We start from the raw sequence: 72,089 nt of genomic DNA, 5'->3' as shown, positions 1-72,089 counted from the left end.
TTGATAAAGAAAAAACCCAGAAAATTGTATAAAGTGAGTAACATGAAAAAACAGAAAAGTCATTGATGATTTAGTTCCTTTTTATAATCAAATATCTTGAGGCTATAGAAAGAAGAGTAGAAAATTCCCCCCCAAAAAGAAAGGAATGTCAGGGCTTCATATATCTCAGAATAAGTTGAAGTTGTTTGTTAATGCTTGGTAAGGATAAAAAAGAGTTGTTCTATTTTTTTTTTAAAGCTACAATGGAGGGCATAAAAAGGAGGTGACAGTTCTGCTTTGGGTAGATGGAACTATGATACTTGACAATGAAGAGAAGACACAGTGTTCAATATTTTTTCTGCTTCCATTTTCTCTGCCAAAGAAACACCTATTTGAAATAGAAAGAACTGAATAAATATGATTAATGTGTATCCAATTCCCAAGAAAAGTAAGAAGATATTGAGAAAGAATTTAGGTACCCTTGTGTATAAACAATACCCTAGCATACCCAGGATGACTGCTGGCACAAATTGTTTGATCTGCTTTTCTAAAGGAAAGCAACGCAAAATGGGTTAACAATCTTAGTTTATTCAAATATATATCATTTCCCTAGTTCGGGGGAAAAAATCAGAACCCTTAACTTCAAAGAAAATACAAATAGAAGTTACAAGCAGACAAAAAAATACAGACAGAGAAAATAACACAATTCAATAGACCAACAGACAGGGTTTCTAGCTGTCTGACCATCACATGCCTACATACTTAGTTATCAGAGAGAGAAGCACCAACATCTGAGTTTTCAAAGCTGGGGGGACTCAACAACGACCCAGAGTCTCATCTGGTCAAATCACACAACTCTTCCTATAAATGAGCCCCAAAGCAAAACCTCACCTCAAGGAGTAAATATAGCCTTCTCCAGGGTCAGAGAGCATCACAGCTTTTGTGGCCCACTGCCTAATTACAAAGTAACAAATGTGTGCCTTCCTGAAAAACAAGCCTCCCATAAGCAACCTTGTTGGGCTCCAAGTGAGACCCATTAAAGGGTAGGGAAAATCTTCAAATTCCCAAGGCCTATTAAGGAGCAAGAGAGATATTCAAATTCCCTTACCATTATACCTTAAAGAGTTTAAGTTTTCTCACTCAGATGAACCGCATTCTTGAGTACTGTTAGAATTTCTGGATATGATTACTGAATCATTCACAACCATTCAGTGATATTTTCAAGTTAATGGAGAATGAAAGAGGTATCATAAAATAGGCAGATTATTTTCAAAAAGGGGGAAAGTATAGAGACTACATATTATAAAGGTCAGTGAAGGATGCAATATAGTGCTTGTTGCTTCTTTAAATATAGGTCATTCCAGACCATCTCCATTTCCTTTTTTATAGTATTATTGAACTTATAGATCAGAGCAATGTGATAGACAGAATTTAAGTTACATTTTATCAAAACATTTGATGAAGTCTATCAAGCTATGATTGAGGTTCAGTGAGAGTAAGTGAAATTGCTCAAGGGAGGGTAAGTGAAATTGCTCAAGGGCATACAGGTCCTACCTAGGTCCCAGAGGAGAAATTCAAATCCATGTATTCTGACTCCAGAAAATTAGGAACTGTAGCTGGAAGATGCAATGAGGCAAATGGTGCATAGCAGTCATGTCAGAAAAAGCTTCCTAACAATTAATGCTTCGCTATCATCAGAATACAGAAAACACAGAGAATAATGATTTGCAAACATCTACAAGAAAAGCCTCAAAAAATGTAGATTGGACACAAACTCAATGAAAATTCTCAGATGAGTTAAAGAAAGAGGTGAAAAAAAGAGCAAAAAGATTTTTTTTTTAAGCAATTGGGGTTAAGTAACTTGCTCAAGGTTACACAGCCAGTTATTTCTGGGTATGGTGCTATGTATCTGAGCCTGGATTCGATCCCCGGTCATCCTGACTCTGGGGCCAGTGCTCTTACTCGCTGAGCCACCTGGCCACCCCTAAGCAATTGGGGTTAAGTAACTTACTCAAGGTTGCACAGCCAGGTGTTTCTGGGTGGGTGCTAAGTGTCTGAGCCTGGATTCGATCCCAGGTCATCCCTACTCTGGGGCCAGTGCTCTTACTCGCTGTTCTACCTGACCACCCCCAAAAAGAATTTTTTTAACCATATAATAGTGGTAGAGGAAAAATAGGGAAAAAAATCTGAGTGGTATAAAAGAAAGTTATGAAAAGAGAGCAGCTTGGTAAAGGAGGCTAAAAATATTACTGAAGAAAATCAGTTCCTTAAAAATTAGGATTGGCCAAATAGAAGGAAATTACTCCATGAGATATCAAGAAATAATAAAATGAAGTAAAAAAGAACTGAAAAAGCAGAAGAAAAGATTAAATATCTAATAAGAAAAACAACTGACTAGGAAGACAGATGTGGGAGAGATAATTTAAGAATCATTAGATTATCTAAAATATCCATGAATAAACATCATATTTCAAAAAAACTATAAAGGAAAACAGTCCAGATATCTTAGAATCAAAGAGCAAAGTAGAAATCAAGAGAATTCATTAATCATCTCCAAAAAGAAACCCCCAAATGAAAACTTCCAGGAATCTTATAGCCAAAATTCAGAACTCCTAAGTCAAGTTAAAAAAAAAATACAGCAATTAGCCGAAAGGAATAATTCAAATATAAAGAAACAACTCTCAGGATAACACAAGATATAGCAGCCATAACTATTAATAATATGAGGGACATTTCTGATATTCCAGAAGGCAAAGTTCTAGAATTACACCCCAGAATATTCCATCCAGCAAAACTATATATTATCCTATGGCATGGCGTGGAAGTGGGGGGTGGGGGGTGGTGTAAAGAATGGACATTTATTTAATTAGAACAATTTCAAGTATTCCTAATGAAAAGACCAGAAAATCAAGTACTTTTAAAATAAGACATGATTACAAATAAAATATTAAGACAGATAGTAGAGATTATTCCAGTTCATTCAGACATTGAACTATTATACCAAGATAGAGTTGGTAGTCCATGAACTCAAACTCACGTGTTTGGTATTGTTGTTATTCAGCTGTTTTCAATCATGTCCATCCAACTCTGTGATGCCATTTGGGGTTTCCTTGGAAAAAATACTGGAGTGGTTTGTCATTTCCTTCTCCAGCTCATTTCATACATGAGGAAACTGAGGCAAACAGGGTGAAATGACTTGCCCATGATCACATAACTAGTAAGTATCTGAGGTCACATTTGAACTTAAGAAGATGAGTCTTCCTAATTCCAGGCCTGGCATTCTACCCACTGTACCACTTAACTGCCTCCAAGACCATGTGCTTCATTATAATCACTTGGAAGAATATCTATTCTAGTTTAAGATCTAAAACAGTGGAAGTAGAGAAAAAACTTAAAATAGCAGCATCCCCAGTGGAATCAGGAATTGACTTCCACTGAGACCCAGCGATGGACAACTCACTGAGACTGGCTGAGGGATGTACTCAATCCTTACCTCATTTTTCTCAGCTACTCCTCAGAAGACAGTGCTAGTAAGATGCCCCATCTTGAAATCTGAAGGCAGGAAAGAGATGCAAATGAGAGAGAGTGGAAGGAGATCATTTTGTTATCAAGCCTATATGCCTTAAAGAAATAAAATAGTATTCATATTTAAACACTGGGTGATTAAAAACTGTTCTATTGCCCCTGAAAAATTCCCTTTATTATACTACCAATAATGCATAAGACCATGAACTTTGTGCAAAGCAGGCACTTCGATGATACCAGCTAATTATTTTTCTCTGACATGAAAGTCAAGGCATGTATTGATTTCTTGTCAAACTGGGCAAGACAACATTTTGACTATCTCTGATTATGATTATTATCATAATTATTATAATTATGATAGGGAATTTAGACAGATCATTTAAATTTTAGCCCTTTTTATTGGTGTTATAAAGAGGAACTCATGACAAAATGAACCTAGTAGCTGGTAAAGGAGGAATAACCATGAGGTCTGAGAAGTGTGTTTCAGCTCTTTTGCTGCTGCAGCTCTGTTACTTAAGCTCTGGGTCCTGTGGGAAGGTCCTGGTATGGCCTATGTAGTATAGTCATTGCATCAATCTCACGACCATCTTGGATGAGCTTGTACAGAGGGGCCATGAGGTGACTGCTGACACCCTCAGCTACTGTTTTTGTTGATACTGGTCATTCATCAGGTTTCCATGTTGATGTTTTTCCTGTGGAGACAAATCAAGAGGACTTGGCTTCATTTTTTTAAAACTGGATCACACTTTGGAGTAATTAGTGGAAAAAGATTTCAGCATTAGAGTATGGTGCAGCCATGCAAAAACAAGTTTTTGAGTATTCAAAACTTATAAAACATCAGTGTGACAGTGTTGTTTTGAATGAAGCCTTTATGAAGAAATTGAAGAAAGCCAAATAGGAAGTTGTTATTTCAGATGCTATGTGTCCTTGTTCTGAGCTCATAGCAGAGATATTTAAAATACCCTTTGTCTATAGTTTGAGCTTCAGCATGGGCAATACTCTTGAAAAATACTGTGGAGGGGGTGGCTGGATTGAGCAGTGAATAGAGCACCAGCCCTGGAGTCAGGAGGACCTGAGTTCAAATGTGGCCTCAGACATTAACACACACACACACACACACACACACACACACACAAACTAGCCCTGTGACCTTGGGTAAGTCACTTAACCCCAATTGCCCTCCAAAAAGCAAAATAAATAAATAAATGAATGAATAAATAAATAAATAAATAGATGAATGAATGAATAAATAAGTAAATGAATGAATGAATGAATGAAATGAATGAATGAATGAATAAATGAATGAATGAATAAATAAATAAATACTGTGGAGGACTCCCATTCCCTCCTTCCTATGTGCCCATTCCCATGACAATATTGACTAACAAGATGACACTTATGGAGTGGGTGAAAAATATGCTTTTCTTCATTTACTTTGACTTTTAGTTTCAGACTTTTAAAGGGAAGCATTGGAATCAGTTTTACAGTGATGTCTTAGGTAAGTCTGTGGTTCCTTTATGATTTATATGTCAAACCTCTTCAGGGATTCCCAGACATCCTTATGCATCTTAGTGTGAATGAACAGGAGTTTGATATCATTTAAAAAAATTAGGTGCTTTTAAAATTGTAATCATTTATGGAAAGTGTTGTGACAATGATTCACTCATGCATAAAACATGAAAACTGCCATCTAATGGCTGCTAAATACTTAAGTTTGAATCTTAGTAAAAACTGAAAAGCAGGGTAATAAGCATAATGAATGAATGAATGAGTGTAAAAGCTTTATTAAGTTTATTAAGCACCTATTATTGCCTGTTACACTGTGCTATATTCTGGGGTCTAAACAGAAAATTAAGAGAGCCTCTTGCTCCCCAGGAGCCTTGTAGTGGGAGAGACAGTGCACATAGTAAGTTTCAGTTGTAAGTCTAGCAAAGAGGCTTCATGATCCCAGTGAGATGGGGCAGGGAGGAGGGGAAGGAGGATGCACAGAAGATGCTAATGCTTCCTCTTTGGTGTTATTACCAATGACAAAAAAACAAATCCATTTCTGAGATTGAACAATCTGACAGGACTTGGGTGGTCACAACTTACTTTTGGAGGTCCTTAGTAGCTGTGGCCATTAAGGAGGCAGAGATTAGAGCTCCTGCAGAAGCAGGCACCAGGTTTGTTATTGTTTTCATCAAGTCATTTCACTCATATCCAACTCTCTATGACCCCATTTGGGATTTTCTTGGCCAAGATTGTAGGGTGGTTTGCCATTTAACTTCTTCAGCTTATTTTATAGAAGAAGAAACTTATGTAAAAAGGGTTAATGACTTGCCCAGGGTCACACAGCTTGTAAGTTGTGTGGGGACAGACTTGTACTCAGGAAGATGAGTCTTTGTGACTTCAAGTCTGACTCTGTATTCACTGTGCCACCAACCTGCCCCTGCTCACCAGGTTGTATCTCCACAAAGACTGGTTTCCTGGACAATGTCTATGGGAGCTGCTGTGGGAACAGAGTCACTGGTGAGGGATACATAAGGGCTCTATGAGTTATTGGATTTCTTTGTCTGTTGATGGCAATTAAGCATACATTGATGTTGATGGTGGCAAGGATGGTGGGTCTCTTCTTCACAAGGTTTGTTCCCCTCAATGAAGGCTGGGAGGGTGGGGGGTGGGGAATGGTAGAAACACAAGCAGTGCTCTCAGAGTCAGGGGATGCTGCTAATCATGGGACTCTTGTTCTCACAGTTCTAGGCTGTCTCCATCATGGGCTAAGGGGAGGTGGTGGTCAAGGTGGGGGCAATAGCTTTACTTCCTACCATGCCCTGGTCCTCTCTCAAGGTGACTTGCTGCCTCAGCTAAGCTGACTTGCCTGCCCTGTCAATGCCATTTGTTTTTCTAAGGTAAAAGTTCTCCTTATTCTAGATGTTATTCCCAGGAATTGATTGATCTATTTAAGGTTGGTGTTTTCTTAATTTGGGTTTTTTAATAGATGTTGAAGTAAAACATGTTGAGTCTTCTTTCTACATCTGGGGCAATACATTTAATCAATATGATTACAAAAACCTTGTGTTTGTCATTCTCCTTATTGTGGACAGATCCCTCAGCCTTGACCTGAACATGTCCAATACACGATTATTTGTACTAGATCCACGGAAATACCTAGCATTTGTTGAATCTGTGACATCCAGAAGTTCCAGACCTAAACTGCTAAGGTCAAGGGTTATTGGAGGCTAGGAAAAAGGGTGATTGGAGGGGAATTACTTAACTTTTGTTCCACCAGTGACCTCAGAAATTGTATTAACACCCTACTCCTTTGAAAAAACGAGTTAGGGTTACTTTGAAATCTATCAAAGGTAAAAGAAAAAAGGTATTAATAATATTCTCTTGCCCATATTACTTCTATATTTCACAGCAGTTACCTTCTAAGTGAATGACTTTGTGATAAACCTACCACCTTGCGAAGGGAAGAAATACATAGGCATATATAGGCAATATACTATATTTTGCTTTTGTGATTGTTCTTTCTATTTTAATTGTAAGATTTATTAAAAAATAAGGCCAGTACTTTTGATATTCTGAATTTGTGCCTTCATAATATATATGTTGGATGACAGAAAGACTTCATTGGAAGAAATGCTTGTACACTGGGGGAGTTGGGCTAGAAGTATAATTAGAAAGAATTTCCTTTAGAAATCCTTTAGAAATTTAATCTTGTCCCTTGGTTTGCCTTTTCCCTTAATCTTGCAGTGTAAGAAAAGGTATCAGACTCAATCCCTGTCCCTAAAAAGTGGGTTTCTATTCTGCTGTTGCTATACCTTTGCTGCTTTGCATGAGGGTGCTGTGAGAAGGTCCTGGTGTGGCCACTGGAATAAAACTACTGGATTAATATGAAGGCAGTTCTTGAAGAGATGGCACAAAGAGATTACATGGTGACTATGTTAGTGCCCTCTGATATGTCTCTCGTTGGTCCAACTGGTTCTTCAGGCCTGAACTATGAGGTCTATCCTGTACCGTAAACAAAAAGGGAAATACTGTGTTCGTTGGGTACTTCTTTGGGGGATCTGATTAACAAAACCACTAGTTTTGCACATTGGGAAAAATTGGCAGTTTCCTGGCTTTTTCAAATAATTTTCTTCCTTTTGTAAAACCAAAGTGTAAAAATGTAATCTTTGATCAGGCCCTGCTGGAGAAACTGCAAAAACCTTGCTACTTACAGATCCTGTTTCCATGTGGAGTTCTGATAGCTGAAATGCTTGAAATCCCTTTTGTAAATAGTCTCTGGTGTAACATGGAGAATGCCCATAAGAAATACTGTGGGGACTTCCATTCTCTCTGTCCATTGTGCCCATGCCCCTGGGTAGACTGACTCACAAAATGACCTTTAAGGAAAGGATCTAGAATATGCTTCTGTCTCCTTCTTTGACTATTTCTGGTTCCATTCATTTCAGCAAAAGTAGGAACAGTTTTACAGTGAGGTGTTAGGCAAGATGGATTGTTTTCAGGAGTGTTTTGAAGTCAGTCATTTTATATACAGTTTTATCTGCCAAGCTGATTGTAATGGACTTCACTACAATAGTTTAAGATTTTCTCCTTTTCGATCATGAAGTGACTGGGAAAGCTTCATGCAAAGTCATCATTAGTATAAAGAAGCAGGTGTGGAGAAAGTATAAAGAAGACTGCCTTCAACATAGTATCTCTGTCTAGAATGACTGGGCTACCATTCTAGTAACAAATAGTCTTCATGTACTAATAAATAACAAATAATATACATTGAAAATATATTGACTTAAATCAATTTTATTATCATTATGTGCTGTTTGTGTTTTCTTTTGGGTTATCTGTCTTTGTGACCTCTGAATATCTTTCCTTGTGATGGTATAATTCTATATTTCCAATTTGTTGCTACCAGCAAATCTTATGGACTGAGTGACTAGATCTCCTAATTAGTTACTCAATGTCATTAAAGCTTTCTTGAAACCTGGAATTCCTTGTCACTGAGCTTTGCCTTTTCCAAAGAAGAGAACATTTATTTGTTCCTCTTGATTTCAGCAACCTAGCTTTCTGAAATCAGCACAGAAAACTTCTTTAGCTTTTATTTTTAGACTTTTGTTCCTAACCACTGCCGTGGTTTCTAAGAACAGAAGTTAAGAAATGCCAAAATATTCAGTTACCAGAAAATCTGACATCAAAGGTTAGAACTTGAACTTTCTTACTTTCTGGTCTTTTGCCCTCCTCACTCTCTTAGATAAATCACCAAATAATAATAGAAATAGAAACTTTGAAAAACAACTTTAAGCTTTCCCCTCACAGCCCTTAGATGGGCAAAGATGACACACAGGGATACAGTTCATGTTGCAGTGAATTTGGGATGTCAGGCAAGCTAACACAGTTCCCATGGAGCTGTAAATTTGTGCAACCATTCTAGAAAATAACGACCACAATAATACTGTGGATATCAACCCAAAAAGCCTGTGCTTTTGACTTATTATGATGACTGGATTGCCTCTAAGAGCTCTAATAAGGAATTAGATCTCTCTTCTGTCTGCACAGAAATGTGAGTCTGTGTGTGTGGAAGGTTAATATGGAAGATTGCAGACTCAGTAGCTGTGAGGGCAAAGTTTTTCTTGATGAGGAATTGACATTTATAGGAGCTCTTCCCACTGTTAAGCACTTGCCTGTGGTTTAGTAGATGAGTCCTAGAGAATTAAGGGATTCAAGCAAAGCTTAAATGACTTGCTTAAGGTCTCTAGAAGCTCAGCACTAGATTTAGTGTATAAGTCTGCCTTTACAAAAAAAAGACATGTAATTCTATGTTGGAGGCTAGTAGAAGAAGGAAAGAGAAGAGCCTTGGAGAATATTAGAGCAGAATACACTTGACAGATAGATAGAAAAGAAAGAAAGAAAGAAAGAAAGAAAGAAAGAAAGAAAGAAAGAAAGAAAGAAAGAAAGAAAGAAAGAAAGAAAGAAAGAAAGAAAGAAAGAAAGAAAGAAAGAAAGAAAGAAAGAAAGAAAGACAAAGAAAGAAAGAAAGACAAAGAAAGAAAGAAAGACAAAGAAAGGAAGAAAGACAAAGAAAGGAAGGAAGAAAGAAAGAAAGAAAGAGGTAAATACATATACATAGATAGCTATATTTCCATGTGACTGGTTTTCTTTGTAATCTTATTTATTTTATTATTTTGCATTTGAATGCATTGTTCGGTAATTGGGGCCATAGGCTTCACCAAAGGGTCCCTGACACAAGGAGGTTAAAAACCCTTGGTCTTAACATACTTGTACAGGTTCTTTGGAAAGGGAGGAGCAAGAAATTAAAGAGGCTCAAGCCAGAGAGAATCATTGCTGGAGTGAGGGACTGAGAGGAGGTTACAGAGGAATTACTTCAAAAGCTACTGTTCCCAATGAATTCACAATCATTAGTCCATAAGGAAGTAATTCCTGCTTCTTTTGAACCCTTAAAACTCCACATTTAGAACATTAATAAAGCCCTTACCATTTTCTGCCCAGTAGATATAAAGTACTTTAAAGTATGAAAAATCGGGGCGGCTACGTGGTGCAGTGAGTAAAGCACTGGCCCCAGAGTCGGGAGAACCTGAGTTTGGTTCTGGCCTTAGACACTTAACACCCACACAAAAAAATCTAGCCGTGTAACCTTGGCCAAGTTACTTAACCCCAATTGCCCTCCAAAAGGCAAAAAATAAAAATAAAACATAAAGTATGAAAAACAGATTATAAGTAGCTTGTTCTATCCTAATACCAATCCTGAGATGTATATAGATGTTATTTTTATCCTATTTTACGGATAAGAAAACTGAGGCAGACTGATAATTACTTGCCTAGGGTAATACATTTAGAGCCTGAGGGTTTTTTGAAATCTGTTCTTCCTAGATCTGGGTCCATTACCTCATATTATTGTTATTAATAAGCTAAAATCAACAACAGCAACAGCAAACCTCTCTGCCACTATATTGCAAGAAACAAGAAAAATTGGTCCGTTAATAGGCATTTATTAAAGACCCTGGCATCATGGTAACAGCTGAGGAAAGAATTTTTTTTAATAAGCCAAAAATTCCCTCCAGTTCAGAATCTTCCATGTTAAGGAGGGCACAACATGTAAATTCCTTTATAGTAGTCTGGCAGCTAGGCCCAAGTAGCTGGCAGCTTCTGTTCTTTTCATTCCTGCTCAACTCTCTGAAATCACTATTTAACCCTTGTTTAGATTTTTATTTTATTTTTGTTACAAATAACATCAGATAGGGATTGAAAGCAAGAGAGACAGAAAAAGGTTAAATGTGTCACTTAGCTTCAGGCTGATCCAAGGCCTCCATGCAGATGTACAGAAGGACTAGATGTCAGCCATTCTCATTCAGCTGTTGTTCCTGGTGAAGACTTTTGTTCAGATTTAGCCAGTAGAGGCACCAGTCTTCCTGGTGTGTGTAATCAAGCTGAGAGAGTCAGCTTGCCAAGGTTTTTAGACTTCTAAACCAGAATTGGGATTGGGAGTAGCCAAAGTAAAGAGCCACCTAGAACGTGCAAAGTATAAAACTATATAGGGATAATCATAGGGTTTGATGGTGGCAGCATCCTAGAACAAAGATTCCAGAGTTAAAAGTGTCCAGTGCAAGTCAAGAAATCAATGTAGCACTGAAGCAGAGAGTTTAGCTTTTCAGCCTTAGCCTCAGAAAAGCACCATAACCCACAGAGATTAGGGACAATGGAGAGAGTAGTTTCACTTGAACATTGGAGAATGAAGTCAGATTTCAAGGAGCTGAGGATGAAGTGCTAGGTGAGAAAGCAGAGACTGCTCCTTTGGGCTAACTGTTCTAAGAATTTATTAATGGAAAGTAGAAAAGGGAGGCAATAGATATGGGTATCTGTTGAAAGAGTAAAGTGGAAGAAATGGAAAGTGAAAGAGAATGGCGTTTGAAGAAACTACATCCTACAGGTCAGAGAGGGTAGTCTCAGGAGCATAGAGTGAGGTTTAATCTTGGGAAGCTGGAAATAATGGGTAAGGATGAGGTACACTTTTCATACGTGGAGGAAAAGAGTTGAGAAATCTGAAACAAGTGTCTTCAACTTAAATAAGACGTTAAGATTAGCATGCTAGGAATATAGATTTGGAGGCTTGGGGGAGGTAAAGAAAGTTTTGGAACCACTATAGGTAAAGAAAAAAGGCATACATAAGAAATTAATAAAATTATTTCCCTGTGGCAACATCAGGTAATCATGCAAATGCTTTAGGAATCTAGAAGAGGGACAGATCAATTTGGAGAGTGAATACAAAGGTTGCAGGAGGTAGATGGTACATACGTGAGTGATCTGCAAAAGTAATCTCTGCCAAAGAGAAGCCTACTTGAAATGGAAAGAACTGAACAAATATGATTGTTTCAAGGCAATTTTCAAAGAGTTTTTCAGAATAGTGGCCCGAGGATCTGTGCTTGGTGCAACACTGCTTAACTTGTTCAGCAGCGATTCATACATTCTAATCAAGTCTGTTGAAGCCCTGGGCCTTTTTAGCCTTCTCTTTGCCTTGTCTTCTTTAAAAAAGAACCTTCAGTTCCAGGTTTCCCAAGGTCTTCCTCATGCTTCATGCCTTCCTGTGTTGACCTGATCGTCAGGTACATTTCAATAATTCTGTCTGCTGCTTTTTCACTTATTTTGGATGCATTTCTTTATGTCCTGAAGACTTTTTCTGAAGTAAATCATTAGTAAGTATTAGGCTAGTTCTATCTCCAGTATAAAAATTGCCTCCTCCATCTATATGCCAGCCAGTATCTCTCTAAAGATCCAGATCTTTAGATTTTTAAAGATCTCTCTAAAGAGCCAGAGCCTCTCTCTAAAAGTCATATGGCCCAAGTCTGTCAGTTCTAGGCCTTCCTTCATGATCCTTGAACCTGGTTTTCTAATGCCTGCTTTCTACAAGCTGTCCCACTGCAAACTAAACTTCTTTTGCTATTCAAAATCTATACTCTCCTCCCAGTATCCAGGACCAGAAGACAACTTTAAAGAACAGCTAACCCAATCCTTTTATTTGTTAGAGAAAGAAAGCCAAATCCAGAGAAGTTGGAGCCCTTCCTAAGGTCACAGGAATAGTTCATAGAAGAACCAGGATTTTGGTCCAGGTTCTCTGACTAAATATCCAGTGGTCTTTCCAGAACTTCACTCTGGCTGCTGTTGGAACTAACACCAACTTCCTGTTTCTGGGATGCTTCCCAAATTACTTTACAGAACTAGGATAAGAGATGGACCAAATGCCAGTTTTGGTCACTTTTCAGTTGTAATCAATAGGTAGCACTGTGGATAGGGAAGAATAGGGGTGTCTTTCCCAAGAAAATCCCAAAATGGGGTCACAAAGGGCCACAACTAATCAACAGAACAACAGATTCCTTTCTCTCCTCAGAGAGGGCTGGGGTAGAACTCTTGCACACCATGGGGGTCTTTACCTGTATGGAATTGGTTTTGGGTGGAATTTGCTCTCTCTTCAAGCACTTTTCCCTTACCTCTATCCGTAGGCTCAGAATAGAAATGGTCTAGGTCTAGATCAGACCTGCACAACTTGGTGATAGGTAGGGACCAAAATTAAAATAGGCTAAACTTCTTTGGGTCACAGATTGGTTTTTCACGGCTCACTTTCCAAATAAAGGCATAATTAATGAATTAAATTAAATTATATAATTAAATAATGAATTAAATGAACTATTTGGCAAATAAACCATATAAAAGAGGGAAATTTCAATTAATATCAAGTAATTACACTTATTACTAAGGACTTTTATTTATCATGAAATCGAATTAATGTAGAAAAAAGTACTAAGCAGAACAAGTTCTAATACATGCTTCAGGTTTTCTTACTGTTTACATTTATTTAATATGACATATGGTCCTTCTTGTCAGCAATTAGTTCATGATAGATGTAGTCTAACCAGTGCAGTGGAACCATCTCTTCCTTTTTCTGTTGTTGTTTTTTTCCGTTAGACACTATATCCAATATTCATTTGCTGCAGAACCAAATCACTTCATTTCCCTTAGTCTCATTTTCTTAATCTACAAAATTGAGGATAATGCTCCCAATGTCATCCTCTATAATACAATGTGAGCTAATTGTAAGGAAAATCCTCTGTAAACTTCAAAGTGCTATGTAAATGTGATCACACAATATACACACATACACATATATGCATACACACATGTACATATTCACACCCACTTATATATACACACATATCTATATGAAGTTATTAACCTGGCTCTCAAGATATAAACAGGCATGCTCACACACACACACTCACACACACACACACACACACACATACATACAATGTCCTAAAAGTCTTAGAACACTTTTTAGCTATTAAAGTTTTTGGAAGACCATTCCTGTTATTGTTATTGTTGTTGTTCAGACTTGAGATTTCATCAGGATTAGAAACTCTCTGATATTGAAACTCCTACTGGTACAAATAAGCATGTTGTCTGTGGCTTCTAGTTTAGAGAATCGTTTGTGGCATATGTAGGTTAAAAAGCCTTGTCATGTCGCCAGGATGTGTCAGAAGCAGGACTGACTCTAAAGCCTCCACACTGGCTTTAATTATCATTATTATCCATTTGCAATAAATATCTTAACCCTGATCATGCTGGTTCCACACTCTTGATTTTATTCCTGCCTCCCTAAGTGCTCCTCCTCTGATTCTTCTAAGGCTCATTACCTTAACAGAAATTTCCCAAGACTCCGTCCTTGGCAATTTTTCTTTTCTTTGTGTTCTTTCCCTTGACTAAATCTTCATCTATTTCCATTATATGGATGGCCAAGCTGATATCTCCAGCCCTCATTGTAAGGGTTATGGGATTTAAAGATCTTCCATGCCCCGTTGGACTTGCTGATGTAGCAGGAAGGGGCGGAGCAAGAGGAAGCGGAAGCCAAGCTAGCGTTCCTGCGTTGGCTGGCGGTGGTGGTGACGGCGGCAGCAGCAGAGGCAGTGGCAGCGCGAAGCCCTTTTTGAGTTAGGACTGCTAAGGACTTTCTGCTAAGGACTCCTGCTGAGGACTGCCAGGGGCCGGAGCTGCTGGGAGCGCGCTTCCAGGACGCTGGGTGGTTGCTGTGTGTGGGGAGAGGAGGACCTTTGCCTGAGGTAGCCTGTTCTGTTTTAAAGGCTTGAAAATGTGGGTGCTTTCTACTTTATCTACCTGTGCCAATATCATAACTACTCTGATGGCTTTCACTTTCTGGTTTTGGGACTCAGTCTTTTGGTATCTTAATAAATTTTCTAGTTTATTTCCTCATATGGCAAACATGACGTATTTTGTAATGGATAATTATATCAGCATATTTGTAATCTCTATAGGCATTGTGAATATGGCATTGCTGATACACTCATCTAACCTCTCTATGTAATTTCAATCTTATAATTTCAACTGCCTCAGTAATTCCACCTGGTTGTTCTTGTAGGCACCTAAACTCAACATGTCCAAAACCTAAACCCCTACTCTCCCTCATTTGGAAAAGGAAGACTGGGAAGGTCATAGGTTTATTTCTGCTATTTCCTGTCCATGTGACCTTGAACAAGTCATATTATCTGTACCTCAGTGCCCTTATCTCTGAAATCTGGGAGTTAAAGGAAATGACCTCTAAAGCACCTGATATTTCTCATTCTGTGGCATTGTGATTCTGAGTTACTTATAATTTTTTTTTAATTTTTCAAGTAAGTTTTTTTTTATTCTTAATTTATCTCTCTAACTCCCCCTACTTCCATACCCACTCTGAGCAATTTTTAAAAAATATTCCTTAATACATACCTACATCAACTGGAAAAAATAAATCTCCACATTAGCCATGTCCAAAAACATATGTTTCTTTCTTCATTTTATGTTTATCACCTCTTTGTCAGGAGTTTGGGGTGTTTTCATCTTCTTTCTTTTGGACTTGTTGCATTGATCATAGTTCTAAAATTTTTCAAAGTTCTTTCTCTAGAATGCAATCATTGAACAAATTATAATCTTTCTTCACTATGAATCAGTTCATAGAGGCCTTTCCAATTTCCTCTGGCATTATTCATTCCATAGCTCCTTAAAAATCATTATTTATTTTTAGCTTTTTTAAAAATATTTTGTGTTCTGAATTCCCTCCCTCCCTCTGAACTTTCCCCTACCCATTGGGAAGGGAAGAAATGTGATATCAATTATATATGTGAAATCACGCACAACGTATTTCTGTGTTAGCTACGTTACCAAAAAAATTTTTTTTCAAAAAATTGTGCTTCAATTTGCATTCAGATTCCATCAGACTCTCTCTAGAGTTGATTAGCATTTTTCATAAGAACTTCAGAGTGGTCTTTGATCATTGCATTCATCAGAATAGCTAAATCATATAAATTGATCATCATATAATATTACTGTTATGTGTACAAAGTTCTTATGGTTTGACTCCAGCTATTTTTCATCTATGTCAGGAGAAACCTTGTTACAGAAAGCTTAAGTGGCAGTTTTGTTCTGCCAAATTAACTTCTTTTGGGGAGATGTTTCAAAAACCCAATAGACACAATGACATGGCACATTCTTTATGCCTGTCAGTTAATTTTAGAGGTTAATCTTAGGTTTACTTACTGATATCCTTTTGTACTAGTACAGGGCAAAGTATTGTAGACAAAAATATACAAACATGCAGATGCCATGTCTAAAAAATGTGGTTCTCATCTGCTGCTGGTAAAGCTCTTTCTTTTACCTGTTTCTCTTCTACTTGTTACTACATTCTATTTGTTTATGAAAAAACTTAATGATTTTGTAGAATCAAAATAATCTATTTTATCTTGAGGGTGCCCCGAGTACATTGACAATGTAGAGAGTGATCAGGGGAAGGAAACCAGTGAAGAACCTTGGGTCCTTGACCCATAAGGATCAATTGAAGTACCGGGGCATATTTCTCCTAGAGCAAAGGAAATGGGGAGGGGGGGAAGGGGTGCACAACGTGATAGATTTGTACAAGTATTTGAAGAGCTAACATGGATGAGGGACTGGAGTTTTTCTGTTTGACCGAGAGAGGAGAAATGAGAGAACCAAATGTAGAAATTACAAGGAGGAAAATTTAGGCTCAGTGTCAGGCAAAGCTTTATAACAATTAGAGCTGCCCCAAACTATAACCAGCCTTAAGAAGTGACCTCCAAGTCACTCAGTCTCCTGCACCATGCAGCCTCTTACCCTCTCCTTAGAATGCACTTATATAGACGTGAAACATGTTATTCATTTTTCTTGAGCCTTCATTCTTCTAAGTAAATTCATGATAAACTAGGAGAAGCTAGGTGGCACAGTGGATAGAGCTCCAAGCCTGCAGTCAGGAAAACTCATCTTCCTGAGTTCAAATTTGGTCACAAACACTTACTAACAATGTGACCCTGGGTAAGTCACTTAACCCTTGTTTGCCTCAGTTTCCTTCTCTGTAAAATGAACTAGAAAGGCAATGGCAAATCACTCCAGTATCTTTGCCAAGGTAACCCCAAATCATGAAGAGTCAGACACAACTGAAATGAGTGAACAACAACCAAATGGTATCTTTCAGATCTTACATTAATCATTTAAAAATGATTAACATTTATCATTTGGCTCTATTATGTGAACAAAAACTAAACTTCAGTAGCTTAAACCAGAAGCCCATTTCAAAGAGCTTACTGAAGGTGTATTTTTAATTGGCAAATCAGCAAGTTCTTTCTAATGGATAAGCTCAATTCTTCTGTTGCCATCCCTTTTATGTATGCCTTTCACAAACATTCAAGGCAACATCCAGTCAATATGCTGGGCTCCTCCACGAGGATGAGCAACATATTCATTTGCTAGAGTAAGTCTGAATGCATTCCTTACTTGTACGCCCGCACTAGGACTCAACTCTCATTCTTACCCAGAAGCCCTTATTTAAATCTTTTTTTTAAACACTGTCTCATAGTCCCCACAATGGCTTCTCTAAATCACCTCCACTTTTCTTAAAACATCATCTCCCAACTCCTATCACATGACTTGTCTTCCCTCTTTACTAATACTGTGGAATTCATCAACTATAAATTTCCCTAAATTTCCTCATCTTATTCCCCTTTATCTTCAATCTCTTAGTCAGTCAATAAATATTTATTAAATACCTACTTTGTGCCAAACATTGTGCTAACCACTGGGAATTTTTTAAAAAGTACCTGTCTTCTGCCTTCCAGAAGTTTAGAATATTGAGATAAATGATTATTAATAACTAATAATTTGAGGAGATCCAGAGTTCTATCAAAGTTCAATCTCTTAAAGGAAATTGCTGATAATGAGGTTGGACTAACTTTCTTGGGACCCCATTCTGGGGAGTGGCCTTTGTATTTTACTCAGGCTTGGGTAAAGCATACATTCTTTGAATAGATGGCCCAAAGCTGGGGAGCATCTGACCTTATTATTATTATATTAGCCACTCTGATAGGTTTGAGGGGGTATCTCAGGGCTATTTCTTTTTTTTTGGGAGGGCAATTGGGGTTAAGTGACTTGCCCAAAGTCACATGGCTAGTAAGTGTGTTAAGTGTCTGAGGCCGGATTTTTTAACTCAAGTTCTCCTGTCTTCAGGGCTTCTATTCACTGCACCACCTAGCTGCCCCATCAGTGTTGTTTCTTTTGCATTTCGGTGATCAATGGTGATGTACAGCATTTTTTCATATGATGTAGATAGCTTAGATTTCTTTGTCTGAAAACTACCTGTTCATATCTTTTTAGCATTTATCATTTGGGTATTTTTTAAATAAAATATCATTTGTGTTTTTTTTAATAAATTTGAATCAATTCTCCATATATTTGAGAAATGAGGCCTTTATCAGTGATACTTATTGCAAAAATTTTTCCCCAGTTCCTCTCTTTCTTTATATATGAAAATGATACATTTTTATTGCATTAGTTTTGTTTGTGCAAAAACTTTTTACTTTTATATAATCAAAATCATCTATTTTACATTTTGTAATGTTCTCTATCTATTCTTTGGTCATAAATTCTCCCCTTATCCTTAAAGTTGACAGATAAACTATTCCATGCTCTCTTATTTTGTTTATGGTTTCACCCACTCTGTGTGCCCATTTTAACTTCATTGTGGTATATGGTGTGAAATGTTGGTCTATACCTAGTTTCTCCATTGTTTTCCTAGCAGTTTTTCTAGATTTTGAGATGTCACTAGGATACCTTGTCTGAAGCATCCAATAGGCTCTTTTCTGGCCTAGCACTAAAAGCAGGTGAAAGAGTGATATTGAATACATAGATAAGTGAGTGATGTGCATAAAGATGACAATTAAACTCACAGGTTCTGATGGAGTTACCAAGAGGCATATTGTTAGCAGGAGAGAGAAAAGGCCTTGAGGACAGCTGTCAGGAACACCCCCAGCTGTGTGAAGACAGCCAAGATGATTGAGAAAGAGTGGTCAGACACAGAGGAGGACGACCCAGAGAAAGGAGCATAAGAAAACTGAGAGAGAAAAAGAGGTGGAAGGAATTTCCTCGCCATAGGGAAAGACAATACAGGGGCACAGTCATAAGCTGAAGGTGGCCTTCCAAAATTGCAGAAGGACAGGGGTTCTCGAGCAGAGTTCTCAAACCAGTAGCTCCCAAATTAAAATGCAAATGAGAAATGTTTAAGGAAATAAATAACAATACAATAAACATAGATAATGCAAATTGCTGGTGCTGTAAATTAATATGCACCTGTAGGGATATGTTTCTATTTCAGTTTGATATCACTGCTCCAGAGTTTAGCAAGTTTCAGATTCCTGGCTCTTCATTCCTAAGACTTCTGGGGATAGCTACTTTCTAGTACCTCATTTCTGAAAGATAAGCAGGTATCAGGTACCTCTGGAATACTGGTTCTGTGACATTTAAAAACATTTGGATTACTTTAACAAAATTAGTTTCCTTCTGTAACCCTGTGTCTTTTACATTAGGCATTAAAAAACCTAATACTGAGAATGGGTCCATGGATTCCACCAGACTGCCAAAGGGATCCATAACACAAACAAGGTTAAGAAATCTTGCTCCATGGGAATCGTGGCACAGTTTACCATGTTAGACTGTGAGTGGGGAGAGGCACAGGTTTGAATCCTAATTCCAACAAATTACTAGTTGGGTGATTATGCTCAAGTCATTTCTTCATCTGTGAAACAGATATTCCTATTAGGATACCTACCTCACAGCTTGGCATGAGCTTCAACTGTCAAGCATTTGACCAACCTTAAGCCCTCTCCTGATGACCGTCTGGAGGCAGCCTGCTGAAAGGGAAAGAATTTGGTGGTGGAGTCAGGTGACCTGCTTTAAATCCTAAGTCTAACACTCACTACCTGTGTGATCTTGAATACCTGGGTCTCTCCTCACCTGTAAAATGAGGGAGGGGCTTAGGGGCTGGGAAACTGAGGTCTCCTGCCACATGTGTCCCTCTAGGTTCTCAAGTGTAGCTTTGACTGAATCCAGACTTCACAGAAAAAAAAGGATTTGTTCTGTAAAACTTGGACTCAGTCAAAAGGCCACATCCAAGTACCTAGAAGGCCACACTTGGCCTCAAGGCTGCAGGTCGCCCACCCCTGAAGATCATATCTGATGATTTTATCCAGTGTTCCTTATTATCTCTTTTAGATTTTTTGCTTATTTGTCTTATTTTCATTCTCATCTCTTGAACTGTCTTGATGAGTTAGGGTCATTCAGAAAATGAAGAGAGGCATCTTAATATTTGATGGCCAAATTATTATCAAAGGCTTTAAAATAATCTGATCTGACCTGCTCATTCTATTCCTATTGAGTTATAGATTCTGGATCCAAAACCAGGTCCTCTATGAATTTAGCATTCTGTTCATTGCACCTCATGGACTCCAGGAGGAAATATAATTTTAAAAACTTGAAGCAGTGGCTGGTGAAGGTCTCTTATGTATTACTACAATTTAGCCCAAACCAGGAGCAATAAGAAAAAAAATGAATCAGCCAAGACAACTTCTAAAGGCATATTTTTTTCAAGTCCAAAGAAGATGATAGAGCCTTTACCTTAATATAATTTATAATGTGGTGGGGTTTGGGGGTGGGGAAAGGGAGACCATATCATTTCAGAAGTGGGCAGTAAGGAGGTGGTTATCAGGAAGTTAGGCCATGCTATACTTATCATCTGTGGAGTCATAAATGTTGTTCATGAAGTATCTTACATTCCTACTGATAGAGGGATAGTACCCCAGGCTACCCTAGACTCCAGAATCCTATTTCAGGTACTTCTTTAGGCAGGCTCTAAATGCCTTGACAGAAACTGACATTGACACCACAACAAGCTGGAAAGTTTGGGCCCTTGTTAGCACCTGAAAATCAACAGGAAGGATGAGAAAGTTGTTTTATAAACCAGATAGCCATGTTATCTTGGTTGTTTTAAGAATCTGTGCAAAATTGCTTGTCAACAAGTTGGAAAAATTATCAAGGATGTTGAAGAACATGTAGCTAGGAGAGATTCCTTGTCTGGGAAAAGTTGGTTAGTCAACTTTCCCACCTCAAGGAAGAGATCAGAATTTTGGAGAAGAATTCATCATCAAACAGGAGAAAGAAACTCCTTCTAACCAATGGGAAACATTATTTAGAGTAAGAATTTCCTACATTTTTGTGCAGATCATGTTTGCTGATAATCAAGACCAAAGTTACCAAATATAGGACTTTCTATTCTGTATCTTTTAAGTATCAGCTGTAGATCTTCAGTTAGTGTTATACTTCCATCTACCATCCACAGTGAGAAGGTGGTTAGTAGAATGGTTCAGTCAAATTCTTAAGGTCATTCAGTGTGGGCCTCCACTACTAGAATGTCTTTGTCACAGTCCTCTTCATTTTGTAGTACTTAGAAGCATCACCTCAACTCTTTAGACACATAATCCTAAAGGGATTCTGGATGAATCAGTTTCAGGATAGTAAAACAAGAAATGTGAGCCAATATGGATATTTCCAACAACATCAGTGATAGTTATAGACACCACTCCATGCCCAAGTGAGGCCAGATGCCTTTTGAGGTCTTTGAAAAGCATCTTAATGCTCAGTAACACTAAATCAATAGGCAGGAATTATTGCCAGATCATCAACACTACTATAACAGGAGATAATTATTAATGAGATCATGTGGGAGGTTTAGAAGGGGCTGTTCCCATTTCTTTTAATCATTGAACTCATTACATGCCAGGTCACAGTCAGGTGTCCATGAACCCAGACCGTATGTACCATGACACTCACTAGGAAGACTATCAGAGGCTGGTCTCAAAGTCCCAAGGATTGGAGAGGTTGAGAGAAATCTTCCAACCAGAGCTCCTGGAGGAGGATCAGTAATTGGACTGCTTCAGGTCCTAATCACAATGAACTCAACAAGACCAGTTGAGGGATGAACTGGTGTCAAAATATGAGGAGACACCCTGTTTTCCAGAACTAAGGCCCAGCAAGCAAGTTGTGCCCTGAGCTTGACATAACAATCTATAACTCTCCTGTTTCTAGCCTGCTCTCTTTAGCTCCAGATGTTCACAGGTTGGAGACCAGTCTGGTCCTGTTGACACTGGAAATTATTGACTCAGTTTTCTCAGCTACTTCTGTAGCAGCAAGCACCCCAAGCGTCCTCAGGGTTGCTGCTACCACAGGTTCTTAGATCTGCTTTGTTAAAGGAAAGCAACTCAAAATGGGTTAACAAGCTTACTTTAATCAGTCAAATATGTATGGTTTACCTAGTTCAGGGGAAAAAGGCCAGCACCCCAAACTTCGAAGTATACAGACAGAATTATCAAGACAGAAACAGATCAAGTAGACAGATTTCCAAACTGTCCAACCATTACATCCATACCAAACAACATCTGGGTTTCAAAGCCGGGGGGCTCTGGACAACGGCTTCCCAGAATTTCATCTGATCAAATCACAGAACACTTCTCAAAGTGAGCCCCAAAACAAAGCCTCACATCAGGGCTTATATAGCCTTCTCCTGGCTCAGAGAATGTAACAACCTTATTGACCCACTGGCCAATCAAGAAGTGTCTACTGAAAAACAAGCCTCCCACCCCAGGCTCCAGGTGCACTTTAGCCTAGGGGAAGGGAAGATCTTTAAAATTTACATTCCCATTACAACTTCTGGGAAGACAAAGCTGGGAAGGTAGCTCATCCTGAAGTCTAATGGCAATGAGGTTTAGGATACATTTCAGAATAAAATCTGTATGCCTTTAAAGAAGGAAAAAGTGTTAATAATTAAATCCGGAACAAATTAAACTATTCTACATAGTCTCTAACATTAAACTTTGTACAAAGTAGGGACTTTCATACCACCTAAGTATCCTTCAATGATACTTTTTTCAATTTTTTATATTTATTTCTTTTTATTTCTCAACATTCACTTTTTAAAGATTTTGAGCTCTAAATGTTTTCCCTCCTCTCCCATAAACGTTTTCCTGTCTCTCCCCAAGTGGCATGTAATCTGATATAAACTATGCATGTACAATCCTATTAAATATAGTCCCACTTTTGTCATCCTCCATTGACACTAAAGCTATGCTGCCTATTGATTCCTTACCTAGTTAAGGCCTCTTTATTATAAAACCAAAGTCCTACTTTTGGATAAGGAATTTGGAGATTCGGTTAAATTTTAACATTTGTACTGATTCCTTTGGGAATATAAAGAGGAACTCATGATGGAAAGAAGCTAGTAGCTGGCACAGTAGGAATAACCATGAGCTCTGAGAAATGGGTTTCAGCTCTCTTGCTGCTGCAGCTCTGTTGCTTTAGATCTGGGTCCTGTGGGAAGGTCCTGGTCTGGCCAATGGAGTACAGTCATTGGATCAATGTAAAGGCCCTGTTGGATGGGCTCATTCAGAGGGGCAATGAGGTCACTGTGCTGACACCTTCAGCTACTGTTTTTATTGAACCTGGTAAATCATCACCTTTTCATGTTGAGCCTTTTACAGTGGAGAAAAATAAAGAAGAATTGGCTTTATTTTTTGAAAACTTTGTTGAATTTTGGTCTTATGAGTTGCCAAAACTTTCAGCATTTGAGTATGGTGCTGCCTTGCAAGAAATATTTGTGAATTATTCAAGACATGCAAAGCAGCAGTGTGAGAGTGCTGTTTCTAACAAAGACCTTATCAAGACATTGAAGAAAGCCAAATATGAAGTTGTTATTGCAGATACTATGTGTCCTTGTGGTGAGCTCATAGCAGAGATACTCGGAATACCCTTTGTCTATAGTCTGCGCTTCAGCATAGGCAATACCCTTGAAAAATACTGTGGAGGACTCCCATTCCCTCCTTCCTATGTGCCTGTACCCTTGACAGTATTGACTGACAAGATGACATTTATGGAACGTGTGAAAAATATGCTTTTGCTCATTTACTTTGACTTCTGGTTTCAAAATTTTGAAGTGAAGGAGTGGGATCAGTTTTACAGTGATGTCTTAGGTAAGTCTGTGGTTCCTTTGACTGCTGTGGGGGATGGATTAGAATGGGGAGAGATATGAAAAGGGGATTTCAATTTAGGGGCATTACAGTTGCTGAGATTAGAGCTGATGAGGGACTGAGCTAAAACAGTGAGTGTATGAAAAGCAAGAAATTAGTGTAAGAGGGTTTTTGAGAAGAGAGAATGGGGACATTCAAGAGATTCTGTGTGGGTTAATAAGCAAGATCTAGCCACTGATTGGCTATGTGAGGATGACTCCTTGTCATTTTGTATTACCTAGAAAAATCACCTCAATACTTTAGGCATGCAATTCAAAAGGGGTTCTGGATGAATTGGTTTGAGGGCAGTGGTAAACCCAGTGGAACAAGAAATGTGAGCCAGTACGAATATTTCCAACAACATGAGTGACAGCTATAGACATCACCTTATGCCAAAGTGAGATCAGACACCTTTTGAGATCTTTGAAAAGTATCTGAAAACTCAGTAACACTAAGCCAAATGACAGGAAATCCTGCCAGAATATCAAGTACTGCTAAAACAAATGATTATTTTTAATGAGATCATTTGGGGTGTTTAGAAAAGGCTGTTCCAATTTCTTTAAATCATTGAACCTATTATATGGCAAGTTGTAATGGTAAGGGAATTTGAAGATCTTCCCTGCCCCTTAATGGTACCCCAACAGGAGGGACTTGATTGGGGAGAGGCTTGTTTTTCAGGAAGGAGCACACATTTTGTTATTTTGTAATTAGACAGTGGGTCACAAAGTGATGTCCTCTGACCCTGAAGAAGGGTATATATACTCTGAGATGACGTTTTGCTTTGGGGCTCACTTATGGGAAGAGTTGTGTGATTTGGCCAGATGAGACTCTGGGTAGCCATTGAGGCCCCTGGCTTTGAAAACCCAGATGTTGGTGCTTCCCTCTCTGTTAACTAACTAGGTATGTATGTGTTATGGTCAGACAGCTTAGACGCCCTGTCTGTTGATCTGTTGAATTGTGTTATTTTCTCTGTCTGTATTTTTTGTCTGCTTGTAATTTCTGTTTGTATTTTCTGAAGTTCAGGGTGTTGACCTTTTCCCCTGAATTAAGTTAGTGATTGATACATATATATATATATATATATATATATATATATATACATATGTGTGCATATTTTTATATGCATATATACATATGTTTAATTAAAAGTTGTTGACCCCTTTAAAGTCGCTTTCCTTTAGTAAAGAATATCAAAGAACCTGTGCTAGCAGTCATCCTAGATATGCTAGGGTACTTGCTGTTACACAGGTCACAGTCAGTTGTCCATGAATCCAAGACAATGTGCACCATGATACTCACTAGGAAAAATATAAGACCCAGGTCTGAAAAATCACAAAGATTGTAGAGGTTAAAGAAAATCTTCCAACAGGAGCCCCTTGAATAGGATCAGAAATTGGACTCCTTCAGGTCCCAACCACAGTGAACTCAACAAGAACAGCTGAGGGATGAACGGGTGCCAACATATGAGGAGACACCCTATTTTCCAGAGCTAAGGCCTGGGAAGCAAGCTGTTTCCTGAGGTTGGCATAACAACAATCCTTTGCACTCACCCTCTAGAAAAATCATATGATATAATTATTTTGCTTTGACTAGCACCAGGTGTTGTCTGATCTTGAACTAGTTCTGTTCATGAAGCCCTGCTATGAGTCAAACTTGTCACACTGTAGCTCTTACCCCTCACTGTCAGGACTAAAACTCATTGGTATAAGTATTGAGATCTCCCCACACTGCCTCTGCCCCCCAAGCCCCCCAGTAGGGAAGGGGCATCAGTACATGTGTCTAACCTCCCTCCTATTTACAAGCTGTTTCCCTCACTTTGAAATTAAACTTCTGTTAGATTCCAGGCTCTTCTGTCTCTAGCCTGCTCTTTTCAGCTCCACCCTTACACAGGTTGGAGAGGGATCTAGTCCAGTTGACACTGGCAATTATTGGCTCAATTTTCTTAGCTACTTCTGGAAGGGCCATGCTGGCAAAACAGCTCATCCTGAAATCTAGTGGCAATGAGGTTTTGGATACATTTCACAATAAAATCTGTGTGCTTTTAAAGAAGGAAGCGGTGTAATTATTTAAATAGTGTTAATATTTAAACAGGGAGGAAATTAACATCTTCTTTTTTTAATCCCTGGTTGAAGTACTGATAGACAATAGGAACATTAAACTTTGTACAATCTGGAAACTTCCACAACAGCTAAATATCTTCCATTGATGCTAAAGGTTTGCCATCTGTTGACTCCTTACCTAGTCAAGGGCCCAATATACCATTTTAAACTAAATGTTCCCTTGTTAGATATGGAATTTAGGGATATCAGTTAAATTTTAACTTTTTTATTGGTTCCTTTGGTGATATAACATGGAACTTATGATGGAAAAAAGTAGTTTGAATAACCATGAGGTCTGAGAAATGGGTCTCAGCTCTCTTGCTGCTGCAGCTCTGTTGCTTTAGCTCTGGGTCCTGTGGGAAGGTCCTGGTATGGCCTATGGAGTATAATCACTGGCTCAATCTAAAGACCATCCTGGATGAGCTTGTACAGAGGGGCCATGAGGTGACTGTGCTGACACCTCAGCTACTGTTTTTGTTGATACTGGTCATTCTCCAGGTTTCCGTGTTGAGGTTTTTCCTGTGGAGACAAATCAAGAGGACTTGGCTTCATTTTTTGAAAAGTTGATCACTTTGGATTTATGAGTTTAGAAAACTTTCAGCATTAGAATATGGTGCAGGCATGCAAGAAGTGTATTTGATGGGTTCAAGGATGCTAAAACAGCAATGTAAAAATGTTGTTATAAACAAAGACCTTATGAAGAAATTGAAAAATTGAAAAAAAGACCTTGTGCTGAGCTCATAGCAGAGATACTTGGAATACCCTTTGTCTATAGTCTGTGCTTCAACCATTGAAAAATACTGTGGAGGACTCCCATCTCCTCCATCGTATGTGCCTATACCCTTGACAGTATTGACTGACAAGTTGACATTTATGGAGCATGTGAAAAATATGCTTCTCTTCATTTACTTTGACTTTTGGTTTCAGAATCATGAAATGCAGAATTGGGATCAGTTTTGCAGTGATGTCTTAGGTAAGCCTATAGTCTCTTTATGGTTTACAGGTCAAACCTGGTCAGTGATTCCCATGTTTATGTGTACCACTGTGAGAGAGTAGAAGTTTAATGTTGTAAGATAATTATATTGGTCATCAGCCAGTCAGATATGGAAAGTTTATGTCAAAATGATGTCATTTCCCATGAAATGTATGTAACTGAGGTATACGTTGGCCTATGTTCTAAAATTTGAATCAATAGAAAACAGGAAAAAAATCAGGTTTAATGTTTAATGGATAATGAGCCTTTTGTGTGTGTGACTCATTTTTCAGGAGAATATCGACCCTCTTTTGTGTATCTATGTGGAAATATGCTTAAGCAATATGATTGCAAACCTTATTGTTGATGATTCCTCTTTTCCCTTAAAAGTATTGCATAGTCATTTTTAATAGCTCTATGGAGGTGACTACTAGCAGCTGGATGCATTGAATCTAATAATGCCAATCCAATCTGGAACAGTCAAGGTTCTGATACAAACCATAGGTGTCATTTTTGCATCTTAGTCCTTTTTCTTTTTAGTTATGGTTATTGTGCAGGTCTAAAAGAAAAAATTGAAAAAGGGAAATAGGTTCTCCTATTCATGTTACTACCTACATTACCCAGCAGTTACCCTTTAAATTAGAGATTTCTCACCTTTTTTGTGTTATGGATTATTTGCAAATCTAGTGAAAACCATGGACTCCTTGGAATGATTTTGTTATTGCTTATAAATTCATAATCAAAGGAAATGCTAAATTTCAGTTACAGATTAGTAAAATAAAGATGCATTTTTCCCCATCTAAGTTCACAGACCTGAAATCTATTTATGCAACAATGGGGGTGCATGGATCCCAGGTTAAGAATCCCTACACTAAATTAATGATTTTGAGGCAGTCAAGTGGTGCAGTGGGTAAATCCCCAACTCTTAGAGTCTTGAAAACCTGAGTTCCGGGGGCAGAGCCAAGATGGCAGAGTAGAAGCACGAACTCCTAGTGGCTCTGGCTTCCACCTTCCCCAATCCATATAAAAAGGGGACTCTAAACAAACTTTGGAGCTGCAGAAGCCACAAAATGACAGGGAAGCTAACCCCCCGCTGAGGACAGCCCGGCAGGCTGGCAGGAATTGGCCAGCGCAGCGCTTTGGGAGCCGAACCCAGCCCCACACCTAGGCTTTAGCCCCAGGGCAGGCCTGACCAGCCCTGGCCAGAGGGACCCCAGATGATCAGCAGCTGTGGCCGTTTCCAGATTTATCAATACACAGATGTGAAGGACAAAGTGAGAGGTCAATGCAGTCTGGACTTTGGGACCCAGTAAGAGGGAGTACTTCGGCTTTTGCCCCCAGGGCGAGAAGCCCCTGAGCCGCTGGCACAGCCAGCCAGTGCCACGTGGCAGCTTCAGCTCCTGGCCTGCAGAGTATAGGGAGAACAAGCACCAGTCTGAGGGGTAACTGCTCTTGCTTTAACCTTCTTAGATCTGAATTGCAGTCTAGGGTGGAGGTCCTGGGGTGTGTGTCCAGGTTGCCAGAGCATGTGGAGACCTCAGAGAGGGCACCCATCTAAGACCTCTGGCAGCTGAGAAAACCCCAGCATTTGGGACGAAAGCTCCCCTATCTGGTGGCAGAGTCCTGCTGTGGCAAAAAGCCCAGAGGTCAAGTGACTGAGGGGCGACATGACCAGGCAAAGGAAACAAAGCAGACAGAAGATTCCAATATTACACTCCTATTTTGGGGACAAAAAGGAGCAAAGCATGGAACAGGAGGAAAACAGTGAAGTTAGAACTCCTGCACCAAAAGCTTCAAAGGAAAATACAAGCTCATTACAGGCCATAGAGGACCTTAAGAAGCAGATAACAGAAGTGGAGGAAAAATTGGGAAGAGAAATGAGAACAATGCAAGAAAATTATGAAATGAGAGTCAACAGCCTAACTGAGGAAAATAATACCTTAAAAAACAGACTGACTCAAATGGCAAAAGAGGCTCAAAAAGGCAATGAGGAGAAGAATGCCTTAAAAATTCAAATTTGCCAGATGGAAAAAGAATCTCAAAAGCTCACTGAGGAGAATCATTGCTTCAGAATTAGATTGGAGCAAATGGAAGCTAATGACTTTATGAGAAATCAAGATGCTGTTAAACAGATCCAAACAAATGAAAGAATAGAAGGCAATGTGCAATATCTCATGGGAAAAACCACTGACCTGGAAAATAGATCCAGGAGAGATAATTGAAAAATTATTGGACTACCTGAAAGCCATTATCAAAGTAAGAACCTAGAAATCATCCTCCAGGAAGTTCTCAAAGAAAACTGCCCTGATGTTTTAGTGCCAGAGGGCAAAATAGAGGTTGAAAGAATCCACCAATCACCTCCTGAAAAAGATCCCAAAAAGAAAACTCCTAGGAAGCCAGGTTCCATAATTCCCAGATTAAGGAGAGAATATTACAAGCAGCCAGGAAGAAACAATTGGAATATTGTGGAAACACAATCAGGATAACCCAGGATCTGGCAGCTTCTACATTGAGCAATTGAAAGGCTTGGAATATGATATTCTGGAGGTCAAAGGAGCTGGGATTAAAACCAAGAGTCACCTACCCAGCAAAACTAAGTATCACATTTCAGGGGAAAATATGGTCATTCAGTGGAATAGAGGACTTTCAAGCATTGTTGCTGAAAAAACCAGAGTTGAATAGAAAATTTGACATTCAGATGCAAGAAGCAAGAGAGGCATGAGAAGGTAAACAGGGAAAAGAAATCATAAAGAACTTACCAAAGCTGAACTATTAACATTCCTACATGGAAAAACAATAATTGTAACTTATGAAACCTTTCTCAGTAGTTGAAGGGAACAGAAATATATGTATATCTATATATGAGGGTATATGAATACATATGTGAATGTGTATATATATGTTTACAGGTATACATAGATAGAGGGCACAGGACAAATTTAACAGGAAGGGATGATACTTAAAAGGTGAAATTAAGAGGTGAAAGAGGAATTTAATGAGACGAGATGGGGAGAGACAGAATGGGGTTAACTATCATACAGAAGAGGCAAGGGGAAATGGTTACAATGGAGGGGAAGAATAGGAAGGCAAAAGGGAATGGGTCAACCTTATTCCCATTGAATCTGGCTTGAAGAGGGAATGAAATACACACTAAATAGGGTATCTCACCTTCCAGGAGAGTAGGGGGGAAGGGGATGAGAGGGGGGATGATGGAAGGGAGTGCAGGCTCAGGGGGAGGGAAGTTGGAAACACCCACTTTTGAAAAGCAATGGGATCAAAGTAGAAAATAGAACAAGTGGGAGGTGAGATAGGAGGGAAGGAAATATAGTCAGTCTTTTACAATATATCTACTACGTTATTGTTTTGCATTAGCCACACATGTACAACCTATACTGAACTGCTTATCTTCCCAGTAAGGGTGGGTGACAAGGAAGGAAGGGAATGAATCTGGAATTCAAAATTTTAAAATCAAATATTCAAATATATATATATATGTGTGTGTGTGTGTGTGTATATATATATATATATATATATATATATATATATATACTATTATTAATACTATTTTACATGTAATTGGGAAATAAGATATACAGGCACTGAGGCATAGAGATTCACTGGAAAAGTCGAAAGGGGTATGGGAGAGAACAGAATGGAGGAGGGGATATCCTGTGTGATGGCTATTTTGGGGCAGTGGGTAGGGGAAAAACAGGGAGAAAATTTGTAACTTAAAATCTGGTGGAAACAAATTATGTAAATCAGAAGTTAATAAAGCATTTTCAAAAAAAGAAGAAGAAATGAAAACTATTAAAAAAAAAAAGAAAACTTGAGTTCAAATCTGGCTTTAGACACCTATTACCAACTTAACCCCTGTCTGTCTCTGTTTCCTTAACTGTAAAATGAGGGTAATAATACCACCTGCCTTGGAGAATCACTGTCAGGATCAGATGAGGTTATATTTATAAAGCTCTTAGCACAGAGCCTACCTAGGATATAGTGGTGACAGAGATGGAGATACAGACTTATTCTGACCATACCAAGGAATAATAATAGTAAAAATAAATAAGTAACATTTAATATAGCACAAACTATGTTCCATATAAATTCTTCACATATATAATCTCATTTTTCCCTCACAATGACCCTGCAAGGTAGGTGCTATTATAACCCCCATTTTACAGATGAGGAAACTGAGGTAGCTGGAGATTAAGTGACTTGCCCAAGTTCATACAGCCAGTAAGTTTCTGAGGCTTCATTTGAATGTAGGTCTGATGACTCCAGTCCTGTGCTACTCTGCTGTCCCTAACAAAATAAACAGGTCATAGGAACAGAATTTGGCATTAGCTAATAAGGATTTCTAAAGGACATTCTTTGCAATACACTTTATTTCTTAGCCAGTACCAATTAGTTCTGATGATTGTTGTTTTATAATACAATTTAAGATCTGGTAAGGCAAGGATACCTTCCCTAGCATTTCTTTTCACTAATTCCCTTGATATTCTGGACTTTTGTTCTTCCAAATGAATTTTGTTTTGTTTTTTTTTTCTTACTCTAAAAAAATTTTGTTAGTTTGATTGGTTTGGCACTGGATAATTAAATTCATTTAGATAAAATTGTCATTTTAATATTAGCTTGACATACCCATGAGTAACTGATGTTTTTTCCATTATTTAGACATGACTTTATTTCTGTGAAAAGTGTTTTATAATTGTGTTCATATAATTCCTGGGTTTATTTTGGCAGATAGATTCCCAAATATTTTATATTGTCTATAATAACTTTAAATTGAATTTCTCTATCTCGTACTATTGGGCTTTGTTAGTAATATATGAAATGCTGAGGATTTTGTGGGCTTATTTTGTATCCTGCAACTTTGTTAAAGTTATTTATTATTTCAAATACTTTTGTATTTGATTCTCTAGGACTGTCTAAGTATATTATCATATCCTCTGCAAAGAGTAATAGCTTAGTTTCACCTTTACCTATTCTAATTCCTTCAACTTAGTTTCTTTTCTTATTGCTAAAGCTAATATTTCTAGTACCATATTGAATAATAGTGGTGAAAATGGATGTCCTTGTTTCACCCCCCATCTTATCGGAAATGTTTCTGGGAGCGTTCTCTTCCAGCAAGAAGTATCAATTCATTTAGATTGAAAGTGGAAGGACTGAAGTTGCAAATAAAAATAAATGTAATTAGCAAACATATCTGTATACTGATGTATGTAAATACACACGTCCATATATCCTGATGTGGATATGTTTGCTATTTAGGAAATATATGTGTATGTTTATGTATAGGTTGTTTGGGAAGTCTTAGTGAAGTTTAAAGCTATTAAGATTTAAAACCTGAGTTTTAAACTATCAAAATTTAAACCTATATTAAGATTTTTGAAGCACTTTGTACTTATGAATGTATTTGTTATATAGAAAATCCATGTTTATGTGTGAATGTATACATATATGTTTATTATTTAGAATTTTACAAGATATCCATATATATTCATATGTATAAAGAATGTGTATAGAATATATATGCATGCATGTAAAATGCATGTTATATTATTTCTATGTATATATGTTTGTGTTGGTGTATGTGTAAGTAGTATAGAAGTACACAAGAGATGTTGAAATATATTGTAGCAGTGGAGGTTTATGTCAATCATGTTGTCAAAAACTCATTTCCCAAAAAATGTAATCCTTAGAAATATTTCCTTGCTTAATGTCATACTTTTAATTGTGAAAGTGGCCTTAGGATCTGCATCTGATACTCCTACTACTTTCAGAGGAGTAGAGAGTCCATGCTTTACAGGACATGTATGGAGGATCAGCATGCTCTTGGAGTCTAATCTATATATGGAAGGAAAGATGACAGCCCAGGATAGAAAGTACTTCCACTGAAAGGATGTCCCTCAGGATGTATTACAGATTTTCACATGCTCAGGCAGTACTTACAGAAGGGATGGGGATAGTGGCAAGACCTGTGGCTTAACTAGTATAGGAAATTCCAGGAAACACCCCCTAGCAATTCCACTTCTCTGGAACTTAAAGAGTTAGAGTCACCTAGAACAAAGTGACTTCTAGGCTAAAGCACCTTGGAATGTGCAGACTATATGTGCCAAAGGAGGAGCTTGAGCATGGGGCCATGCTATCTTCAAGGCTGACTCTCTCCATAATGCTGCCTGCATAGTAAACTAGGAAAATTTGGCACTTGTCAGTCCTCAAAAAACAGGAAAAAAATGAGAAAATGAAACTAAAAGTTTCAAGGCCAGGTTGTCTTGAGTATTGGTTAACTTCTATACAAAAATACTTCCCAGCCTGTTGGAGAAGTAGGAGGGTTATTGAAGTCCATAAAGCTAGGAGAGATTCTTTACCTGGGAGAAGCTAGTGGCTTTGATTTCTCACCAGATAGAATAGACCAAGACAGGGGTGCTGAACTATGGCCTTCTAGGTACTTGGGTGCAGCCTTTTGACTGAGTGCAAGTTTTACAGGACAAATCCTTTTAAAGGGGATTTGTTCTGTGACATTTGTATTTAGACAGAGTACCTAGAGGGCAACAGATGACCTTGAAGTTCCAGTTTCCCCACCCTTGGATTGGGATTTTGGAGCAAGAATCACCATCAAACAGGAAAAAGAAAACAACTTCTTGGTGGAAGAAATGGAGATTCATAATTTCATAAGCTTTGATGCAGGCCATGTTAGCTAACAAGCCAGAACGTAGTTCTCAAAGGTAGAACCTTTTTAAAAATCTCAGCCTTTTAAGCATTTATTGCGAGATCTTCAAATTCTAGAATTGCCATACTTCTATCTCCAATTCACAAACAAGGTGTGTAATGGTGCCAATAACTACTTAAGGCTATTCAGTGTGTGCATCGATTAATAGAATGTCCTTTTCAGACCCCCTGTAATATTGTAGTGTCCACAAAAGAGGACTCCAACTCTAGAGGAGCATGACGAAAGGAGTGCCTGATGTATTAGCTCCAGGAAAGGCGGTGGGCAGACACATTAGAGCGCGAAATGTGGGCTAGTAGGGATGTTTCCAACAATGTGAGGAACAACTACAGAGACCACCCTATGTGTGAGGCCAGATAGCCTTGGGAATCATGGAAAACTGACAGAAAGCACAAAGACAAATCCCAAACATTTCTAGCAGAGCGTCAAGTACAACTAGAACAGGAGATTATTATTAGTGAGATCACTTGGAATGCTATTTCCAAATATTAGATACCAGGGTAACATCCATGAACTCAAGCCCATAATAGTCAAGAGAAGACTTAAAGGCCTTAAAGCCACAAGGATTGAAGCAATTCAAAGAAAGAGTTACCAACAAGATCTCCCCCATCAAAAATTGGCCCTTCCCAGGGCCCCAACCCTTCTAACCCAATAAAAACTACAGGGGAATATCTTAAAAATTCATCAGCAATTTTTCTCTGGCATAGCAAGAAGCCAGTGCTGGTCAGTTCCTCCATCTAGACATTCCAAGATAATGACAATCAAGGTACCTTCACCATTCATGCCCTTTCACTGTGAAATATGCTACAGTAAAAAAAAAAAAAAAGGAAATGGAGTTTTCTTTTAAACCTGAATAAGTTAAATCATTACACAGTCCCTGAAGAAGACACTTGTTTGAAGTGGCAACAAAGGTGAATGTTGACCTTTGTTTGTACTGAAGGTTTTTGTGCAATTAGCTAAGTGTCCTTTTTTGACACTAAAGTTCATGTCACGCCTTCACCTCTTGCCAAATCAGCCTCCCTTTCCCCATCAGTAACTATGACTAAGGGTTTAGCTTTTTGATAGGACTTGAGAGATCCCAATTACATTTTAACTTCTGTGTCAATTCCTTTCATGATATAACCCATAGCAGCTGAGAGGAGGAAGCCATTGGATGCAAAAAAGCCCAAGAATGAGATCTGAGAAGTGGGCTGCAGCTCTTTTGCTGCTGCAGTTGTGTTGCTTTGGCTGTGGGTCCTGTGGGAAGATCCTAGTGTGGCCTACAGAGTATAGTCACTGGATAAATATGAAGACCATCCTGGATGAGCTGGCACAGAGGGGCCATGAGGTTACTGTGCTGACATCTACAGCTTCCATTCTTGTTGATCCTTCCAAGCCATCTCCTCTCAACTTTGAGGTTTATCCTGTGTCGTTCACTAAAGAAGATGTTGTTACTTATTTTGACAAATGGATTAAGGAATGGCTGTATGAGCTGCCAAGACTCTCACCTTGGGAGTATGCAAAAAAGTTGCAAGCTGTATTTTATGAATATTCAAAGGTTATCAAGCAGCTTTGTGAGAGTGTTGTTTTGAACAAGAAACTTATGAAGACACTGAAGGAAGCCAGATATGATGTTGTAGTTTCAGATGCTCTAGGTCCTTGTGGTGAGCTCATAGCTGAGGTCCTTGGAATACCTACTGTCTATTCTCTGCGGTTCACTGCTGGCAATACCTATGAAAAATACTGTGGAGGACTCCCGTCCCCCCCTTCCTATGTGCCTGTGGTCTTGACAGAATTGACTGATAAGATGACATTCTTTGAGAGGGTGAAAAATATGCTTTTCTTCCTATATTTTGACTTTTGGTTTGAGAGTTTTGATGTGAAGGATTGGAATCAATTTTACAGTGATGTGTTAGGTAAGCCTGGGGTTACTTAATAGTTTCGATGTAGGCAGTATATAGCCACTCCACAATTGTTTATATAGCTAAAGATAAATGGCCTGATATTTAAGGTTCTGAGAATGCTTTGTTTACTTATTGCTGATAAGAAATGGAATTTGTCTTTAACAATAAATGATTTTTAACTATGATTTAGAGGTAACTGCCCTATAACTGATACTTTGTGAGGTAAAGTTTGGATCATTTAAAGCATAAAAAATAGGTTTGTAGAAATAAGACATAAATGCCATTATTTGGAGGAGGAGAGTGTTTTATTTTTTATATTGGCTATTCCTATATATGTGCCCTGAGCTCAATGTACACTGGTCACTCATGAGCCAGTGCCTTAGCTGATTGGCATGGATGCTTTGACCTTCTCAGTTTTTTACAGGCTCAAGCAGTACCTGCAAAATGGATGGGGATTGTGACAGGACCTGTGACTTCACCAGTACAGGAAACTCCAGGAAACCCCCTTTAGCAATGCCCCTTCTCTGGACCTTAAAGATTTAGAGTCACCTAGAACAAAGTGATTTCTAGGCTGAAGCAGCCTGGAATGTGAAGCCTGCCTGTGACAGAGGAGAGGCTTGAACTCAGGGCTTCCTCTCTTCAAGGCTGACTCTCTCCATATCATGTAACACTACCTACATAGTAAAGGAGGAAAATATGGCCCTTAGCAGTCCTCAAAAACCAGGAAAAAGAATGATAAAATTGATTTTACGAGCTATAAGATCAGGTCATCTTGCTTATTCTTTAGGGTTGTATGCAAAAATACTTCCCAGTCAGTTGGGAAAGTAGGAGGGTCCTTGAAGGTCATAAAGCTAGGAGAGATGCCTTACCTGGAGAAGCTAGTGGCTTAGCTTTTTCGCCTGAAGGAATAGATCAAGATTTTGGAGCGAGAATCACCATCATATAGGAAAAAGAAAATGACTCCTTGGTAGAAGAAGTATACAATCAGAATTTCATAAACTTTGAAACAGTATGTTAACTAACAACCTAGAACATGGTTCCCAAGGTTAGAACTTTCTTTTTATCCCACTCTTTGAGCATTTATTGCAGATCTTCACATTCTAGAATTGCCATGCTTCCATCTACAATTCACAAACAGAAGGTGTGGAATGGTTCCACCAACTATTTAAGGTCATTATCTGTGTGCATGAATTAATAGAATGTCCTTTTCAGACTCCCTGGCATTTTGTAGTACCCATAAAACAAGACTCCAACTCTTTAGGGGTATAGTTAAAAAGGGGTAGCTGATGTATTAGCTCCAGTGAAGGCAGAGGTCAAACCCAATGGAACAAGAATTTATGAGCTATTATGAATGTTTCCAACAATGTGAGGGAGAGCTATACAGATCACCCTATGTGTGAGGCCAGATGCCCTTTGAAATCATGGAAAATAGTCTGAAAGCTCAGTAAGACAAAGACAAACCCCAAACATTTCTGGCAGAATGTCAAATACAGCTAGAACAGGAGATTATTATTAATGAGATCACTCTGGAAGTTGGGAAGAGGCTATTCCCAAATAATCAATGCCAGGTCATAGCACATGAACTCAAGCCCATGATAATCAAGGAAAGACTATCAGGGCCAGGCCTAAAAGGCCACAAGGATTGCAGCAATAAAGAAAGAGTTTCCAGATGAAACTCTCCCATTGGCATCAGAAATTGGCCTTCAATTGGCCCCCAACCCCTCTAACCCAATACCAACTGCAGAGGGCTGTCTTCAAAGTTCATCTGCAATTTTTCACTGGCATTGCAGGGAGCCAGTGCTGGTCAATTACTCCATCTGGATATTCACAAACAAAGACAATCAGAATACCTTCACCATTCATGCCCTTTCACTTTGAAAAATGCTTCAGTAAAAAAAAGAAAAGGAAATGGAGTTATGTTTTAAAACCTAAGTAAATGAAACCATTCCACAGTCCTTGAAGAAGCCTCTTGATTGGAGTGGCAACAAAGAAGGTGATTGTTCAACTTTATTTGGACTGAAGGCTTTTGTGCAATTACCTAAATGTCCTCCTTTGACCTTAAAGTCCATGCTATACCTTAACCTCTTAACGAATCAGCCTCCTTTTCCCCATCATTAACTATGATTAAGGATTTTGCTTTTTGATAGGACTTGGCAGATCTGAATTACATTTTAACTTCTTTGTCCATTCTTTTCATGATATAAGCCATTGGACCTGGGAGGAGGAAGGTAGTGATTCTGAAAAAAACACCAGAATGAGATCTGAGAAGTGGGCTACAGCTCTTTTGCTTCTGCAGCTCTGTTGCTTTGGCTGTGGGTCCTGTGGGAAGATCCTAGTGTGGCCAACAGAGTACAGTCACTGGATGAATATAAAGACCATCCTGGATGAGCTGGCACAGAGGGGCCATGAGGTTACTGTCCTGACATCTACAGCTTTCATTCTTATTGATCCTTCCAATGTAACTCTTCTCAACTTTGAGGTTTATCCTGTGCCTTTAACTAAAGAAGATTTTCTTTCTTATTTTGACCAACGGATTGAGCAATACGTATGTGAATTGCCAAGACTTTCACCTTGGGAGTGTGCAACAAAGATGCAAGCAGTATTTTTTGAATATTCAAATGTCATTAAACAGCTTTGTGAGAGTGTTGTTTTGAACAAGAAGCTTGTGAAGACATTGAAGGAAGCCAGATATGATGTTATAGTTTCAGATGCTTTAGCTCCTTGTGGTGAGCTCATAGCTGAGGTCCTTGGAGTACCTACTGTCTATACTCTTCGTTTCACTCTTGGCAATACCTATGAAAAATACTGTGGAGGACTCCCTTCCCCCCCTTCCTATGTGCCTGTGGTCTTGACAGAATTGACTGATAAGATGACATTCTTGGAGAGGGTGAAAAATATGTGTTTCTTCCTTTATTTTGACTTTTGGTTTGAGAGTTTTGATGTGAAGTGTTGGAATCGGTTTTACCGTGATGTGTTAGGTAAGCCTGGGCTTCCTTAATGGTTTACATGTCAGGAGTATATAGCCACTCCACAATTTTTTATATGTCTAAAGACAAATGGGCTGGTGTTTAAAGTTATGAGGATTCCTTGTTTACTTGTTGCTGAAAAATAAAATTTGTCTTTAACAATATGACTTAGTTAGCTAGGAAATATAAGTAACTGCCCAATAACTGATACTTTATGAGCTAAAGTTTCAATCTTTATAGCTGAATAGCAGGTTCATAGAAATAAGATCTGAGTATCCTTGGGGACATGAGAGTAGTTGTTTGTTTTTTCTTTTAGATTTTGATGCTGAGTCTTTTTCTTTATGTAGCATAAGCTGAAAGTACAGTGGCCACTCATGAGCCAATGCATTCACTCATTGGCATGGAAGCCAATCATTTTGAAAAATCCTGTGGAGGACTCCCTTCTCCCCTTCCTATTATTACTAGAGGACAAGAATCACATAAATGAAAACTACAAGATGAGAACATCAAGGGGAGAGACAAATACATTGGAGTGACAGAACCTGCTGCAACAGAGGGTTGAAAAAGAATGCATCTTGAGATGAATTAGAAAGGCTCAGGCAGGGCTGATTCCTGGAAGGTCCTGAATGACATTTGGGAATTATATGTGATTCGACAAGACCCCAGTAGTTTGAGGTACTTCTATTTCTACAGTCACTATAAATATTGGTTTGGATCTTGCTCATCTTTCTTACCTTTTATGCAATATTCTGGATTTCCATTATCTTAATGAGAGAAAGTGATTATGCATATCCCCCTGACAAAATTTGTTTGGATGAGTTCTTTGCTTTTTCTTTTTTCCATGTGAAGTCAATGAGTATTTAGTAAACCAGGCACGGTGCTAGGTCTGGGGACACAAAGAAAGGCAAAAGCAATCTCAGTAGTCAAGGAGCTCACGGTTTAACGGGGAAGACGTGACAGGCAGACGACTGTACACATGCAGGATGGGTTGAACATAATCTCAGAGAGAGGCGCTAGCATTAAGAAGGATGAGAAAGGCTTCTTTTGAGCGCCGTGAGTCCCTAGAAATTCAGAGGCCTTCCCAGGACTCTGGATCTTCTATTAAACTTAGAGCAGGGTTTCTTTATCGATTGATACTGATAATTTTTTCAATGACTGGTTTCCTTTATTAGCCTATGTATTTTGTTTTATTTTTTTAAAACCATTCTTCTGAGCAGGGACCCACACGATATTTCACCAGACTGACAAAAGGGTTCATGACACATCCAAGGCTAAGAATCCTTGGCCTAGAAATCTGATCTGTCCATGACATGTCCTTTTTTCTTTTTCCTTTAGGGAGACCCACTACATTATGTGAAACCATGGGAAAAGCTGAAATGTGGTTGATTCGAACCTACTGGGATTTTGAATTTCCTCGTCCATACTTGCCAAATTTTGAGTTTGTTGGAGGACTCCATTGTAAGCCTGCCAAGCCTCTTCCTGAGGTAAACCTTACCATGTGGTTTTCCAAGTTTTAATACCCTACAAAGATGTCCTATTTTCTGTACACAAAGGCAAGGAGGGTTAGATAGATAACAAGTATTCTTAAATACCTACTATGTGCCAGACATTGCTTAGTGCTTTACAAATAATATCTCTTTTTATCCTCAAACTTGGAAGGTAGGACTCAGTATTATTCCTATTTTACAGTGGAGGAAACTAAAAAGCATAGAGGTAAAGTAACTTGGCCAGGGTCACACAGCTAGCAAGATCTGAGGTCAAGTTTGAACTCTGGACTTCCTGACTCTAGACCTAGTACCACCAGATGCCCCAAGGGCAGTGGCACTGAGCTGGTACTCTGGAGACCCCTGGTCTAGTTCTTCATTTGTCACCACCTCACTGTGTATTTTCAGGCATAGATTTCTGATTTTCTTTGTGCTGTGGATGCATTACAATTATGGAGACATTAGAAATAAAAGTTTAATTTCTCCCTTCTCCTAAATAGAGAAGGGAAGGTTTTGGCTTCTAGATGTGGCTAATGTGGACAGACATGACATTTTGATTGCTTTTTTTCCACAACAAGGGAAGTTTCAAAGGTTTTGGTGTAAATGGGAAGTAGAAGATTATATCAGAATTATGATGTTTTTCTAAAAGCAATAAAATAAGTGTAACCGTCATGTTTAAGTTAATAAATCAATCAAATCATCCTTCCTCATTTAAACTGTGATGAGATGCCATGCTCTGATACATTTAAATTACCCTTATTTAAATTAAATGATAAGATGCTATACTCTGACATATTTATCAGGTATTTGTCACATGTGAAAAAGACACAAACACCTCCCTACATAACATAATAATCGTAAAAAACAACAGCAAATCCTGGCATTTATATAGCCCCTACTATGTGCCAGCATCAGTGCTAAGTGCTTTACAAATATTGTCCCATTTGATTTTCACAATACCCCTGGAAGGCAGGTGCTATCACTATTCCCATTTTATAGATGGGGAAACTGAGGCAGACAGGGTTAAATGATTTGCCCAAGGTCACACAGCAAGTGTCTGAGGTTGGATTTGTAGTTAAGTCTTCCTGACTTCAGGTCTATTGTTCTACACACTACAACACTTGTCTGATTGGCTCGAAGACTTGGTCACACTCGGTGGGTCTTCTATAAAATAGAAAACCCGTTCAGAAGCCAAGACTTGAGTGTTGGTACAGAGGAAGTACCACATTTGAGGAGTAATCTCTTGAAGAGAAAGAATGCCTTGCCTTAGATCTCCTCTTGACAATTTTAGACTAGAAAAGTACTTAGTGAGCCTCAGAGGGGCCAAAGGAGTTTGGACTTTCCTTCAGTACCTGGCGGGATCCCCAGAACAAGTATTGTCAGTGTCTACATTGAGACTCAAGGACAGACTTTACAGAGATTGAAGGTTCTACAAAAAGCTCAGGGGAAAAAACAAACGAAAACCTATACCACATTTAAGCGAAACATCTTAAGGCTCCATAACCCCAAAGGATTTCCAGCATCTGTGACCACAGGAGCTCTCTTAAGTTTTAGACCACTTTCTCTTAGACCATATATATAATTGGTAGATTTTGAAGCACATGAAGAAGAGAAATGAAGTCTGGGACAGCAGACTGAGGTCAGATTGTGAAAGGCTTTGAATATCAAAATACAATATTATTTTATTTTAGAGGAACTAGGAAGCCACTTTTTCAATAGAAAAATAAGTCAAATCTCTGTTTTAGGAATATCCTAAAACTTTTGTTTTGTGGAAAATGGATTAATTAGACAGGAGAGAGACTAGAAAAGGGAACACCATCGGCAGTAGGTAAGATAGGAGGTGATAAGGACCTGAACTAGATTGGTGGATCTATGAGAGGAGAGAAGGGGGACAGATGGAAAATGTGATATAAAGCTAGAATTGAGGAGACTTGGCAACTAATCAAGTATGGGTGGGTGAGGGACAGTGAGAAATGAAGGAAAAGGGGAAGTCATTCAAAGTAGCATTTGCCCTAACTAACCTAGATTTTTTTTAAAAAACACATATACAAGAGATGGGGAGGTGGGGAGCAGGTAACAGGAAAATAGGTAAGTATAAAAGGACAGCATTTCCATGTGGGATAATATCAGAAGTATTAAAATTCGGAATGAATTGAAGTTACCCAAGAAATCTAAGAGTTAACAAAAACAGATAGAACTACTGCTTGAAGTGCATAGGACAATTATGACTGACCAAAGAGAGAAGAAAAATGCTTATTTTCCTTTTTTGTTTTGTTTTGTTTTGCTTTGCTTTTTGGAGTGGGGAATGCAGGGCAATTGGAGTTAAGTGACCGAGTCACCTCTTATTTTTAGTTTTTCTCTTATCTCTGCAAAGAAGAATGATCTTTGAAGTTTTTAAAAGCACAAAACAAATATAAGCAATAAATGTTGGTTCTGCAGAGGAAGAGATAATAATGTAAATGATTTACCCAGGGTAACATGGTTAGGAAATATCAAAGGCAGAACTTAAGCTGAAGGCTTAATTCTTTAAATGGCTCTTCCTGCTATATTCTTTCTACTGTGCCATGCTGAAATGAAAGTCACCATAAGTAGTTTTGAACTCTGCCTGTGAGAAATCTTCACAGGCATAGAAACTCTCCATCATGATTCTGACAATACTCTGTTTGACTGCTACTCCCGCAGGAACCTATAAACCTGGCCTTTTGGCCTCAACTGAGGGAGAACCATATGCTATATATAGAGTGGGTATACATAGACTATCTTCAAAGGTAAATTATCTTAAATTGTAATGCAAACCAGAAAGAGCAAAGACAGTTAAAATCCTGATCACTGTTGACTTCTAACTCCTGGCCACTTCACATATTTAAGGAAGATATATAGTGAAACTATGAAACAAGATTAATTTTATGGGCCACAAATTAACTTCAGTCTCCCTCCTCTATAGGAGCAGGTTTTTAAATTTTTTAATATATTTTTAAGTGATAAAAAATCTATCTTCTCCCTCACCTCCATTCTCCCACTATAAGAAGAAAAACAAATTCCTTGTAACAACTATGCATAGTCAAGCAAAACAAATCCCTCACGTTGGCTGTGTTCAAAAAACTATATATTTTAATCTATACCCAGAGTCTACCATATCTATGGCAGGAGGTTGGTAGTATGTCTTATCTCTTGTCCTCTGGAGTCCTGATTGGTCATTGCATTGATCAGAATACTTTGTCTTCACAAGGTTGTTATAGCATAAATTGCTTTCCTGACTCACTTTATTCTGCCACACTTCTTACAAGTCTTCCCAAATTTCTTTGAAATCAACCTCTTCATCATTTCTTATATAACAATAATACACCATTATTTACACACATACCCATAATTTATTGAGCCATTCCCCAATTTATGCTTTACCACCTTTCATGTGCAGTTCTTTTCAGAAAAGTGCTATATAGCAGGAGTTATTAACATTTTTTCATGTTGTAAGTCCTTTTGGCAGCTTGCTGAAGCCAATGAATCCCCTCTCCGAATAATGCTTTTCAATATGTAATATGCATAAATACATAAAATAAAATACATATAAAAATACATAGAGTTGCAAAGAAACCAATTTTATTGAAATATAGTTATTAGCTGAATGTTGTTACACATGTTATTAATCTCTGCTACAGGGAAAGCTGAAGCCTAGCAGGTCACCTGAGTTCAAGAATTCTTGGTGTCCATAATGTCTGGTACCAATATAGGGGAGCCACCTGGCTGCCTAAGGAACGGCAAAGTGGTCCAGGTTAGAAACAAAAAATGTCAACACTCTCATGCCCATCAGTAGTGTGATTGGCCTATTAGTGACCATTGTACTTTTGACCTGAGGAAGATAAGTAGAACTAGTTTCTTTCTCTGTATATGTGATTATCAAAATATATTTTAAAAGTCAAGTCCATAGACTCGAGGCTAAACCCCCTGCTCTGTAACCACATCTTGTTTTTAATTTTATTGTGATTGTCTTTAAAAATCATAGTTTTAGTTGTGTCAGTCAATGTGAGTGTATATACATTAGTTTTAAGAATCCATTTCAAGTTTTACCTCTCCATAAAGTACTTCCTATTCCCTCTAACCAAATATCATTTCTCCCTTATCAGATTTCTGATAGTCTTGTTTATAATTCTCCCTTATTTTTTTATGCTCTTTTTCTCCATCTGATAGATATTAAATCTCTTCTTTTCAGGAAATGGAAAAATTTGTCCAGAGCTCTGGGGAACATGGTATTGTGGTATTTTCTCTTGGGTCAATGGTTAAAAACCTAACTGAAGAAAAGAGTAACCTGATTGCTGCAGCTCTGGCCCAGATTCCACAGAAGGTAAGAAAAAGGAAACAAGCTTATTTTGCTGCCTTGGTCTACTTGAAATTTAGAAAGAGGTTCTGCTAAGCAAGATTTCCTAAAAAAATTCAGGTGGAATCTTATAATAGAGCTTACTTCTAGTAGACTATGTACTCAAATATCTTCTAAAGTATTAAACCTAAGGAGAACACTATGGGGCATTAGATTATTTATCAAATTTAGCTCTTGTTTTGCTGTTACAAAGGATTATTAAAGGTTAAAAAATAGGACCTGAACCGCTATAGCTGATCTAGTATACTTCTCACCTTCCTGCATGAGCAGCATTTTCTCCAAGGATCCTGGACTATTTTTAGCTCACAGAACCTGGAAACAAACTGGTGTTGACATAGTAGATGGTAAAAGTAGGACCAGATGGTGGAAAAATAGTCCAGATCCCAAGGATTCCTAGGATAAGGATACCTTATCCCCACATATCATGGGGTCTCAGGATCAAGGTGTAGCTGGGCTCAGATTGGTCTCAGGCTTTTCTAAGCAGAGGCATCTGCCCTTATGTTTCTTCTCATTGGCATGGTCTGGTAATTTGCATATTAGCTATCGTACTCTAATACTATGTGTCAGATAGAATATAATTCTATCCTTCTGCAAAGGATGAATTTCATTCCAATATTTCCCACTGCAGTAAATAGTGCAAGTATTAAACCTGATCTCATAGAAGAATAAAATGACTCAGACTTGCCCAGTAACCCAGCTGTCAGAGCTAGTATTTGACCAGCTCCTGTTCACCATTCTTTCCATTGCACTACATTATATCTCTGTATATTCCTTGTTTTAAGTTTATCTCTCTCAATTCATCATCCACACACCTACCAAAACAGTGCTGCTCAAAATTCTTCACTGCCTCCCTATTGCCTCTAAGACAAAATGCCAATTCTTCAGCCTGCCATTTAAAGCTATACATGACTTAGTTCCAACTTACTTTCCCATCTTTCCATCTGCTAAATTTCAAATTACATTTCTAGATTTTACCTGAACTTGGAATTCTGTCTTGCCACTTCACAACCTTTGACAAGTTATTTCCTGGGCCTTTTCTTCATCTCCCTTTGGAATCCTTATCTTCTTTCAAGGCTCAGTTCAAATTACTGCCTCCCTGAAGCCTTGCCTGATCTCCCTTAGGAATGTCTTCTTTTTGTCTTCTTCTCTCATTACTTGTTTTCACTTATTAGAATATGTATTGCATCCACCAGTATATTTCTATAGGCTCCTTACAGCCAGACACTGTTTTTCTTATCATTCAACAGCACCTAAACAATGCTTTGCACACATGCTTGTTGAATTGGATATAGTTAACTAAATATTTCCTGAATAGAGTGAATATAAGTAAGCCTTTCTCAACAAGCATTAAAGCAAATTCATTGTGTAGGCAATGCTGAATTTTAAAGTTGAGAGCTAGGCTGGTACACAGAATACATTTGTATAAATTTAGTATTTGTACTGTCTGTTCTAATCCAGTCTTGTCAATTGACTCTAGGAAGATGCTTTAACTTCTGTGTTCATTTCCCACCCTGTCTATTATTACAGTTTCCTCATCTATTAAACAGGAATGGGAATGACTATAATGACCTTCTTAATAGAATGCTTATGAAAGTTCTTTAAAAGGATAGATACAGGGTGGCTTGATGGTGCAGTGAATAGCGTACCAGCCCTGGAGTCAGGAGGACCTGAGTTCGAATCCAGCCTCAGACACTTAACACTGATTAGTCATGTGACCTTGGGCAAATCACTTAACCCCAATTGCCCTGCCTTCCCCCCTGCAAAAAAAATAAAAATTTAAAAAAAGGATAGATACCAAAGATGCTTTAAAAATGCTCATTGCCTACTTTCTCTGGGTCTAATTTTCTTCAATTATAAAAGTCAGGGTTGGACTAGATTCTCATTAAAGGTCCTTCTGATTTTAGCGTTTTATGATTCTACTCACATTACATTTTTTTTTCCTTTTATTTTGAAAGGTTCTATGGCGATACAAAGGAAAGAAGCCAGACACATTAGGTCCAAACACCAGAATCTATGACTGGATTCCCCAGAATGATCTTCTTGGTAAGACTATGGATTAGAAATGTTGAAAGTTTTGAACATTTATTTTCAAAATTTAATCTTATCTTCTTGGTTCTCTTCCATTGTAGAGAGAGAGAGGGAGAGGGAGGCATAGAAAGAGGGAGGGAGGGAGAGAGAGAGAGGAAGACAGAGAGCGAGGAAGAAGAGAAAGAGGGAGGGAGAGAGAGAGAGAGAGAGAGAGAGAGAGAGAGAGAGAGAGAGAGTTTTGTCTGTTACACAAATCTCATTGTAAGTATAGAACATTTTTCCAAGTGAAGTATTAATGAAAATTCTCCATGCCAAGAAACTAAGTGGTTTATTTTATGAAACATTTCTATATAATAAGAGACTTTGAGAGAAAAGGTAATGTATACTGGTGAGATTTGGAACTTGGGAGACGTAGGTTCAAATTTGGTCTCTGACACTTATTAGTTTTTGTCTCTGGACTAGTGATATACCACTATGAGCCTTAAGAAACTTTGTAACTAAGCAATAAAAAAGGTAATTATCATATGTCTTTGATATTGTATCTAGGTTAATTCAAGGATAGTGCATTGAATTAAGGGTTATGGAAAAATCCTGAATGAATTAAGTTACATATTCATTCTTGATCAAAGGTGTCAGCGACACCTAAAAATCCCAAAGTTGTCTAAAAAATTCAAACAATTGATCAGGCCAACAGAAGATTGCAAATTAAATACAAAGTAGTTATAAAACTCAGCTAGCCTTTCCCAGATGTTACTCTTAGTATCTAAGGAGAAAAAGATTTTTTGTTTTTTGCCTTTTTGGAGGGCAATTGGGGTTAAGTAACTTGCCCAAGGTTACACGGCTAGTTTTTGTGTGTGGATGTTAACTGTCTGAGGCTGGAACCGAACTCGGGTCCTCCTGACTCCGGGGCTGTACTTTACTCACTGCTCCACCTAGCCGCCCCAAGAAAAAGATTTTTGTCTTCCTGAAAGCAGACAACTTAGATGATGATAATTATTGGAATTTACTGAATTACTAACCCATCAGTAGGTCTGTTACTAGTTCCAGGCTCTACTATACTAAAGGAAGCATGGTACAGTGGAAAGTATGCTAGATTTGGGGTTCAGGGATGTGGGTTCAAATCCTGACTTCCTACAAACTAGATCTGGGACCAGATCCTGCATTCCTAACAAACTAGATTTTGACCTTTATAAATCATTTAATTTGGGGGGTCAAAAAACTTCTTCATGTGTAAAATGAGAGATAGTTGGACCACATGAATTCTGAGATCCCTCCTAGTGATCCTATGGACAGATCAAAATGGTAAAACATTTTGGTAAAGAGGTAAAGGACCTTTAACTTATTTTTGTTGTTGTTGTTTTTAAAAATATTTGATAACTATAATTAAGTATAACTGATGTCCTTTGTAATCCTCTGATATTTTATGCTGTAAAAAACAAGATTCTGATAAGGAGACCATAGGTTTAACTAGACTACCAAGAGATCCATCATACACAAAAATAAAAAATGATTAAGAACCTCTACAGGGGCAGCTAAGTGGAAGAGTGATTAGAGCACCAGCCCTGGAGTCAGGAGGACACAAGTTCAAATCCACCTCAAACACTTAAGACTTAGTAGCCCTGTGACCTTGGGCAAGTCACTTAATGCCAATTGCCCTACTCTGCCCCCTCTAAAAAGCAATATATATATATGAAGAACCTCTATAATGAGAGGTTCAGTTCCTTCTAGAAAAATTACCATAAGGATAAAGTCTATGGATTTTTGAACATTCTTAGCCATCTCAAATTGCAGGGGGGGAGATAAATTATGAGAGGTTCACAACAAAAAGAGAAGAAAAAAATCTGGTAAAGTTTCAACTTGGGTACTTAGGTTTGAAATGACAACTAAGAATTAAGTTGATTACAGTGAGAGAAAGTTGAAAGTGATCTGCTTTCTTTGTTATTGTTGCTGAAATAAGAGAAATAGAGGGGAGTGGGTTTCCATAGAAATAGTCTATCAGGGAAATCCCTGAAAAGGAAGTGCCATAGTTTGGGAGCTCTCCTGAAAATGAGGCCTCTCTTCTCTAGTTGCCTCTGTGCACATTTTTTAAGCATTAATTAAATGTAAGAAAGTAAAATTTTTGTGGTCCCCCTTCAGTTCCTTTGCTTACTAATCATAACTGTAGCTAGAAATCAACAGAGACACTAACTCATGTTCTTTCCTAACATATTCAAAGTTCCAAAGTGATTCCATTTTTAGAACAATTTGTTACATTAATAGCACTGCCTCAATGACTTACACTGTGCACTCCTTCTATTTCTAAATCCATTGTAACTTAATTATACTGATCTCTTTTCTTTCCATTTCTGCCCTAGGTCACCCCAAAACCAAGGCTTTTATCACTCATGGGGGAACCAATGGGATCTATGAAGCTATCTATCATGGAATTCCCATGGTAGGTGTGCCCATGTTTGCAGATCAGCCTGATAACATCGCTCACATGAAGGCGAAGGGAGCAGCTGTTGAAGTGGACTTTCATAAGATGACAGCTGCAGAGATGCTTAATGCTTTGAAGACAGTCATCAACAATCCCTCGTGAGTTTCCTAATTCACTGCTTTCTTACCACTGATAACCGTACCTACCAGTACTGGGAACTGGGAGAGTGAAGCAAACATCTGGAGTCACAGGACCAGTTTGGATCCTAGTAGAATACTCAGCCTGGAATCACGAGTTCAAAGCTGGTCTCAGATATTTACTAGCAGTGTGACCCTGGACATGTAACTTCACCCTGTTTGCCTCAGTTTCCTCATCTGTAAAATGAGCCAGAGAAGGAAATGACAAACCACTCCAGTACCTTTGCCAAGAAAACCTCAAATGGGGTCACAAAGAGTGGGACGTGACTGAAATGATTGAACAACAACCTGTGTAACATTAGGACCAATCATTTCACCTCTCCTAGGAGCTTGGATTGGATGGCCTCTCAGATGTGTAGGGGACCCTAAATGTATGATCCTACAATCCTGTAAATTAAACCTAATATTTTCAAAGCATTTTTTTCTTTTACTCTTGTTACTTTTCTCTTCTTTCTCTCTGTTTCTCTCTCTCTCTCTCTTTTTTTTTAGAATGTCTCCTTATCTTGCTCAGGCTAGAAGTATACTGGCCACTCAAGGATCAACCCCATTGCTAATTAGTATGAAAGTTTGCCACAATGTATTTCTACCCTTGTCCGGTTCTTCCCTTCTTAAACAGCTTAGTGGTGCCCTGTTCCCAAAGTCTTACCATACTGATGCTTGTCAATTCATAAAAGCCCCAGACTGAACTGTCTTCTGGATTGAGTTTTTGATATGTCACAAAGGTGCTAAGCACCTTAGACATGCCACTCATCATCCTACTCCTTGCATGTGATTGGCTTCCTACTTGTTTATGTGGCAACCATTGTCTTCATAGTCCCTAAATGCTGCCTGTTTTGCTGCCATACATTGGGAAAAACAAGAAAGAAACAAAAGAGGGCACAATTTCCTCAAATATTTAATGCAGATTGGCTTTGACCCTTTTGCAGTTTAGAATTCTCAGACTCCAATGATCACCCACCCTAAGCCTCCCCAGTAACAGGGACTAGAGGTATGCCCTGCTGTGCCTGGCTTCAAAGAACTTATTTTCAATGAAGTAAGATGATAATCTGAAAGGCAGGTATCACATTTGGCCACCTATTTCATTCACCTATTACAACATGCTACTGAATCTCCCTATAAGATGTTTATAGAACATTGCAAACAATAGCCCCTTAAGAAGTATTTGGCAAATGGAATTAATGAAAATCATATTGGGTCATAAATTTCTTTAAAACTACCTTTTGGAACAAAGGTTTCCAAATGTAATAGCTCCTTCAGTACTTCAGGGAAGCCATGACCTTATTGTCTCTTCAAAAGTGAAACTCACAACATCAACAACTTCTCAGCCTACTTACTAGTCATATCTTTCCATACACATCATCCACAGACCATCTACTCAACCCAACGGAAGAGTCCTATTAGGTTTTTTTACACTTTGTGGATACTAGTGCAGGGCTGAAGCTGTTCTTCTGCTTTCTGACCCTCTTAACCCTCATAATGGTTCCCATATGATTAGAAAAGGAGATTGGGCAATTCTATGCCCATGATCATTTTCCACATATGATTCATAAAAGAGATGCCCTAGGGGAAAAAGAAAACTTCATCAGTAAATACCAAGAATCCTATTTTCTGTTTTGCAACATTTGATGACAGAGAATAAATTCTTTCAGTTTCAGACAGGAAGTCATATGGCCTACAATTCACTCCCTTGTTTCTTTTTAATAAAGGATAATTATGTGGCTGGATTAGAAAGATGTTCAGTGGCCTTGATCAGCTCCAAACAGGACTATCTGCTGGGTGACCCTTTTATACATATTCTAAGGGGGGAAAAGTAACTTACTTTCTTCTGCTTTATGTATGCGTTTCCATTTCAGATACAAAGAGAATGCTATGAGATTATCAAGAATTCACCATGACCAACCCGTGAAACCCCTAGACAGAGCTGTCTTCTGGATTGAGTTTGTGATGCGTCACAAAGGTGCTAAGCACCTTAGACCTGCTGCCCATGACCTTACCTGGTACCAGTACCATTCCTTGGACGTAATTGGCTTCCTACTTGCCTGTGTGGCAACTGTTGTCTTCATAGTCATCAAAAGCTGCTTGTTTTGCTGCCAGAAGTTGGGGAAAACAGGAAAGAAACAAAAGAGGGCATAATTTTCTCTGATACCGAAGGCTGAGGAGGGGGGATTGAAGAGGTGAGGAAGGAACCTGGAAGATCTCCACATTGGTATAATTTAGTCTAGCTGCTATGAGATTTGAAACAAACTCCTCCTTTTTCCATTTTAATAATATTTATAAAACTATTATATACATCAAAGCATTGTAGATAAGTCCTGAAGGAGATGGAAAGATAAGTTAGATAGTTCTTGTCCTTCATGAGTTCACAGCCAGTTTAGAAAGATAAGACATGTGTGCAAATAATCAGAGTGGCAATTATAATATAAGACACATACCAAAAGAAGCACTCTAAGAGTTTTTCTTTTCATTCTCTAGTTTGTGATATTAAAGATTTTCCCAGGTAGATTAGGAAAACAATAATACCAAAGTCATTGGGAAATAACATCAAGGTACAGGAGAAAAAAACAATTCAAGTGGAATTATTCTTCAGTCTTACACTTGATCTTGGTTGCCTGACTACATTTCTTTGATCTTCTATCTGTCCTTTCCACATGCACAATTGTTATTTGACATCCTAGAATATAATTTCCAAAAGTCACGTAAGTACCTTTTAGTCTTGATCTATGCCTACAACTTGCCCCAAATGGTTTGTGTCCATTGCTTGGTGCTCTAGGACTGATAATTCAGAGACCTGAGCTCTACTACAAACTTTGCTGAGTAACCATGAGACTTCTTGTCTCTGGGGTTCAGTTTTCTCATTTGCAAAATGAGAAAGGGGTAGAGATGGTTTGAGAAAATGATTTCAAAATTCCTTCCAGCTCTAAAACTGAAAGTGTTCAAAAGACCCAGAGTTCAGTGCTGACATTTTGCTTCCGTGAGTATCTATGTCATAGCTGTGTCAGGGCTGTGGAGATGCAAAATTGCTTATGCTTGAAACTTACTGAAGACTAATTTTAATAACCAAAGTCCTCAAATTCTACTCAAAAAATATTTACCTTATTCTATGACATCAGAGTAAATTATAGAGAGGTCTTAACTCCATGTTTTGACACAAACATCTGTTCTCTTTGCAATATACTACTGAATCTCAGACTTCACTGAAGCAAACGGGACCAGGACCAGAAGCCTTGGTATTTATTTGGCTTGAGGATACCCAGACTGCTGCAGAGATTTTTCTGGGTTACTTTTAGAAGCTTTGTAATTGTCAGGAGCCTATACTAAGGCAGGACATAACAGCACTTTGTCCTTTTGCCATCAAACATTGCCTTTTAGTATGTGCCTTAACTTTGAAAATTCAGGATGGTTCATGTCCATTTTCTACTAACCAAATAGCTATTCACATGTGGCCTGAAGCATCCTTGATCTGTGCATCAACCATTCAGTTCAGCATTTCCCTCTTCAAGGCTCATTGTTGTCTTCTTTCTAAAGAAGTAGTGGAATTGTCATTTATCAGAGCAGGAAATATGCTTTGGTTTATCTATCTGAAAAGAAGGCATACTCCCATACAGATCTTTTCTGAAAAGTGAGGGACTTGGAGATTCCCAAGTGCAGTAGACTGGAAAATAAGCATAATTCCACCTAATTGTAAACTGTTTGAGCTTGTCCTTCCCTTTCCTGATATCTTCTCCTGTTCTCTCTTGTTAAAAAGGATTGCTAAAAGTTTTCTTCCACATTTCATCTTGACTAGTAATACCTAAATTTAGTGAAAAGTAAAATTATTCCCTTGTCTTATAAGAAGAATTACACGGAATGCTTTTCTTTTCTCAGTAAGAAAGATTATCTCTTATATAGTAATGGGAAAAGTGGGGATATATTAGAGTAGAGGAAACTATAAAGGAATACTGGAGGAAAAGTTATTGTTCAGTAGTAGAGTAAAATAAAAGAATAACAAAATAAAAATCTTATGAGTACCATGCATTTTCATTTTTTAAAAAATCATTTGTATTATCAATTCTTAGACCATAATCAACATAATAACCCTCTGTGGGAAAGCATTGAATTTTAGTTATCTAAAAATTAAATTATTACTCTCCTATCTAAACAAGAGTGCTATGGTTTAGTGCTTTGTAAGCCTTGTTTCTTAAAAATAATGGGATTTGCTAAAATTCTATTTTAATCTTTTGATAGTGTTTGTAGCTAAGTTAAATCTTTTCAATTAAAGGCATTCTATCTCTTTGTAAATTTCTAAGCATCATTCAGACCCTACCTGACCAGGACTATTTTTCTGTCTTAAACTTTCTACATATGGACAGAGATTTGCATAATGCTCCTTAAATTGTCTATCAATGTGCTAATTATGTTAATTAAGCATTATGTGTTTGTAAGTCTTGGAACAAAAGTATATATATTGTTGCTGGAATTCTTTCCATTGTAATATGTATGTCTACAAATGCCCTCTACCACCTTGGTTAAAAATTGTAAATTCCTACATAACTTTCAAGTTCATTTTTCAAAGTCATACTTACAATTCATATATTTGTGGCATTGTTAAATGTTACTTCTTGAATTTGAGTGAAAATAACAATAAATGACTGCATATGCTTTGTATGCTGATTTTAGGTTAATATGCAAATAAGCATTGTAAATTCATTTTTCAAAGATTTTTCAATTAAAAAATGATTGTTATAGTATGTACATTTTTAAAGAGTATTTGTTTTATGTTGGGGAGTGGGGAATCCTAAAATTCATGGGGACAATAGCAGTCATTGGCCTAGATTTCTGCCTACTTTGCTAATGGATTTCTACCCCAAACCAGTGGAAAATAGATACCAGAAAACATGGTATTCAGAACTTCTATTTTCAGAATGGTTTGACATATATAAATGTCAAAGGTGTTTGACATAGATGAAATTTTGTGCCTCTAAGATAAGACAATACTTTTATACCTCCCTCATCTAGCCACTATCCCACTCACCACAGCAGATCTTCCAAATCTTTTCATGCTTTTGAAAACCTCCACATTTCCCTCTTTCTCTCCGATAAATGAGAATCTTGACTTATATTTCACTGACAATATAGAGACTAATAGCAGTGCTCCTTTTCTCCACTTATCCTCATTTCATATCACTCAAATGCCTCCCCCAACTATCTCCTCCACCTGTCTCACAAAAGAAATGACCTTTCTTATCAAGGCAAACACCTCTATTGAGGTTTAGGATTTAGGGGTGCTTGAGACCCCAAAATATCAATGTGCCATGTCCTGCCAAATGAATCAAATCAAGTCTTCTCTCAGCCAAAGTAAGGCAAAGTTTATTAAAGTTTCACCAAGATGAGTAGACTCTTCAGAAACCTAAGTATCTGTGAAGCTTGTATTGACAAGCAGGCCAGAATAATCTGACACAGAGTGAGGTTGGGCTGGATTGAATTCTCAGCCCCTTCATGGAGCCCAGATGGATCTTAAATACAGAAAGAGTGTGGGAGGATTTAGGGGTGGTCTAGAGGAGGGCTTTGGGGAGGGTCTTGAGGAGGAGTCTAAGGGGGATCTTTGATGGAACTGAGGTCAAACTCCAAGAATGGGATTAAGGGTGGGAAATGGCTGAAGGCTACCTGGAAATGACACAGTGGAGGACTAGGCTAGTTTAAGGGTAACAGATTTGGGTATAGATATTTTGATAGGATCAAGGGTGGGAAGTAACTGGACAGTGGAAGGCTAGGCTAGGTTAAGAGTAAGATTTTGGGGTCTAGATAATGAAAGGCCAATACCTGCAAAGTTTATTAGAAGTTCACTTGAATTAGACACAGAGTAAGCCTGTGCTAGGTCATTCTATGGTGCTCTCACAAACAAGGAGACAAGATGGGGTCTTACATACAGAAGGTTGTGGGAGGAATCTAGGGGTGGTCTAGAGGAGGAGTTTGGGGAGGGTCTTCAGGAGAAGTCAGATGAAATTAATGAGTGATTAAGGGTGGGAAGTTGCTGGAGGCTACCTGGAGACTACAGACTAAGGTGGGTTAGGCCAGTTCCAGGGTGCATTGATATTTTGATAGGCTCAAGGGTGGGAAGTCTAGTAACAGAGGTTTGGGCCCAGACACAAAGTAAGGTTCATGCCTCATGCAAATGCCTCATAAGATTTAATCAGAGTTCAAGGGGGGTTCCCAGAGCCTATACCTCAAAGATTCAAGGAGAGCTCAAGGGGACTCCCAGAGCCTATACCTCGTCATTTGATACTCTTTTCTCTCTTGTGATGATTAAAAAAGTTTGAGAGACATAATTTCTGGGTAACTTAATCATTTTATTAATAAGGTCATCAGGTTAATAAAAGGATGGTCATTTCTAAGGTCAGCAGGTTAATAAAAGGATGGTTATTTTGCTGTCTCTTTTAGACCAAAGACAACCATGACAGATGATTCACAGCTCATTTAACCCTCAAATGATCCATGAAACAGTAAATTTAATGGGTCTTCATGATTGGAAGTGGGCTACATTAAAATTAAGGGCTAAGTATCTCTTGGATAGGGAGAGTATCTCTATACCATAACACCCATAGCTTCAGGCTTTCATTTCAGAGAATGTGTACCCCCACAAAAACCTGAGCAGAATGCTATAGCTTTCCAAGGGTGGGGCCATGAATGAAAAAGTGAGTCCAATTTCATCATCAGTAATGTCCTAAAGAACTGAAAAGGTCAGGACTTTGTAACAGGGTGGGGTGAGTTGGGGGGCTCTGAATCTCCCTAAAATAATTGTTTATTAATAACCATTTCTCACATTCTCCCATTTGATTCTTGAGAAGAGTGGCCTCCTAAGTGAATCACTAACTGGTACAACAAACAATTCATCCAAGGTTTCTAACTATGGTACTTAAGAGGGGAGACAATTTAAGAGGAAAAAGGAAAGATGGAGAAACACACACACACACACACACACACACTCTATGATAAAATCAAAGAGAACAATTCCTTTGATAAGTACACGTTACAGATAAAAGACACAAAGGAAAAAAGTAAAAGTGAAATAAAATTCAGTTCCTCTGGAAACATCTGATACAGTCCTATGGTTTGAGTGTGGTCTTAAGTTCTTATCTGACTCAGGTCACTTATAGAAAGTCTCTTCTCTATTAAAAATTTCTTACAAAATTGATTTTAACATAAATTTAAATTTACTTTGCCAATTACCAGGTCAGATGATGAAAGTTAGCTCAAGCCTTATGGCTGTTACTAGAAAAACAATTTTGGAAATTTTTAGACCAGGAATTTATGCAGCATTAGGTTTAATAAATCCTTTCTACAGATTTATACTGAAAGGTGGGTAAACATGATTAATCTCATAATTATTCTACCCTTACTCTTAGGTTATAGCTGGTTACAGACTGATTTCTAAAAATCTTTTCCTTTGCAATTTCTAGTTCTTAAATGAAATCAAATCACTAAACTAAACATTTAAGCTTGGGGCCAAATCCTGAAATATTAAAATACTGACACCCTAGCTCACTTCTTAATCTACTACTACATTATTATTTTGTACATCAGTCTTTTAAGAGTTAAATCCATAACCCAAAAGAATTAAAGAAAAATTCACATTTCTAACAATCTTTCTAAGACAATAAGTTATCAAATTAGGACACAGAGGCTAACCTGCCTGCCCCCCCTGCACCTTACACAGAGAAGAACAACAGAGGCTTCTCAAGTAGGGCAGCCCCCACTTAGAGGGAATATGTAAACAGGGTACAAAGACCCCAAACTACCCCCAGTCTGGTTGAGGTACTGGCAGTAGAGTGAATAGGCTTATTACCTCACCTTGATTTGGAGAAAGCCTGTGGCTGAGATAGTTGCCCTTCTTTGGGCACCAGAAATGTTGAGGTTAGAGTGCAAATGATAAGATCCATGGTATGTGTTAATAATCATTAAATATCATATTTTTGGCAAAGGTCTGAATTAACCAACCAGATTGCTTTGTCTTACTTTAAAAATGCCTTTTCCTGTGGCAACAACTCCTGAGACCAGATAAACATGGAAATAGAATTTCCCCTTTCCTTGGGACATATTCCATTCAGGAGAAAAACAGAGACATCCTGAGATCATAAATTCCAAACAGACTGCTTTTTCTTTGCTCTCTGAGTGAGCTCAGAGAATACCTTTTCCTATGCCAACAAAGCCAGAAGACGCTAACTTTTTGGCCCTTAAAGATTAGACTGTTATCTCAAGGCATTGACTTGAGAAATGAGACTTTTTCTTATCTTAATAATTTTTGAATATATACAATGTTATGAAATGTTAATGGTAAAGAAAACACAGATATACTGAGTTATAATTTCTTTTTTTTTTTAAGCAATCGGGGTTAAGTAACTTGCTCAAGGTTACACGGCCAGTTATTTCTGGGTGTGGTGCTGAGTGTCTGAGCCCGGGATTCGATCTCCAGGTCGTCCCAACACTGGAGCTGGTACTCTTACTCGCTGAGCCACCTGGCCGCCCCATGAGTTATAATTTCAATTGACATTTTGTCAGCTCTCCTATTTCAATGAATTTTACCATCAATTCAATTAAGAAAATTCCTTTCTCATACAATGATTAAACATTTATGGAGATCATAAATTTCAGTGACACAGCCATCCTGAATGGGCATGGTTCTAAAATATATTTAAGCTTTCTCATTCTTTTGTTCAGCTGTTAGAACTTAGCTTCTAGCTCCTTGTACATACAAGTTCCCTAGTTTAAGGTAATAAATACTATAACTATATATCACCTAGCCTGTTTTCTCCTTTAACCAAACTTTTCAGGTTAACAGTTATGTTGATTGTTGTAACGTGAATGACAGTGAGTGAGAACATTAATCATTTTAAATGGAATTTATTGTGGAGCATAATTAACACAGGGACTGCCAGGGGTCATGTCCCCAAATAAGGCAGCCCTGAACACATACATCTTGGGGTTTATATAGACAAAAGCCACAACATAAATGTCACCAAGGGGAGCAAGCAGGAAAAATACAGAAGGCAAAGGATAGCATTGCTTAATGATTGTTGTCCAGTGGTCAGTTTGTTACTCAACTGGAAAGTTCCCAAATCTATTTCCAGAACTGAATGGGGAGGTGGGGGTGGGCAGGGTCATGGGCTTCAGGTAGCAGGCTTGGGCAGTCTTACTTAGCAGGTTTGCTGCTCTGTTGAGTTTTGGGCAGGTTTCCTAGGTAGTTCTCCTATGATGGGGAGAGATGGGGGATGCTCACAAAATGGCGGTTTACTGCCGTGATGTTCCATCAGATGGAACTCTTGCATGGGATAGATGCAAAAGCGCCTCACTTCATCAAAGTTACTGATTCAGGGACCTCAGGCTTCATTTTTCCTGGAGGTTTAACTTTGATGGATTCAGTAAATTCCTCATTCGCAACTTCAAAATGACTCCCACTAGTTTGGTTGAAGTCTGAAATTCCATTGAAGCTAGCTCAGGGGGTGGGGATAAATTTCTGTATTGATTAGATCCCCTCTGGCGATAGATCATAGGAAAAGTATATGACGCTGCTAGCGTTGGTCAACTAAAGGTGGCCCAACATTATGTTGGTCACAATAGGGCTCTTTTGGACCAATCACAGTCACTTTATTTTAAAATACTGCATCACAGCTATGGAGGATCCTTACGACTCTACCCATTATAGAGAAGCTTAATAAACTTGCTTTTTTTTGGCTAGGAGAAGACTTGAGTCAAATTCATTGGGCAGGAACTGGTGTGTTGGTATTTTGGGGTCTCGAGCACCCCTAACCTTAGACCTCCGCATTTTTATGAAACCCTGACCTTATCACTGGGAAGCCAGCCTCTACTCCAGGTAAACTCTACACTTCTCTGATGCAGTTACAAAAATGTATTTTATCTCTGTGTGACCTGTTTCCTGAATTTGTAAAAGAAAAAATAATAGTTGTTGTGGGATCAAAATGATATAATGATTGCAAAATGTTTAATATAATGACTGATGTATATTGGATGTAACATTATTATCTCTCTAACTTTGAAGTGCTTTTTGAATGACAGAAGTGATAAGATCAATTATTTTATATGTCTTTTGAAATTCATTATTATGTTGTTGCCATATTTCTAAAATTGTGCTGTATTTCTAAAAGTCTACTTAGACAGTAAATTAAAAAAAAACAATTTAAAGAAGAAATGGTGTTAAAGCAATTTTTAAAATCTGGATTGTGTTGCATGTGAATTGCATTTTTTATGTTATAAAATTTGATAATTTAAAGTTGTTATATTTGGTTTACAAACAGGTAGTAATAATACTGCTGATATTTACTATTAGCTGGTTGTTCATTTAAAATTTTGACTATTATGGAAATATATAGTGATTTAAAGTTATAGTTTCCACATTATTAATGATGAGATGAATGATTCTCAGTACAAGGTGAATTGGAAATTCATCTTGTAGAATTCTTATTGAGTAAATGAGAAACCTTGAAAAAATAGGGATGTGGTTTGAAAGCTTGCTTCATCTAAGGATGTATATAAATACATAATTAATGTATTATTATTACTATGTATTAATACATAAATAAATAAATAATTTGAAGGTTTATGGATCACCATATTCACCATCTATGTGAGAATTCAGAATGTAATTGATTTCTAGTGATAAGTTGATTGCATGGCATCAATAAAGTTTTAGTTACCTTAATTTGGTTAAAAATGATTTCTTTATATTCATTAACTTAATGTGGAATTTTACTTGTATGTGAAGTTTCTGTATAAAACAATTTGAAAACACATCCAACTGAATTAAGGTTTCCAGATTGGTAAGTAATTGGTTTTGATTTCAAAGTTTAAATTTAAGAACATGATAATTGTTTTTGATATTGTCACTGGTAAATAGTTGTATTATCTGTGTTGTAAGAGAAGCAGTTTCTCTTATAAAGTCTAAAAGTTGTTAAATTGAGAATTATATTGTGGTAGAAATGGAAAAATGATGAATGGGACACTCTGACCATGTGTTGCAATATTTTGAAGTATGGTAATTTGGGAAATCATACACTTCCAATTTTGTCTTTGTTTAAAAGGAAGTTTCAGTTACGATTGTTTTTGCTATCATTTATTAAACTTGTCAGATTGTTAACTAAGTATTTGGAGTTACTGTTTTAATGCTAAAACCTAAAATTGTTCATCAAGTACTATATGTGGAAAGGAGATTGGGTGAAAACTTTATTCAGATTTGTTCTGCCCATTCAGAACAGTCCTCTATGTATTGGAGTTGGCAGATATGGACACCAGTGTCAGCCCCTATCTGGAGTCCATTGTCAATTCTTATATTGTAAAATTGCTAAGGCCCCTGGAAACCATCTGTATAAGTAAGGTCATCAGCCTTGTATTGCAAATTTCTATGATCAGAGCAGTCAGTAAAAGATATGAGCTCTTTTGTGTTATCTACCTGGGAAATACAGTATTATTTTTCATCTAGAATTAGAACATGTGCATTTGTTATTTAGAACATTTTTTTGTTATTTAGAATATTTAAACATAATTGTTAATTAGAACATTTAAGCAAACTGCCTAAGACTCATCTTAAGATGCTCCCATTGTTGAAAGGGATTCTAAAAGCAGTAGTACTCCAAGAGAGGGCAGCCAGGGGGAAATTAAGTCACTTTGTCTTCCTTTCTTCTGTCTCAGATTATTGAAGGAAAAAGAATATTAGGCTTAGAGCAAAAAGATGCCTGGATCTGACTCCTGCTTTCAACACTTACTAGTTGTGTGACTATGGTCAAGTCACTTAACCTTTTTTACCTTTTTCCTCATCTGTAAAACATACAATAACATTTGTAGTTCTAAATATCACACAGTTGTTGTTAGGTTCCAAAGTATATAAAGTCATTTGGAAATTAAAAAGATCTCTGTATATCTTAGCCATTAATATGCACATGTTTTCAGGAGGAACCAAGATGGTGGAATGGAAGCAGTAATTTTTCTAAGCTCCTCCATGAAAAAATGAATCTGAATGGATTTTGGAGTGTCAGGATTGACTGAGAGACAGAGTGGCAGAATCCAGCCCAAGAAAGTGCCTACGTGGGTCGGGGCAGCAGGGAATACTCAGGGGCTGCAGCAGCTCAGACTAGAGAGCAGACTACAGCAGAGAGAGAGAAGGAGCCACAGCCAGCAGACTCACCCAACCCAAGGGTGATTTGCAGCCATCTCACCACTGGATGGGAGGATCAGTCAGAGCTGGGTAAGAGTAAGTGCAGCCCCTGCAGCAAAGACAGCAGTTTCTCCTGAGGCTATCAGCCCACAGCCTGGAAGTTTAAAAATCACTTGCCTAATTTTCCAGGGGTCAGGATGGCAAAGTAAACTCTGGCTGCTCCGATTCCCCCTCCCTGGCCAAGAAAACCCAGGGATAAATGTCCCACCCAGAGTAAAATCCTGAAAAAGCAGAAATAGTCTCAGGCTTAGGAGTCATGGAGAAAGCATATAACTGAGGCAGTTAGAAGTCTGAAGAGAAGAGAGGGAGGGGTCCCAACAAGCCCCACCTCAAGTGACCAGCAAAAACCTGCCTGAGCTGTAGCCCAGGGGCATAGAGGCAGAAATCTGAAGTGGCCAGACTACCCCTCACCCACAGATTACTCTGTGAGCCTCAGGATAACTCAGGGGAAACACTGAGAATCCTGGCCTTAGACTCAATCTAGACACCCAGAGGTGACAGCACACAAAGACAACAACCAGGCACCTAGCCCCCAGCCTGAGAAGCTTGGGTCAGAGCTCTCTGTACTCCAGGAGCAGAAATACAGTTTAAAGGACAGGAAATAGGCAATTACAATGGGATGGAAGCAACTTGCAAAGACAAGACCAAAGACAATAGATCCTATTATTCTGAATGAGAAAAATCACTTTCAGGAAACTCCATGGACTCTGTGTCCACACCTGAGACCACAGATGGAAATATGAACTGGTCTCAAGCCCAAAAAGCATTCTTGGAGGAGCTCAAGGAAGATTTTAAAAGCCAAATTAAGGAGATAGAAGATGAATTTAAATCTACAGTGACCAAATTGGAAAAAAGTCTCACTGAAGAAAACAAATCCTTAAAAAGTAAAATTAGTGAATTAATTGGAGAAAATATCTCCCTAAAAAAGGACCTTCAAAAACTAACCAAAGAGAATAATTCACTAAAAATCAAAATCAGTCAAATCTAAGCTCAGGACTCTATGATGCACCAAGAGTCAATCAAACAAAACATGAAGATTGAAAAATTGAAAGAAAGTGTAAAATAACTCACTGGCAAAACAACTGACCTGGAGAACAGATCCATGAGAGATAACTTAAGAATTATTGGTCTACCAGAAAGCCATGATGAAAAAAGCAGGCTGGACAACATCTTCCAAGAGATTGTCAAAGAAAACTATCCCGAAGTCCTAGAATCAGAAGGTAAAACAGTTATCAAAAGAATTCATCAGTCTCCTCCTGAAAGAGGTCCAAAATTGAAAACTCCAAGAAATATTGTAGCCAAATTCCAAAATTACAAGATTAAGGAAAACATATTGCAAGCAGCCAAAAAGAAACAATTCAAATATCATGGAAATACAGTCAGGATTACACAAGATCTAGTAACTTCTACATTAAAAAATTGAAGGGATTGGAATTTGATATTTCATAAGGCAGAAGAACTAGGAATGCAACCAAATATCAACTACCTAGCAAAACTGAGCATAATCTTTCAGGCAAGGAAATGGTCATTTAATGAAATAAGGGACTTCCAGACTTTCCTGATGAAAAAGCCAGAGCTCAGTGGAAAATTTGATCTCCAATTACTAGAGTCAAGGAAGACATAAAAAGGTAAACAAGGAACACAAACACTCACAGATAGACACATGCACACATGCACACTCATGCACATATGCACATAACTTGGGATGAAATAAGAGCGAAATGTTTACATCCCTATATGAGAAGCTGATAACTATCAATATCGAAATTTATAGGATTATCATGACCTTTAAAAGGGTTAGACATAGATAGAGGGTGTGGGTATAAATGAGATAATCTGATGATAAAAAAAAAACTTTATTAAGGGGGTCAAAAGGACTGTAATGGGATAAAAGGAAAGGATAAGACAGGAAAAGGTAAATTATGCCATATGAAGAGCATAAAAACACACTATAGCAGAGGGGAAGGAAAGAGGAAGAGGAGCATCATTTGAACATTATTCTCACTGGTTAGGGTTCAAAGATGGATCAACATAGTCAGTTAAGTTTAAGATTCTAACATGAAAAGACACAAAAATTCATTAAATAGAGGGAAAGGAGGGAGGAAGAGGAGCACTGTATGAAATTTACTCTCATTGGTTTGGGATCAAAGGGGGAATAACACTCTGATAAGTATAAAAATCTATTGTGTCCTATAGGCAGTAGGGGGGGGGGATAAGAAGGAAGGGATTAGAAGGTTGGGAAATAGTAGTAAGGGGAGAAGGTAGGTAAAGAAGGGGGGGTCACAGGGAGGGAACACTGAGGGAGGTGGTGGTCAAAATGAAAACCCTTAAGGAGGGGAAGGGAGAAGGAAGAAACAAAAACATAAGCAGGGGAGGGAATAGGATGGAAGGAAAGACACAAGTAGTAATCATTACTGTGAATGTGAATGCGAAGAACTCTCCCATAAAACAGAGGAGGATAGCAGAATGGATTAAAAACCATAATCCTACAATATTCTGTGTACAAGAAACACATTTGAAACAAAGGGATACCCACAGGGTAAAGGCAAAAGGCTGGAGTAGAATGTATTATGCTTCAGCTAAAGTAAAAAAAAAAAGCAGGGGTAGCAATCCTTATCTAAGATAAAGCAAAAGCAAAAATAGATCTGATTAAAAGAGATAAGGAAGAAAACTATAGCCTGCTAAAAGGCAGTAATGAGAATGAAGCAATATCATTACTTACCATATATGCACCAAATGGTATAGCATCAAAATTCCTAGAGGAGAAGTTAAGGGAATTACAGGAAGAAATAGATAGCAAAACTATACTAGTTGGGGAACTTAATCTCCCCCTCTCTGAACTTGATAAATATAACCTCAAAATAAAAAAGAAAGAAGTTAAGGAAGCAAATAGAATTTTAGAGAGGCTAGATATGACAGATATCTGGAGAAAAATGAATGGGGATAAAAAGGAATATACTTTCTTCTGAGCGGTTCATGGTACATACTCAAAAATCAACCATGTACCAGGGCATAAAAACCTCACAATTCAGTGCAGAAGGATAGAAATATTAAATTCATCCTTCTCAGATCATGTTGCAATAAAAATCACATGCAACAAAGGGCCACGGAAAGACAGACTAAAAACTAATTGGAAATTAAACAATTTAATCCTAAAGAAAGAGTGGGTCAAACAACAAATTACAGATACAATCGGTAACTTCATTCAAGAGAATGAAAAAAATGAGACAACATACCAAAATTTGTGGGATGCATCAAAGGCAGTTCTTAGGGGAAGTTTTATATCTCTGAGTGCATACATGAATGAATTAGAGAAAAAGGAGGTCAATGAAATGGCCATGCAATTAAAAAAGCTAGAAAAAGAAGAAATTGAAAATCCCTAATTAAATACTAAATTAGAAATACTGAAAACCAAAGGAGAGATTAATAAAGTTGAAATCAAGAAAACTATTGAATTAATAAATAAAACTAAGAGCTGGTTTTAGGAAAAAACAATAAAATTGATAGACCCTTAGTGAGTATGATAAAAAAAGAAAGAAGAAAACCAAATTATGAGTATCAAAGCTCAAAATGGTGAATCTACCTCCAATGAAGAGGAAATCAATGGATTTGCTAGCAAATTCTATCAAACACGTAAAGATCAATTGATTCCAAATACTCTACAAACTATTTGGGAAAATTAGTGAGGAAGGAGTCATACCAAATTCTTTTTATGACACAAATATGGTACTGATATCTAAGTCAAGAAGAGATAAAACAGAGAAAGAAAATTATAGAACAATTTCCCTCATGAATATAGATGCAAAAATTTTAAATAAAATATTAGCAAAAAGACTACAGCAACTTATCTCAAGAATAAAACACTTTGATCAGGTATGATTTATTCCAGGAATGCAAGGATGGTTTAATATTAGGAAAACCATCAGTATAATTGATCATTTCAACAATAAAACTAGCAGAAACCACATGATTATCTCAATAGATGCAGAAAAAGCTTTTGACAAAATACAACATCCATTCCTATTAAATACAATAAAAAGTATAGGAATAAATGGAGCCTTCCTTAAAATAATAGGTAGCCTCAATTTAAAGCCATCAGCAAGTATTATATGTAATGGGGATAAGCTAGAAGCATTTCTAATAAGATCAGGGGTGAAACAAGGGTGTCTACTATCACCCCTTTTATTCAATTTGGTACTAGAAATGTTAGCAGTAGCAATTAGAGAAGAAAAAGGAATCAAAGGAATCAAATTAGGCAAAGAAGAGACCAAGCTATCACTCTTTGCAGATGATATGATATACTTGGAGAATCCTAGAGAATCAAGTAAAAAAACTACTTGAGATAATAAATAAACTTGGCAAAGTTGCAGGATATAAAATAAACCCACGTAAAGCCTCAGAATTCCTGTAAATTTCCAATGAAATTCAACAGCAAGAGATAGAAAGAGAAATCCCATTTAAAGTTACTGTAGACATTATAAAATATTTGGGAATCTACCTGCCAAAACAAACCCAGGACCTATGATCACAACTATAAGACACTTTTCACACAAATAAAGTCAGATCTAACTAATTGGAAAAATATCAATTGCTCATGGCTGGGTCGAGCTAATATAATAAAAATGACAATTTTACCTAAGTTAAATTATATATTTAGTATGAATCCAATCAATTTACCAAAAAACTCCTTTATAGAGCTAGAAAAAATAGTAACAAAATACATTTGGAAGAACAAAAGGACCAGAATAACAAGGCAATTGATGAAAAGAAATGCTAGGGAAGTTGGCTTAGCTATAGCAGATTTTAATCTGTATTATAAAGCAGCAGTCAATGACTATAGTAATCTATTGTTTGATAAACCCAAAGACCCTAGTTTTGGGGATAAGAACTCACTATTTGACAAAAACTGCTGGGAAAACTAGAATATAACATGGCAGAAACTGGGCATAGACCATTATCTAATACCATATAACAAAATCAAGTATAAATGGGTTCATGATCTATGTATAAAGCATGATGCTGTAAGCAATCTCAGAAAGTAAGGAATAGTTTACCTGTCAGATTTGTGGAGAGGGGAACACTTTATGACTAAACAAGAATTAGAGAGCATTATAAAATGCAAAATGGATAATTTTGATTGCATGAAATTGAAAACTTCTATACAAACAAAGCCAATGTAACCAAGATTAAGAGGGAAGTGGGAAATTGGGAAAGACTTTTTACAACCAATGTCTCTGATAAAGGCCTCATTTCTAAAATATACAGAGAATTAAGTCAAATGTATAAGAATACATGTCATTCCCCAATTCATAAATGATAAAAGGATAGAAACAGGCAGTTTTCAGAGAAAGAAGTTAAAGATATCTATAAGCATATGAAAAAATTCTCTAAATCATTATCAATTAGAGAAATGCAAATCAAAACAACTCTGAGGTACCACATCTTACCAGTCAGATTGGCTAAGATGACAAAACAGAAAAATGACAAATGCAGGAGAAGATGTGGAAAAATTGGAACACTAATGCATTGGTGGTGGAGTTGTGAACTGATCCAACCATTCTGGAGAGCTGAAATTATGTCAAAAGCTATGAATAATTTCATACCCTTTTACTCAGCAATACCACTTCTAGGGTTGTATCCCAAAGAGATCATAGAAGTGGGAGGAAGACCCATATTACAAAAATATTTATAGCAACTCTTTCTGTGGTGGCAAAAAATTGGAAATTAAGGGGGTGCCCATAATTTGGGGAATGGCTAAACAAGTTGTGGTATGTGAATGTAATATGAATTACAATGAAGGTAATGAATGTATTGTGCTATAAGAAATGAGGAGCAGATGAACTTCATATGTATCTGGAGGGGCTAATACAAACTGATGCTGAGTAAGAAGAGTACAACCAAGAGAAATTTGTACGCAATTACAGACATAACATATGTTTGATGACGAACTTTGATAGACTGGACTCTTCTCAGCAATGCAGGGTTATAAGTCAACCCCAAAAGACTCATGATGGAGAGAGATTGTCTACATCCAGAGAAAGAGATAGAAAGATTTTGAATCCAGATTGAAGCAAACTACCTGCTCTTTTTCTTTTTCTTGTTTGGTTTTGTTTCCTCTTTCCTATTGTTCATTCCATCTGATACAGTCCTTCTTTATAACCTGATTAATGTCTAATGTGAAAGTATTTGCAGATCCTATACTTGATTGTATACCATCATGGAGGGGGGGGGAAGAAGGGAGGGAGGGAAAATTTGAAACTCAAAGGAATTGTGGAACTAAATCTTGTAAATTAAAAGTAAACAAACAAATTAATAATGACCAAAAAATTAAAAAAAAGTTAGGAGAATTGTAGAGAATTTGAGTTAACCTCCCCCACATGGTGAAAGGAACAAGGGGGGGAGGCACAGCAACTTCATCGGGGCCCCATTGGCCACAGCCCTAGGTCCCTGGGCACCCTGAAGCCCACTCCTGTAGGTAAGCAGATAAACCTCTGCTCTCAAAACCCCAAGTCCTTGCTCTCACACCACTGGAAACTGGAGTTTCTGCTCCAAGTTCCCTGAAGCCAAGCAGCAATAAATAATTAAATAAATGAATGAATGAATGAATGAATGAATGAAATAAAAACAACAACGAGAAATCCTGGCATTTATATAGCCTCTACTATGTGCCAGCATCAGTGCTAAGTGCTTTACAAATATTGTCTCATTTGATTTTCACAATACCCCTGGAAGGCAGGTGCTATCATTATCCCCATTTTATAGATGGGGAAACTGAGGCTGACAGGGTTGAATGAGTTGCCCAAGGTCACACAACTAGTGTCTGAGGTTGGATTTGATGTTAAGTCTTTCTGACTTCATATCTATTGTTCTACCCACTACAACACATGTTTTGATTGGTTCAGACACTTGGTCACACTCTGTGTGTCTTCTACAAAATAGAAAACCAGTTAAGAAGCCAAGACTTGAGTGGTGGCAGAGAGGAGGAAGAACCACATCTGAGGAGTCATCTCTTGAAGAGAAAGAGAATGCCTTGCTTTAGATCTCCTCCTGACTTTGTGAGCCTCAGAGGGGCCAAAGAATTTTGGACTTCCCTTCATGACCCTGGCAGCGTCCCCAGAACAAATGATATTAGTGTCTACACTGAGAGTCAAGGACAGACTTTACAGAGATTGAAGGTTCCACAAAAGGCTCAGGGGAAAAACCAACAAAAACCTATACCATATTTAACAGAAACATCTGACAGCTCCAGAAGCTCAAAGGGTTTCCAGGAACTGTGACAACAGGAGATCTTTAAGTTTTAGACCACTTTCTCTTGGACTTTATATATAATTGGTAGGTTATAAAGCACATGAAGGAGAGAAATAAAGTCTGGGACAGCAGACTGAGGTCAGATTGTGAAAGACTTTGAATATCAAAATACAAAATTATCATTTTATTAGAGGAACTAGGAGGCCACTTTTTCAATAGGAAGATAACAGTCAAATCTCTGTTTTAGGAATATCACTTCCTTTTGTGGAAAATGGATTAATTAGAGAAAAGGGAGACTAAAAACGGGAACACCATTGGTAGCAGGAAAGATAGGAGGTTGTAGGGACCTGAAATAGACTGGTTGATCTATGAAAGGAAAGAAGGGGACAGATGGAAAACATGATATAAAGCTAGAATTGAGGAGACTTAATACTTTCCAGCAAGCAACAAAATATTTGGCTTCCTTATACCAGTGACGTTGTTTCACTGGAAAAATGCCTTTTACACTATTTTCCTTTGGTATTATTGTAATGGCTTAAATAGATTTGGGATTGTTTTTGGTTTGGGGTTGTTGTTTTTTTCTCTCCAGTAAGTTTTGGTTCTCTCTCCTTCACTAGCATTAAGCATCTAGCTTGTTAGAACTGAGGAAGTTTTACAATTAAAGGACTGTATGGAGTGAAACTGAAATGTAAAGGATCATTTCCACTAACTTTCATACCCTAACATATTAAAATTCATTCTGCATAATTACATATGCTAGAGTATGTGAAAGCATATTGTAGGACAATAGAAAGAGGCAGTATAATTAGAGAACTCCATGGAGTGGCTCCAAAGATTTCGGCTCAGACTAACTTGCATTGAAGTCTTAACTCTAATGCAGGCTGTTTGACCTTAGGCAACTGGGAGGCACAGTGGCCAGAGCACTGGACCTGGAGTCAGGAATTCAGACACCTGCTAGCTATGTGACCCTGGGCAAGTCACTTAGCCCAGGGAGGAGTGCATAGAACATCAGAGTTTTTTTTCAATGTGCTAATTGGTTTGGTTGATTTTTTCCCCCTCTACTATCTTCTTGAATATTTTTATTTTTTATAAGAATTGACTTTGCAGAAAGCAGAGGGAAAAGATTATGGGAGAAAATGTGGGTAATGTAAAAAAATCATTTAAAAAAATTTTTTTAAATGCAAGATGTTAGAATCAATTATCATTACTTCTATTAGTGTTTTAGCTACCAAGTCTTTCTAAGATAACAATGGAATAGAAAATCATTTGGTACTGAATATTATCCTGCCATAATCAAAATGGCCCATGTGTTCTATTAATAATTTCATTGATATCTTTTGATTTCATATGATTTTATTCCCAAATATATTCCTTCTTCTCCCCTTCTCAGTGATCTGTGCCTTGCAACAATGGTTAAAAAAGCAAAAGTAGCTTAGCAAAAGCAATCAACACATCAACTACATCTCACATTATATATGTCTCTGTATTTTTTTGTCTATCTATCCATTTATGAAGGCTTCATAGACCTTAAAATAGAAACATGAATTTGAGAAAGTAAACTGGATATGTTTTAAATTAAAACAACTTTATCAGTGGAATGAATCTGTGGACTCAGTATCCTCATCTACAAAATGAGGATCCTTCCAGCTCTAACATTCCAGGGATCTGTGACTATTTATGGTAATGAAAAAAGCAGCTGAGCAAACATTCTATGACTACAGTCTCAAAGGAGCTATCCCAATATTTTTGGTATCATAGTATGTCCCCTGTTCAAAATACTAGCTCCCTATTGCCTGTGAGATAAAATACAACCTCTTCAGATTCAGACCCAGCCTTTAAGGCTCTTCACAATTTGGGTCCAACTTAACTTTTCCAGCTTTATTTTATATTCACCATTGGGTAGTTCTGACCTTTTAGATTTCCATTGTAATAGAATTCAACTGACTGTCGAATGGCTGAATAGATTACATTCTCCAATATCAGCTACCTTCTTGCTCACCTTGCCTTCTCAATTCCCTCTTTTCAAGCTCAGTCCCTGGAGGCAATATGATAGGCAAAAACTGTAGGAAAGGGGCAGTGTAGTATGAAAGAGTCCTGGATTCTGACTCAAATTACCTGGATTTGAATGGAGGCCTTGCCAATTAGTACATGAGTGATCTTAAGAATTTGGGCCTCATTTGCTTCCTCTCTAAAATGAAAGGGTTAGACTAGGTGATCTTTAAGATTCTTTCCAAATAAAAATTCTACAGTCTTTTGACATACCTATACCTTCATTCTGTCTGATTCCAGAGGATAAGAATAAGATGCAAAAAGGCAAATGTAGGCTTAAAATAAAAATCATTTTTGTTTCACTAGCAATTAGAGCTATCCCAAATTGGAATGAACTATCTTGGAGGGTGGTCAGTTGCAGAACCCTAGTTCTTCAAGCAAAGGTGGGCTGACCATTGTCATGAACATTGGATAGAAGACAATCTAAATTGGACTAAACGGCCACTGTGGTGCCTTCTAAATCTGAGATTCTAGAGCTTTGTGGTTCCTTTTGACAGTGTAAAAAGAATCCTGAAACTGGCTGTCAGATAGAACATAATTCTATCCTTCTTCAAAGAATGAATTTCATCCCAGTATTTCCCACTGCAGTAGATAGTGCAAGTATTCCCCCAATCTCATAGAAGAATAAAATGACTCAGACTAGCCCAGTCACACAGCTGTCAGAGCTGGTATTTGACTACCTCCAGTTCAACCTTCTTTCGGTTGTACTACATTATATTTCTATATTTTTCTTGTTTTCAGTTTATCTCTCTTCAATTCATCATCAACACAGCTACCAAAATAATCTTCCTAAAGTATATTTCTGATCCCGTTACTGTGCTGCTCAAAATTCTTCAAAATCCCTATTGCCTTTAAGACAAAATACCAACCCTTCAGCCTTCCATTTAAAGCTGTCCATGATTTAGTTCCAAACTATTTTTCCACCTTCCCACCTGCTAAATTCCAACCTAAATTTCTAGTTTTCCTGAACTTGGAATTCTGTCTTGCCACTTCACAACTCTAGACAAACAATTTCCTGTGCCTTTTCATCATCTCCCTATTGAATCCTTATGTTTTTTCAAGGCTCTGTTCTGGAACTACCTCCTGAGTGGAACTTTCCCTGATCTCCCTTAGGAATGTGTTCTTTTTATCTTCTTCTCTAATTCCTTGTTTTTTCTTATTTGGATGTGTATTGCATCCACCAGCAGACTTCTGTAGTCACCTTAGGGACAGATGCTGTTTTTTCTTTGTGTTCAACAGCCCTAAATAATGCTTGGCACACATGCTTGCTGAGTTGGATATGGTTAACAAAACATTTCCTGAAGAGAGTGAAAATAAGTAAGCTTTCTCAACAAACATTAAAGCAAATTCATTGCTTATTCAATGCTGAATTTTAAAGTTCAGAGCTAGGATGAATACACAGAATACACTGCTATAAATTTAGTATTTGTACTGTCTATTCTAATCCAGTTTTGTCAATTGACTCTAGGAAGATGCTTTAACTTCTGTGTTCATTTC

At 37.8% G+C, this 72,089-nt stretch overlaps 1 protein-coding gene across 4 annotated transcripts; it reads left to right on the top strand.

Annotated features, from left to right (window-relative positions):
• Positions 1-23,162: 23,162 nt before the first annotated feature.
• On the top strand, positions 23,163-53,824 carry LOC138175063 (UDP-glucuronosyltransferase 2A1-like). 4 transcript variants are annotated; one of them, XM_069105354.1, is made up of 7 exons: positions 34,916-35,140; positions 38,107-38,605; positions 39,929-40,077; positions 44,288-44,419; positions 46,408-46,495; positions 48,835-49,054; positions 50,947-53,824. In XM_069105354.1, exons 1-7 carry the CDS (start codon positions 34,916-34,918, stop codon positions 51,224-51,226), a joined length of 1,593 nt encoding a protein of 530 aa, XP_068961455.1. In that variant the 3' UTR covers positions 51,227-53,824. The 4 variants fall into 4 exon arrangements, with proteins under 4 accessions (XP_068961452.1, XP_068961456.1, XP_068961455.1 ...); XM_069105351.1 differs by lacking the exons at positions 34,916-35,140; positions 38,107-38,605 and adding an exon at positions 23,163-23,906; XM_069105355.1 differs by lacking the exons at positions 34,916-35,140; positions 38,107-38,605 and adding an exon at positions 26,994-27,014.
• The last annotated feature ends 18,265 nt before the right edge of the window (positions 53,825-72,089 follow it).

The sequence above is a fragment of the Petaurus breviceps genome, unplaced genomic scaffold (genome assembly GCF_028583685.1).
Source record: "Petaurus breviceps papuanus isolate PSGF00001 unplaced genomic scaffold, PetGlider_PUasm1.0 76, whole genome shotgun sequence".
Taxonomy (NCBI): domain Eukaryota; kingdom Metazoa; phylum Chordata; class Mammalia; order Diprotodontia; family Petauridae; genus Petaurus; species Petaurus breviceps.
The sequence above is the reverse complement of the archived record's forward strand: the minus strand, read 5'-3'. Positions and strand labels throughout refer to the sequence as shown.

Excerpts from the sequence above, each read along its gene's own strand:
- LOC138175063 (XM_069105351.1), top strand. The coding sequence starts at position 23,183 with ATGAGCTCTGAGAAATGGGTTTCAGCTCTCTTGCTGCTGCAGCTCTGT. Across the intron at positions 46,496-48,834 it reads TCCCCAGAATGATCTTCTTG|GTCACCCCAAAACCAAGGCT; the intron begins GTAAGACTATGG and ends TTTCTGCCCTAG. Across the intron at positions 49,055-50,946 it reads ACAGTCATCAACAATCCCTC|ATACAAAGAGAATGCTATGA; the intron begins GTGAGTTTCCTA and ends TTTCCATTTCAG.